This window comes from Amphibalanus amphitrite, unplaced genomic scaffold (genome assembly GCF_019059575.1).
Source record: "Amphibalanus amphitrite isolate SeventyFive unplaced genomic scaffold, NRLGWU_Aamphi_draft 000302F_arrow, whole genome shotgun sequence".
NCBI classification, from domain to species: Eukaryota; Metazoa; Arthropoda; class Thecostraca; order Balanomorpha; family Balanidae; genus Amphibalanus; species Amphibalanus amphitrite.
This window is the reverse complement of record NW_024881797.1, coordinates 5,055-77,143: the sequence shown is the minus strand read 5'-3', so window position 1 is coordinate 77,143 and position 72,089 is coordinate 5,055. Positions and strand designations below refer to the sequence as shown.

Here is a 72,089-nt window from a genome sequence, read left to right as displayed (position 1 = left end):
GTCAACATTTGACCTACTTATGACCGGTCAAAGGTCAAATTTTCCGAAAAAATCAAACTTTTTCAACTTTCCGCGGCGATTGCGGCAAAACGGTGGGAGATATCGACTTGAAACCTTCACTTTCGTGTTCCTTGATCAATTCTCTATCGTTTGGTATGTATTTCGTTTCCCTAGCTCTAAAAATGGCGCGTTGGGAGCGCCGGAAGTCGGCAAGGTCACAGTCGGCGGCAGAAATTCGAAAAATCAAAATTTAAATTTTTGAAATCTGATTGTATTTTTGGATTTTGGAGGTCCATTTTCTCCCTATAGAAGCTAATATTGCTGCATATTCCCATTGAGGTGACAAGAATTAGCAAAATAGTGGTTCGGGCGCTTTTCAAAAATAGTACCGGACGCTGTTCCTCTTGTGACGTCATAGCTCCGTGACCTGACCTGACCCGGTCAATTTTCTTGCACCGCACGATAGCCAATGCTTGCCCCAACATGCATGGGAAGTTTCATCATGATCCATCAAGCAATGTGGGTATCACCGGCAGAAAACCTAGGGATTCGGCGCACACGTTTGGTAACTGTCGGCCGGAGGCTGTACCTCTTATGACGTCATAACTCCGTGACCTGACATGACCCGATCAATTTTTTTCGGCAAAAGATGCGCAAAGGTTGCCCCAGAAGGTATTGAAAATTTCAGCCCGCTACGACAAGCCGTTTAGCGTGCACTTCGAAAAAACCTCAGGGGGGGTTGATACAACCCCCCCCCCTAGGCGTTCTAGGGTTAAGTAAACAGCCAGAAGAACTCCACCCACCCATATTGTTGTCACTTGTCTCCTTGTTTTGTTTTGTTTTAACACCTACCTTCTTGCAAAAATTGCCTGTAGGTAGCTTGTGCCTGCCATGACATGACTAGAGTCCATACCGGTATCCCTTTTTGCTTTATCTTGGCGGCTATATAGTTGTGTGAAGATGGTGGATACTAGGCTCATGTGTTGGTAATGGTTACATCACTTTTCATTTTGAATTGATGGAGCAGGGCATCCTTACAATTGTAAAACTAACCATACTTTGTTGGAAGCCGTTCTGTTAGGTTGTGCATCAGTTGGGTAAAGGACGAGGCTCAAATCAAAATATTGATTGACCAATGAAAGGTTGGAGTGGGCAGGGCCATGACCATGTAACGAAAAAATGGACGTGATTTTGTGCATCCTAGCTTTCAAGTGAAAAATAAGACATTAGCAAGTTGTGATTCACACAAGGCCTGTACTCACTCAGCGCACAATTAACTGGCTGTCCTAATGAAGTAAGTTGTGACTCAAGGCCAACCGACGTTTGACTGCAATTGCTGATCGAAAGAAGCGTGCCAGAAAAAGTGAGTAATTAAGAGATGGTAAATAGTTATTTGTATTAATTTGTTTACAATATTGTCAATTATAGCAAAATTAATTATTATTCAATAGTTACTATTTTGTATTTATTGTTTTAAAAATAAATTTCTAAAGTTTTTCATAGTGCCGATCCATTTATGGAATGGCCAGCTGATTGTCTGGCAAAGTGGACGCCCAGAACCTGCAAAAAATATCGTCATTTTCGGGTGAATGTGCGTACTTTCGTCAAGTATTACTCGTTATCATTCCTTTGGTAAATGGAAGCTTTTTCTCTTCAGTGGGTGTACTCAATACCGCAAGTATTGTCCCGTTACACTGAATGCACCCCGTCATAGGGTATAAATGCAGCCCCCGTCATAGCGGGGGCTGCATTTATGCCCATATATGGTCATAGGTACAAGATCCATTTATTGATCGATCAATGTTTTTATTTCTGCTTCATAGTTTCCCCAATTGGCATGCTTCTTGTAAAACACTGATTGGCAGTGCTGCTAGCAGGTGGCAAAGAAAAATGATGAAGCTAGCCACACACACAAAAAATACAGCCAAAATAATGACTGTTTTTTATGCAAAGCATGCTAAAAGGCAATCAGGAAATTGATTTTTTATGGAGGCAATCTGGTGTCAAAATCAAACTATTGATTCCACACACATTAGTTTGTGTTTTGTTTTTGATAGTTTGGCTATTAACAAAATTGCATAGGCGTAGGAACAAGAGGGGCCAGGTGGGCAAGTGCCCACCTACTTTTTGAGGTGGGGGGGGGGGCCGGGGGCTACAGGGCCTCCTGTAAGGGATTTTCACTGGGGGGGGGGGGCAGAGGCTCAAGGAGCCAAACCTAGGGTTCCCTCAAATCCTGTTTTCTCATCGGATTTAGGCCACTTATTTTTAGTCATAGCCCTGACACGATGATCTTTTCTTAACTAAGAAAAATAAAAATAGTAGCCTATCTTATCCATGCTTTGATATTTGTAACCCTTTCACATTGCCCGACCAGGTGGTTACAAAAATGAAATACAAAGGAAATACAAACCTCCCAATTTTAACCCTCGCCCGCACATGGGGGGGGGGGGTGGTTGCCACCCCCCCCCCAGGTAGTCTTTCTGCTCTGCACTCAACCTTTTTAGAGCTAGAAGGCTGATTTTTCGTATAGCTGCTCCTCTATCCGTTTTTGATGTCCACTGAAAATTTCAAGGATCTGTGATTTTTGGTTTCGGAGATATGACCTTGTTTTTCAGGTCATGTCATGACCCAAATGGACAATTCTCAACATCTTGCGTTGGCTATGGGCCTTGTGAGCTTTTGACACCTTGATTTCGGCTTTTTTGCCAGTCTTACCTCCCACCTATCATGGAACATGTTGTTCGACGATGTACAGGTGTCAAGGTCAGGGTCAAGGTCAACCTAGGTCATCTAAGATAATTGCGTTTTAGGCAAGCTGAATTTACTTTTTGTGAAGTTTTTTTGACTGCATTTTTGGTAAAAGCTTCTCAGATCATGATTTCATGTAATATGGACACAAAAAAAAATCGGTGCACACATCAGAATACACACAGGCACACAAACACATATAATTGACCTTGGCCTAACTTGACCTGAAATGACTTCAGCAGCAAAAATCTGGTCGGGTAGTGTGACAAGGAGGTTCTAGCTGGCTTGGCACCAGAAAACAGCATCGTCATCGGTATATGATAAGCAGCGCACTTGATATCCAACGGTGACCCAAAACAGCAACATTTTTTAGTTTGACCTGACCTGGAAGGTCAATGACTGACCTGAGAAGTTAAAACTGGGTATCATTGGATTCGTCTCTTCCCAAAAAATCTTTTTGGTCTTTACCGCTAAGCTCTATCTCCAACAGGAACGAAATGGCGCGGGGGGGTGGCAACCCCCCCCCATGTGCGTTCTAGGATGGGAAAATGGCATGTGCGGGCGAGGGTGCTATCTTGCTCAAAATTTTGCGCTGAACCTGAATCCCCTTTCAGCATTTGGGACCTGGGGGTAGGTCTGGTCAGGTAAGCTCAGGTCAACCAGTGTCCAGTAGCTAGCCTAGGTGTCATGCCAGGTAGCCAAAGTAGGTGTCAATCACCACTGAAAGGGAGCTTCGTAACATGGGAAGCTTCGTAACATATTTTTTTGGCACCAAACCCTCTCCTGAAAATGGATCCTAAATTCGGCATCTGCAAAAAGGACACTAATATATGTTGAAACTTGAAAAGGTGAAGCAAGGTCATCTAAGCTCAGTAACCTTGACCACCTGACCGTAATGCGACCCTTACACCTACCATAAGGCATGGTATTACAATCATCCCACAAGTTGGCGCGTTTTTTTAAAGACACAAATAGGCTGAAAACGCGTCGATAATGTGCGGTAACACGCAGAATCGCGATTCTGCCATGCCATGGTCTCTAGAAACACGCCATAGGTCAAGGGTCATGGGGTTCGGGGTCATATAATTGTCATGATGTGTGTAATTTTGATTAGCTCGTGAATGCGAAAAGTTTCGCCGCGATCGGCCACCTTTTACGAGTTTTTTCTTAACTGAGTGTCATGGGTGGGTCTATCCGACCTCCCAATAAGCGCGACGTTCAATTTCTCTCAAACACTCAGGGTATATTTTAACAAACTGACTGCGTCCCATTTGGGGACGCAGCCCCCTGCCTTTGGGACGTAGCCCTCGCGAAATTTGAACCACTGCGTCCCACACTGGAATGACAGGGTGTCAGCGGAAAAGTGCTAGCAAAAATAAGTAACATGCCTCGGTCTTTTACTGTGTAACAGATGTTGCTTTTCGATTGCTTTGTGCCCTGATTTACTATGTACCTAAGCACAAACATGCCCTCTCCATTCCTTGTGCCTTGCCCTATCCTGAAGACGTACACCTTGTTATATCCTCCCCTACTATACCCCTAGGGTATGTGCCCTGCCCAGTGTCCTGTCCTTACGTCTTGTACCTTGCCCTGCCCTTCCTTCAGGCCCTGTGCCCCGCCCTGTCCTGCCCTCAAATCCGATACCTTACGAGTATGTACTCTGCCTTGAAGTTGTATGCGCTGTCTTCCCATCTTTACGCCCGTGCCCTACCCTAGTTTGAGGCCCTGTGCCCTTCTCTGCCCTCAAGCCTTGTACACTTGTCCTGCCATCAGACCCCGTGCCCTGCCTTGCCCTCAGGTGCTGTGCCCTGTCCTGCCATCAGGTCTTGTGCCTTCCCATGCCCTCATGCCCCGGCCCAGCGTCCTTCCTCAAGCCTGATGCCTTGCCCTGCCTCAGGCCCTGTCCTGTCATGTTTTGCTACCAGGCCCCATGTGCATGCCCTGCCCTCAGACCCTGTCCTATTCTGCCATTAAGCCTTGTGCATTGTCTTGCCCTCAGACCCCGCCCTCGCACTAAGCTGCTGTGCTCTGCCCTGTCATCAGGCCTTGTGCTGTCCCATGCCATCAGCCCTGTGTCCTACTCTGCCCTCAAGCCTTGCACACTGCATTTCCCTAAGGTCTCGTGTCCCACTGCTCTTAGACGCTGTGCCCTGCCCTGCTATCAGGCCTTGTGGTGTCCCCCGTCCTCAGGTCCCGTGCCGTTTCCCGTCCTCATGCCCTTACCTGTCCTCACAACCTGTGCTTTGTTCTGCCCCCATGCCCTGAGCCTTGTCTTGCCCTCAGGCCCTATACCCTGTCTTGTCATACATTCAGGCCTTGTGCCCTACCTGTGTCCTTATATCTTGCTCTGCCCTTAGGTACTGTTTCTCGCCCTGCTCTAAGATCCTGTGTGTGTGTGTGTGTGTGTGTTGCCCTGCCATCAGGTGTGGTGTTCATCAGGTGTTCTAAGGCCCTGAATCTTGCACTGCTCTCCAGCCTTGTGTAATGACAGCCTCAGACCCGCGCCTTGCCTTGCCCTCGGACCCTGCAACCTACCCAGTCCTCACGTGCCTAATGTGTCTTATCTTAGCCTCATGGCCAGTGTCTGCCCTGTCCTTAAGGCTCAGACTCTGTGTCCTGCCCTTCCCCGAGGTCCTGTTTAGAGATGTCAAGGTCGAGCCCGCAGGCCCGGCGGCCAACCAGGGGGCCCTGGGGGCAATCATATGTTTTGCCGCCCCCCGCCCCCATACACTTTTTACTCGGGACCCTCTCGTCTCGAGTTGAGAGGACGTTGTAACCTTCCAGAATAAACAAACTCAGTAAAAATAAGTTCCACGTATCTCCACGCACGGACTCCAAGGGACCCTTGTCGATCCAAGGAGGCCCTCTATCCATACTCGTCAGCGGAGGCTCCTGAGACTGATGGCCTGAGAGGCGCTAGTGGATCTGAGGAGGCCGGAGGCCCCAATATCCAAACTGGTCTGGAAAGGCCCCTGACACTGGCGGTCTGAGAGGCCCGTCTATCCACACTAGTCAGAGGATGTCCCTGAGACTGGTGGTCTGGGAGGCCTCTCAATTTACATTAGTCAGAATAGGCCCCTGACACTGGCGGTCTGGGAGGCCATTTACCCTCACTAGTCAGAGAAGGTCCCTCTATCCTCAATAGTCAGAAGAGGCCTCTGAGACTGATGGTCAGAGAGGTCCTAGTGAATCTGGGGAGGCCCCTCTCCACATTGTTCTAGGGAGGCCCCCGAGACTGATGGTCTGAGGGGCCCTTTTATTTATACTGACCACAGGAGCCCCCTGAGATTATTGGTCTCAGAGGCTCTCCTGTTTATACTCACCAGAGGAGGCCCCTGGGATTGATAGTCTAACAGGCCCTTCTATTTATACTAGCCAGAGGAGGCACCTGAGACTGGTGGTTGGAGAGGTCCTAATGTTCGTAATAGGTAGAGGAGGCCCCTGAAATTCAGGATATCAGAGCCATTCCTATGCATACTAGCCAAGAGAAGACCCTGAAATTAATTATCTGAGAGGCTGATCTATTCATACTAGCCAGAGAAAGCCCCTGGGATTAACCCTCGCCCGCACATGCCATCTTCCCATCCTAGAACGCACATGGGGGGTTGCCACCCCCCCGCGCCATTTCGTTCTTGTTGCAGATAGAGCTTTGCGGTAAAGACTAAAAAGATTCTTTGGGAAAAGACGAATCCAATGATGCCCAGTTTTACCTTCTCAGGTCAGTCATTGACCTTCCAGGTCAGGTCAAACTAAAAAAATGTTACTGTTTTGGGTCACCGTTGGATATCGAGTGCGCTGCTGATCATATACCGATGGCGATGCCGTATTGTGGTGCCAAGCCAGCTAGAACCTCTATGTCACACTATCCGACCAGGTTTTTGCTGGTGAGGTCATCTCAGGTCAAGTTAGGTCAATGTCAATGATATGTGTTTGTATGTCTGTGTGTGTCTGTGTGTATACTGATGTGTGCACCGATTGTTTATGTGTCCATATTACATGAGATCATGAAATGAGAAACTTTTACTAAAAATGCAGTCAAAGAAACTTCACAAAAAGTAAATTCCGCTTGCCTAAAACGCAAATTGCCATCAACGCTAAAACGCAGATGACCTAGGTTGACCTTGACCCTAACCTTGGCATCTGTATATCGTCGAACAACATGTTCACTGATAGTGGAGGTAAGACTGGAAAAAAGGCCGAAATCAAGGTGTCAAAAGCTCACAAGACCCATGGCCAACGCAAGATATTGGGTATTTGTCATTTGGGTCATGACATGACCTGATGAACAAGGTCATATCTCCGAAACCCAAAATCACAGAGACTTGACATTTTCAGTGGACATCGAGAAAGGATAGAGGAGCAGCTATACGAAAAATCAGGCATCTAGCTTCAAAAATGTTGAGTGCAGAGCAGGAAAAAAACTACCTGGGGTGACAACTATCCCCCCCATGTGCGGGCGAGGGTTAATGATCTGAGAGGCCCTTCTATCTGTACCTACTTGCCAAAGGAGGCCCCTGAGACTGATGGTGGCCAGAAGAGGCCTTCGAGACTGATGGTCTGAGAGGACCTTCTATTCAAACTATGCAGAGGAGGTCCCTGAGAATAAAAGTCCTAAGAGCCCTGCGGCGGCAACTGGCCGTTAAAAAAAAAAAAAATCTGGCCATATTTCGGCTCGGTAGGGCCCCACAGAGCTCGTGAGAGCACCTCGAGGGCTGCTAAGTAGACACGCTTATCTCCATAAGGGTGCCACACCAGCTTCTGAAGGCTCCTTGTAGGCACCTAAGGGCCCCTTCAGGCCTCTAACGGCTCCACCCGCCTGTAATGGCTCCACACCAGTGTTTATGAGCGCCACACACCGGCGCCTTTGAAGGTCATACCTACCAGTGTCTCTTAAAGGAAATAGTCCACTTTTCACATGTTTTTTTATAACTGGAATAGCAGTTTTGTACTTTGTAGCTTGAGCTGAGACTAGCACAAAGATGATTGGCTCTTTGTGACTTTTACGGCTCAACAATCACCCTAGACGAAGATATTCCATTTCTCATTCCAAAAAGAGTGCCTTTCAGAGGAATGCGCGCCTTGCAGAGGAATGCAGTCACCTCATCGTCAGCCAATCAGCATGGGTATGTTTGAACTACACAATATGATTAGTCAACGCGTTGTAAGGTTCCGCGATAAACATAATTTTATATAGAATATAGTTCTTCCTAGATTAAAATATGGAAAATAATCCTTCATACAAAAAGGTTTTATTTTATTTTCTGATAATTATGATCATGAAAATCATTAACCCGCGCCCTGCTGGGGGTCCTGGATTTCCACGCCCTGCTGGGGGGGGGTGTTTGAACACCCCCCCTTGTAACTCGGCTCCTGGGCCACGTAGCGATACGCGGAAGGCGGCGTTCGAAAGAGCGTCAAAAATAATGACGAAATCACTTCGGTCAATTTTTTGGTCAGGTCAAAGGTCAGGTCACCAGAGGTCATTGAAGGCAAAATTTCGCCGATTTCCAGGTCGAATGTCGAAATTTTCCAAGAAGCCAACGCATAACTCGGGAACCAATAGAGCTACAGCGCCGCGGAAAAGCGCATTCGATAGCCCTATTAACGCCCTTTCTGAGTAATTCTCTCAGATTTGACCTAACGTCAACAGTTTTGCCTGCAGGGGGCAAAAACTGCAAAAATAGCCGATTTTTTCGAAAACAGTTTTTCTGCAATAACTTTTGACCCAAGCCTTGTACGAGCTTACTTTTACCGGCATCGTGTTCCTCTCGTCAAGACGCATCGAATGAACTATGTCTTGACCTTGAAAGGTCAACTTGAAAATTTGACCTCAGGTCAAGGTCATGACCTGACCGGAAAGGGTCATGTTGCATATCAGTCGATCCGTATCGTCGAGCTGAACACATCTAAGGCGTTTTCATCGCTCTAGCATGCCTCTATCAAAAGTTATTTGCGAAAAACTGTTAGATACCATTCGTGACCTAAGATGACCTCAGGGCATAAACAAGGGTCACGGACACCATTTTCAAGTTCAGTGTGTCTAAACCACTTGTAATTCGGTGTTTGGGAGTGTTTATAATGTCTTTCATCCAAAAGAGGCGCATTTCAATTTTCTCCCATTGACTTATAATGGGGAGGTCGCAAAATTGACCTGACCTTAGGTCATCGATATCAAAATTCTGAGATATACATTTTGTACATGCTATTGCTCTTAGCAATCGCTGAAAGTTTCAAAGCGATCGGTCACTCGGTGTAGCTATGACAGACATTGAAAGTTTTTATGAGGTGAGGTCACTTCAAGTGACCTGGTGACCTGACCTTGAATGACCTTGGTCTGAAATTTTCACAACATGTGTAGAATTGATGTATGGTAAGGTGTACCAAAAACGGCGGCGCTCCGCGCCGCCGTTTTTGAGATATTCGCGAAAAACCACAGGGGGGGGGGGGTGTTCAAACACCCCCCCCCCCAGCAGGGCGCGGGTTAATCTGTAGTAAAATACAAATTTCAGGAAAATGAACCATTTCCTTCAAGGCCCTATACCTATCTGTGGCTCTGAGGGCCCCACACCGGCGCCTCTGGGGCCCACACACGTGTGCATCTCAACTCTCAAGGCTCTATAGGTGCATCTGAAGGACCCACACCGACACCTCTGAGGGCCCCACACCAGTATCTCTGAGCTCTAAATGCCCCACACCGGTGACTGAGGAGTGAGGACACACCGGCGCCAGAGAACACTAACGGCTCCACAAGGCCACTGAAGGCACCACACAAGCTCTCACTGAGCTCTAATATCCCATACCGGCCTCTGAGGGATACCGGCCTCTGAGGGTCTGAGAGGCCCGTCTATCCACAGTCCACACTAGTCAGAGGAGGTATCTGAGACTTCGGACTATTATTCTCAAGGGCCTCCCATGCCTAGTTTGAATAGAAGGGCCTCTCAGACCATCAGTCTCAAAGGCCATTTCTGGCCACCGTCAGTCTCAGGGGCCTCCTTTGGCAACTATAGATAGAAGGGCCTCTTAGATCATCAATCCCAGGGGTTTTCTCTGGCTGGTATGAATAGAAGAGCCTCGCAGATAATTAATTTCAGGGTCGTCTCTTGGTTAGTATGAATATGAGGGGCTCTCATACCCTTAAGTTCATGGGCCTCCTCTGCCTTTTATGAATAGTAGGTCCTCACAAACCACCAGTCTCAATTGCCTAGTCCTCTGGCCAGTGTGAATAGAAGGGTCTCTCAGACCATCAGTCTCATTGGCCTTCTTCCGGCCAGTATAAACATAAGGGCCTGTTAGACCATCAATCCCAGGGGCGCCTTAGGTTAGTATAAATAGAAGAGTCTCTCAGACCATTTATCTCAGGGGGCTCCTGTGCAGCTGTGGCTAGTATAAATAAAAGGGTCTCTCAGACCATCAGTCTCGGGGCCTCCCTAGGACAGTGTGGATAGAGGGGCCTCCTCAGATTCACTAGGACCTCTCTGACCATCAGTCTCAGAGGCCTCTTCTGACTATTGAGGATAGAGGGGCCTCTTCTGACTAGTGAGGGTAGGGGGATCCCAGACCACCAATGTCAGGGGCCAATTCTGACTAGTGTGGATGGAGGGGCCTCCCAGACCACCAGTCTCAGGGACCTCCTCTAACTAGTATGGATAGACACCAGACGGGCCTCTCAGACCGCCAGTGTCAGGGGCCTCCCCAGACCAGTGTGGATATTGGGGCCTCCTCAGATCCACTAGCGCATCTCAGGGCATCAGTTCCAGGGGCCTCCGCTGACGAGTATGGATAGAGGGCCTCCTTGGATCAACAAGGGTCCCTTGTACTCTGTGCGTGGGGATTCGTGGAACTTATTTTTACCGAGTTTGTTTATTCTGGAAGGTGACCACGTCCTAGACGAGAGGGCCTCGAGTAAAAAGTGTGTGTGTGTGTGTGGGGGGGGGGGCAAAACACATGGTTGGCCCCCAGGACTTCCTCTGAGATGCTAGGGGGGGGGGGGCATAGCCCCCCGCAGTGATGCCGCTGGCCCCCCAGTGAAGCTGAAAAGATCCTCTCGGCATCACTTATCATTCTGCTAGGGACTTCATGGTGGTGCGCCGCCCCGCATGAAAACTGCGCGGCTTGAATCAGGCATCAGTACACGTTCAGAAACTGAGCCCACCTGTGCAGCCTGGTTGAGTGGCTCTAACCAATCGCTAGCCAGGATGTGGCGCCGGTAATACTTATCACTGATAGTGGTTTTCTGTGGCGTCATGAACAGCTTGAATATTACACAGCAGCTGAACATGCTTCAGGTCTAGATTTTGGCCGGATGTTTGACGCCGGGCGACGCCGTTCGAGCTGCTGGCAGCCCACACATGGTCAATTTGACGGCTCAACGGATATCGCAGCTCGAACGGCTTCCCATCCGACCAGGCCACCTCATTCATCTCTTCCTTCGACCAGTGGAAACGCCCTGGCCTGAGTCCAAAGGTGGTGGACTGGTTGTTGTCCCGTCAATTTCATTGTCTTTTTCAGTTTGAAGGGCAGCAAAACCAAGCTAAAGGGCGGGTAATGGTGAATCATGATGTGGGACCTCTTATTATCTGCCTTGGTAAGAATTCGAGTCTGTTTGCGTTTCCCAGTCGCTATCTTGACAACTCTTCTCACCACTTGGCAAAGGGCGCCTTTTGCGATCGACGCCGGACTGAGTCTGCCACCAAGTCCCAGTCTGTTACGCCTCAGGCAGATGTGCTATCTGGCTGCTGCTGATGTCCAGCTGCTGACAGACCAGCTCCTGGCTCATGCCACCATGCCACTAACACTTAGCCTTACTACGAAACGAGAGACTGTACTCCCTTCTCTCCACTTCCTTGAACGAAAACTCTCAAATGAAACCGTTGGCGACTCGACTCTTACTAAGAGCAAGAGTCATTTCGCAAGGTCAGGTCACTGCTGAGTTGAGAGCAGATACCAGAGATATGTCTCATGGAGCTGAGCTGGCGGCCGCCGCGCCGGTGCACGCGTACTTGCGCTCGTGACATCCGTGCTGGGGGCACTCGTATGTGAACCGTGGTGGCGTTGCCTCTGTGACCCGGGGGCTACCTGGCCGGCTCGAATACGCGGCGATGGCGGGCAGGGCGCCCGAGTTCGATGCGGACGTTGAGTGCTTCGGTGCTTATACGCGGCGGTTAAATCAGTACTTTGTGGCGCAAGATATCGGGAGTGATCAAGAAGCAAAGAAGCGGGCCGTGCTGCTTTGTGCGATCGGCGCAAAAACGTTCGGTCTGCTGGAAGATCTTATTGCTCCAGCCACTGTAAGGCAGAAAACATACGATCAGCTGGTCAGCGTTTTGCAAAGTCACTTCGAGCCGGATAAATCTGAAATAGTGGCCAGATTCCGGTTTCATTCGTGCTCCAGGAATGACGGTGAGACAGTTGCTAATTTTCTAGCGCGGCTTCGTAAGCTGGCTAAAGACTGTTCGTTCGCACCTAATGTCCTTAATGAAATGCTGCGTGACCGTTTGGTCTGTGGCATACGGAACGAGTTGCTGCAACCTTGCTTCTCAGTGAGCCGGGGCTGACGCTCCAGTCGGCGGAGCAGCTGGCTCAGGCACACGAGTCGGCGGCAGCGAGTGCGGCTGAGCTCAGCGGCGGTGCTGAGCAGCGAGCAGATGGAGCCTCCGTTCATCGGCTGACTGGTGCCCGGGGTCCGCTGCGGCTGCGTAGCAGTTCTAGGGGTGCCGGTGCTGCCCGCGCTCCTGCCGGCTACAGGGACGGCGGTGGCGGCGCAGCGGACTCCAGAGCTGGTGGTCGGCTGAGCTCTCAGCGTGACAGGACGACGCCCGGGCCAGGTGACAGCACGGCGGCGAGCTGTTTTAGGTGCCTGAGGTATCATCAGCCGGCCAAGTGCCCGTTCATCGATAAGGTGTGCTACAGCTGTGGCCTCAGGGGTCACGTCCGAGTACCTCCGCCATGTCTCGGCTGATGGCGACGCGTTACAAGGGTCGGACGCGCAGGAGGGTAGCAGAGAGGACGGCACTATTAGAGTTGCAAAGTTTCCCCCAAAGGCTGCTACCGGCACCGCCCCGCCCCACAATTTTTTTGGGGGGATACCGGCATGCAACCACGCCCAAAGCAAAAACACCACCAAATTACCGGCATACTAAAAAACCTGCATTGTTGATTCCAGTTTACGCCTACAAGAGATGCCACATTTTCCTTTTAGTGTCCAAAGTTTGAATCATATGCTAATATTTTTTTTGTGCAAAACCAAAAATACCGGCATGCTACCGGCAAGACATGCCAGATACCACAAAAAAACCTGCGGTAATGAAAAATTACCGGCATGTCGGTAATGCGGTAGGTAAACTTTGCAACTCTAGGCACCATGCAACCGAGGAGTTCTAGTCCCGGGACCGGTGAGGAGGTGTACATACAGCATTTTCACCGTCCGGACCGGCCTCGGTGTCAGGCGACCGCCGCTGATGGTGCCGGTAGCGCTCGACGGTCAGAAGGTCGAGATGGAGCTGGACACCGGGGCGACTCTGTCGGTCTGCTCTGACGCCGGGTTTCGGCAGCTCTGGCCCTGTGGCTGGCCGAAGCTGGAACCGTGTTCGGTGAAGCTGAAGACCTACAGCGGTGAGCAGCTGCCAGTCATGGGGCAGGCTGCAGTGAACGTTCAGTACGGCGGACAGGCTCAGCGACTACCTCTCATCGTAGTCGAAGGTGGCGGGCCCTGGCTGTTCGGCAATAACTGGCTGGGACACATCAGGCTCGACTGGCCCTCCATCTGTTGAGTGACTGCGGAGACCCGTTTGCAGCCCATCCTGGACGAGTTCGCTGACGTTTCAAGGAGGAGCTGGGCTTCTATCGAGGCGGGGAAGTCGGCATCGACGTAGACCCGGACGTCCAGCCTCGTTTCTTCAAGCCTCGCACCGTACTGCTGGCCTTCAGGGAAGCTGTGGACACCGAGCTGGAGGACCAGATCCGTGGCGGACTCTGGGAACAGGTACGGCACAGCAAATGGGTGGCTCCCTTGGTGGTTGTCCCAAGGCTGGGGGTCAGTCAATACGGGTGTGTGGGGACTACCGCTTGACCGTCAACAGGGCTGCTAAGGCAGAGCAGTATCCCTTGCCGCGTGTGGAGGAACTGTACTCAAAACTGTCGGGATGTACCATATTTTCAAAGATCGACTTGAAAAACGCGTATAATCAGCTTCCGCTAGATGAAAAGGCCCGCGAGTATTTCACGGTAAACACCCCGAGGGGTCTTCTTCGACCCCTTCGGTTGACCTTCGCCTATTCGAGTGCAGTGTCGCTGTTCCAGCGGACGCTGGAAACTGTCCTGGCTGGTATCTCTGGCGTTGGGGTCTTCTTGGACGACATTGTAGTCGCGGGTGTCGATGCCGCTGCGCATGACGAGGCCCTCCGGCAGGTTCTTAGACGGCTGGAGGAAGCGGGTTTTAGGCTCAACAAGGCCAAGTGTAGCTTCAGCGTCAGCAGCGTGACCTATCTGGGGCTTAAGATAAGCAGCCGTGGTGTGGAGACCACCGACGAGAAAACGGCCACGATTGTCCGTGCCCCGGAACCGCGGGATGGTAAGGAACTGCGTAAGTGGCTAGTAATCAACTACTATGGGAAATTCCTTGAGAACCTGGCGAGTGTCTTGGCTCCGCTCTATCGTCTTCTAAAGGCAGATCAGCCCTGGCAGTGGGCTGAGGCAGAGAAGTCTGCTTTTCGGAAAGCCAAAGAGATGCTAGTTAGCCCTCCTGTACTAGCCCATTTTGATCCCGCCCTTCCGGTGGTTCTCGCCTGTGACGCGGGACCGGTCGGCATTGGCTGTGTGTTGAGTCAGCGGACATCACAGGGCGAGCGACCTGTGGCCTACTATTCGCGCACGTTGAATGACACCGAAACTAGATACTCACAGACTGATAAAGAGGCATTAGCTGTAGTGACCGGCGTTAAGAAATTTCACTATTACCTAGCGGGGCGAACTTTCACTATACAGTCAGATCATAAGCCTCTCATAGGCCTCATAGGAGAGCAGAAACCTTTGCCCGTGATGGCGTCACCTAGGATGGTCCGCTGGGCTCTGATGCTTGGGGCCTACGATTACCACCTTGAGTACCGGCAAGGATCTAAGCAAGGCCACTGTGACGCGCTTAGCAGGCTGCCTTCGTGCGAGAAGGCTTGTTCGAGCGTTCCAATTCCGGCTGAGACTGTCCATTTACTTGAGTTCATCGACTCATCCCCAGTGAATGTGTCCCAGATACAGCGGTGGACCGCTCTGGATCCCGTGTTGTCAGCGGTACATCGATATGTCAGAGATGGCTGGTCGGATGTCAATAGTGTTTCCCTCAGCCCTGATTTTCAGCCGTACAGGTCCCGTATAGGTGAACTGAGTGTGCAGGATGGCTGTGTTTTGTGGGGGTCACGAGTCCCGCCGCAGGGACGGGGTGCCATGTTAAAGTTATTACATGAAGGTCATGCTGGCGAGTGTAGAACCAAAATGTTGGCTGAAATGTATGTTTGGTGGCCAAAAATCGATGACGACATTCGTGATATCGTGAAGTGTTGTGTGAAGTGTCAGGAACTGAAGGGCAGGGCCCCTGACGCTCCACTGCATCCTTGGCAGTGGCCGACTCGACCCGGCAGCGAGTCCATGTAGACTATTGCTCGGCTAACGGATAGATGTTTCTGGTGATAGTCGACGCCCACTCCAAATGGATGGACGTCTACCCAACTCGTTCCTCCGACTCACTGATCACGATTGAAAAATTACGAGCGTCGTTTGCGTGCTGGGGAGTGCCAACAGTGCTAGTGACGGGGGACCATCAAAGCGTCCAAAACCGCAGCATCCAAAGTACGCAACATCCAAAACCGCAGCGTCCAAAGTACGCAACGTCCAAAATACGTCCAAAATCGGGTATATAGGGAGCATTCACAACGTCCAAAACCGAAACATCCAAAACCGCAACATCCAAAACGTATCATCCAAAAACGCAACATCCAAGGACGCATCATCCAAAGTACGCAGCATCCAAAGTACGCAACATCCAAAACAGTTTGGTTAGGTTAGGTTAGGTTTCCTTATCCCCGGTAGGCATAAATCAGTAGGTTGGGTTAGGTTAGGTTAGGTTAGGTTAGGTTAGGTTAGGTTTGGTTAGGTTAGGTTAGGTTAGGTTAGGTTAGGTTAGGTTAGGTTTCCTTATCCCCGGTAGGCAAAAATCAGTAGGTTAGGTTAGGTTAGGTTGGGTTAGGGATAGGCAAAAATCAGTAGGTTAGGTTAGGTTAGGTTAGGTTCGGTTAGGTTGGTTTTGGATGTTGCGTGCCTTGGATGTCGTGGTCTTGGACGTTGTGGTTTTGGAGGTTACGTACTTTGGATGTTGCGTCTTTGGATGTTGCGTTTTTTGGATGATACGTTTTTGGACGTTGCTGTTTTGGATGTTTCGGTTTTGGACTTTGTGAATGCCCCCTATAAAGCCGATTTTGGACGTATTTTGGACGTTGCGTACTTTGGACGCTGCGGTTTTGGATGTTGCGTACTTTGGGTGCTGCGGTTTTGGACGCTTTGATACGGACCCGCTAGTGACAGACTACGCCCAGTGTTTTGTATCACAGCAATTCAAAACGTTTTGCAGTGTAAATGGGATCAGGCACTTAACGACACCCAGCCACCCAAATCAAACGGCTTAGCCGAAAGAAGCGTGCAAAGCTTCAAAAACGGGCTGTACAAACAGATCTCGGGGTCCATTGAGACCAAGGTCTCTCGATTTCTGTTTAGGTACCGCACAACACCGCATACTACGACCTCATGTACGCCCGCCGAATTATTTCTGGGTCGTGTGCCACGCACTCATTTAGATGGTGTGCTACCAGATAGGCAGGAGCGTATACGGAGACAGCAGGAGGCTCAAAAGACGTACGGCTCTCCAGTAAAAGTCTTGTTGGTTTTGCTTTTTCGGACATATCTGGTCCTATATAATGTTTAAATGCATAAGTATCAACCCGGATTATGTGTATGCACATTTACCACGAGACTGTGAAATTTCATCGTTGTATGCCAAATACTTTCCGAGATATCCACCAAAAACCTCATTTTCTGCCGTTTGGGGTATTCTGGCCGCAATCATCCTGGGATCGCCTATGACATCCATGGTGCCACCTAGCGAGAGGGACGCGGAAACACAGAATCATGAATGAATCGAGCGCGTAGTAAACGGTGTATGGAAGGGAGACTCGGCAGAGGCTATCCGGGTGGCCGGCGCGCGGCGCGCCCTTAGGCATCGGCCGACCCTTCGGACCGCGTGGGGTCAGAGGTCGCGCTCGGGAAGTCTCGGCTCTGGGTTTTAGCGCTGTGCAGTCAGGAAGGGAGGGGAGGATAGCGCTAGTCCGACTGACTAGTATCTCGGCTGATTCGTGTGGGGTGGAACGGATCACAGAACGGGATGGTGGCTAGTGGTGGATGATATGATGTTGGTTAGGTTAGTGCGTACTGCGTAGAACGTAGCTGAACATGCTTTTTTCATGGCAAACAACATGCAGCGCGGGATTATGCCAGAACTCATACAAAAAGGAACTAATATTTCGGCCGAGGGAGTGGATGAGTGCCGTGACAAAGCATGACGATGCTGCCGAAATCGGGATGCTTGTTTGCTCCCATTTTTTATTAAGTTTTAACCCTAACATGCAGCGCTTGATCCGAACTTAGAGGTCCCCGACTGACCTTGGACCTTAAAATCGCACCCGTCCGGTGCGCCACCTTTTCTTCAGGGGCGCTCTTCTTGGTTGTATCTGTTCTTACCAATAACTAAAGCAAATCGAATGTGTAATAAAAAAGGCATACCTCAAACACAGTTTAATTCACATCCGCTCGTGTGCATACCTACTTGTTTTTGCCTATACCTTCTCGCATCATAATATATCACTTCAGTGCTTAACCTTCAACGGAATTTTGGGTTTTCTGCATATACCCCGGCCGAGGGGGGGGGGGGGCGATTACGACCCCTCTCCGTCTTTTTGCCCCTAATTGAGCTAGCGCCTTGCGGATAAAACTGAGCGCGTGCGTCGTATGAGATGCAGTAACTGGTACCCGAGTTGAATGTCTCAGGTCCACCGATAAACTCTGAGGTCAGTATAAGTGCTTCAAGTCGCGGGATCGGTTTTTGGTAAACAGTTTCACCTTAAGTGGTTACAGAGCCAAGAGTTTTGCATGCTCAAACGCGTCGAATAGTTTACGCTTTGTTTTTGTTGAGGTCAATTTAAGGTGTTTACCTCAGGTCATGTCAGGGCAGAGCCACTCAGGCCACGAGGCTGACTCAAGGAGGTCATATCGCTTCTTCGATGCGGTAGGTCCTTACAAGTCCACTGGTGGCTTCCCGACTCGCTAGCTCAATTTGATCGGGACTTTTTGGTGAAATCTCCTGTGACCTTAGTGACGTCATAAATGAAGTCGCCTAACTTTAAGAATGGAAAAGTGAATGCTGGGGCTTGCAAAAATTGTATAAAATCGCGAATTCATGCGCTTGAGACAGCTTTAGATGGCTCCCGGCGCCAAAATAACAGTTTTCATATTTCCCAATTGATTAATAATCGTGAGGTTGCGTGACCGACCTGACTTCAGGTGACTCTTAAGAAAAATACGAGATAGCTACATACAAGTTGTAAGGCCTCTGGGAGATAGTACTAGATCATATAAGCTTCATTCCCCGTTGAAAAGTCCCCTGGCACGAAGGGTGCTGCGACGTCTCGACATTTTGGGGCCTTACAGAGGTTCACTTTTGACGCCATTGGTCAACGGCCTGACCTTAACCTTCGCACTTGTAGGAGGGTGTCGAACAGACCTCCTACCCTCAGTTTTTCGCAAATAACTCGCGCAAAAAGCGGCTGATTGCGGCGAAACTTTCAGTATCCTCGAGTTATTCAATATTACGCCTACCCTATAATTTGCATGACCCTAACTCAAAAGACCTTTGACTTGTGACCTGTTTTCCGAGACCATGTTTGGCCGGAATCGCGTTTTGGCGTATTTCGAGTGGAACGCGTTTTATTGTCTTTTTGTGGCTTTAAGCGATCAAACATGTGAAAGGATGTTGATCGCATGGATTCTAGTGGGTATCAAGGTCACGTGAAGATCAGTCAGGTCACTGACCTTTGATGACCTTTGTTCACTCTTTCGAGTTCTACATGTTTCTAGGGTAGATTTTGGAGTTGATTTCGCATTTAGAAACCGTTTGAACATTTAAGAAGTAGTTTTGGTTCACTCGTAACATGTGACCTGACCTGACCTGACCCGACCTGGCCTAAATGCACGAAAACATCATCTGTGATTAAAACTAACTTGAATTTCGTAATCAGCACCCCGCAAAACCCTATAACAGCTTCACTTTACGAAGCTCTAACAGGTCCCGATTCCCCGACTTTTGAGTTATATTGACCTGTCAACCAATGACGTAGGACCTTAACCCTCGCCGGCACAGGCCATTTTGCGTCCTTCGACGGCACAAGGGGGGTTGGTACGACCCCCCTCGCGTTTGGCCCCTGATCGAGCTAGAGCTTCGCGGAAAAAAAAACGAGCGTGTTGCCCGTCACGAGAGGAAGCCGATGATACCCAATTTTAAGGTCCTAGGTCATCGGGTGACCTTCCAGGTCAGGTCAATGACCCAAAAACCGGGACAGTCGGGACCTGTTAGAAAGTCGTAAAGTGTGGCTGCTATGAGGTTTTCCGGGGTGCTGATCACGAATATCGTATTAGTTTTGATCAGAGATGATGTCTTTAAGCATTTAGACCAGGTCGGGTCAGGTCAACCGGTAGGGGTTGTGACGGGTATTCGTAATACGTGTCAACCACCTCTGACAGCTTCGTAACATGTTACGAAGGCACCAAAACTACTTCTTAACCCTATTCCTGGCGGGGGGGGCCTCAGGAGCCCCCCCCCCTGAGGTTTTTTGGTTATTTCTCCCAAACGCGTTGAGCTAGGAAGCTCAAATTTTCTGACTTTTCCTAAAAGGCTTCTACGCAACATGTCTGAAAATTTTGAGTTGATCTGACCTCAGGTCAGGTCACCAGAGGCGGTTTGGTGACCCTACCTCAGAAAAATTTGCAATCACGCCAGAGCTAGAGTTTTTGACCGATCAATTTCTTCTCTTCAGGGTTTAGTTAGGGTACCAGTATGTGCAATTTGTATATCTCAGAATTTTGATATCGGTGACCTAAGGTCAGGTCAATTTCGCGACCTCCCCATTATAAGTCAATGGGGGAAAAATCAACTCCCTGTTTTTACCACTAAAACGGGTCGGAATGGCCCCATATACCATACATGACTTCATATACGATCAACCTTCACTACCTTGAGGTCTGTTTTGCTGTTGGGCAGCTGTGAGGTCATGTGACGTCATCAAAGGTCACCAAAGGTTTTTGGCCAATAACTCCGTACAGGAACAAGATACAGACGCGTGGATGGTCTCATTGTGTTCAGCTCGTCAAGACGCATCGAATGATATACATGATGACCTCGAGGTCACGTGACCTGAGGTCAACCTTTGACCTTGACCTTTCGAGGTCAACATATATATCATTCGATGCGGATTGACGAGAGGATCACGATGATGCCCTTAGTTTGTTCCTATCTTGACTAATTCGAAAGTTATTCGAGAAAAACTCTCTCCATATCTGGCGCCGCCATTTTGACTTTTTCGACCCCTGTGACGTCATCTTTGACCTGACCTGAAAATGACCTAAGTAAAAATTGTAGATCTTGGCCGTGCGTATCCGATGCCGTTTACCGCTTGTCGCTATCTTGCTTCGTTCTCGAGATCTCAGGGGGGGGCCGAATCGGCCCCCCCCGCCAGTTTCTTGTCCCGGCGGAGCCCGCCAGGAATAGGGTTAAATGTTCAAATGGTTGCTAAATTCGAATTCAGCTCCAAAAACTAGCCTAGAAGCATGTAAAACTCGAAAAAGTGAACCGAGGTCACCCGAGGTCACCAAAGGTCAATAACCTGACCTGACCTTCAGCTGACCTTGAAACCCACCCTAATGTATGAAAGCAACATCAAATCACATGTTTGAACGTTTGAAACCACGAAAAGCTTGCAAACGCGCGGCTAATGCGATCCGACATACGCCGAATCGCGATTCCGGCCAAACATGGTCTCGGAAAAGAGGTCACAGGTCAAAGGTCATTTGGGTCAGGGTAAAAAAAAATTCAGGGTAGGTGTAAAATTGATCAATGCGAGGGTACTGAAAGTTTCGTTGCGATCGGCCGCTTTTTACGCGAGTTATTCGCGAAAAACCTTAGGGGGGGGGGTTGCATCAACCCCCCCTGTGCCGGCGAGGGTTAAAATTGGGTATCATCGGCCTCCTCTTGTCACGGGCAATACGCTCTTTTTCCGCGAAGCTCTAGCTCGATTAGGGGCTGAACGGCAAAGGGGTCCAACGGACCCTCCTCCCCCTCTTTACGATAGAAGCTGGCAAAACACCAATACGGGCGAGGGTGAAAATACAGCTGCTGTCATAAAAATTCAGCTTGAATCAAAGGTCAGGCTTGCCAAATTTCAGCTCTCGCAGCTATCAACAAAAATAAACATGTGGAAGCGGCAACCGCCTCCCCCCCCTCTCCTCTCGGCCACTGCCAGCTAGGTTTTAAGCGTATCATACACGTTACAAAGCATCATATCAAGAGGACACGCCCCAGCAGTCATATGCACTGAACACAAACTTATTACCCACGCTAGTGTATCGGCACCATAGCACATGGTCGAGACTGTCGTCAGCCACGGACTCGCACTCGACCAACCCTCTGAGCCCGTTGACTGCGGGTGACCTTGACATGTCAAGCCTGATCGGCGGCCGGCCGCTGTCGTGCGGAAGTTACACACGGAGGGGAGGGAGACACAAAGCTCTACGTTAAAGCTGACCTCTAACCTTTCCCTGCGCCCTGGTCACTGACCCCGCTCCATGTCGCTGGGCGGTGGCATGGCGGTGGAAACCGGTTCTAGCCTCTACACATGCCACCATTCTAACCCTCCCCTCCCCACGCTACTACGCTGCGTGGAGTACGATCGTGCGTAACTGGGCGGAGCAAGGGGTCACGCGATACAGGGGCGGAACTGGTTGCCCTCCCGCTCGCCGAGCGACCAACGACTAATACCCTGGAGAACCGTACCGTGATCGAAATGCCCGTGAACGATGTCTGAACCCGGGTGACCCTGTGTATGTGCCTGCTGTCGATAGATTGCAGGGATTGGAGCGTTGTCGGTGGGCGCCCGGTCGTGTAGTGTTCGTAGAGGGTTAAGGTCACTGTGGAGCTAAATGACGGAAGGGTGATTGTACTGATTGTGCGGCACGCCGACCAGGTTCGTGAGCGATATTCAGCTGTTCCGCATGTCGCTAACGATGCTCTCCGTTCCAGAGTGACACCGATACCTGCTCCTGATCCGGTCACGGAGAGCGCCGCTGCATCTGCACGGCATGCTCCCGTTCCCGGACAACTGGCCTCCACTCCCGACCGGCTGCCGGCTCCTGATCGAGCGCCTGCTCCTGGCCGGCCGCCTGTTCCGGCGCCGCCCGGGCTGACCGGAGCGGTGCCCGCGCCGGGTGTGACCACCGTCCCGCCGTCCGCACCCTCTCCCAGCGCGCCGCGGTACCGGCTGAGAGACCGGTCCACCCTGCAGCCCCCAGACCGATACGTGGCGAGCTATGAGTAGGCGTTTTGTTTCAGTTGTTATTTGTTCTGTGAGGTGCATATTTATTTGTTTGTCCATGCTGTGCAAGTATTCGGGGTGGAGGAGTGTCATGGAGCTGAGCTGGCGGCCGCCGCGCCGGTGCACGCGTACTTGCGCTCGTGACATGCGCTCATGACACTCGTATGTGAACCGTGGTGGCGTTGCCTCTGTGACCCGGGGGCTACCTGGCCGGCTCGAATACAGTTTGGACCGAGACACCGTCTGTGATAATATGCATTCATCCAATTTTCCAGCTTCCACATTAAACAAGAAACTGTGCGAGCAGATATGGCGAAAAAAAATAGATGTCCGGATAATTTCGTTACACCCTGTATGTTCTTGTGCAAACGAATGCTATGATGCTAGGGGAGCGGCTGCAGGCTGGCGTAGCGCGTGCGGCCTTACGGTGGTTGGGTGAACGTGCCGCCTTCTGCTGTGGGGTGGGTGGGTTGGGGGAGGTCCTCCTTGACCCCGTGCCGGCCCCGCCACCTGTGCTGCGCCATCTTTGGCCTGGCGACGGTGTGGAAGCGCGTACCTTCCGTCAGTTTTCCAGGCATCTGAAGTCTGAACTCGGCGCTGGCCCTGTCGTCGATGTCTGCGCGTGAGCCGTGGCGGGTGCCACAGCCTGCTGGCACCGGCGGGTACGTGCCGTGTACATGTGGTGCGGACTGCGGCACCGACTTGAACCACTCGAAGCCAACGGAGACCAGCCACCCTCAATCGCTCAGATTTATGTGAACGACCCACGAGCCGAAATACTGATGCCGAGGACCACGCACGCATTGTGGCATCACATAGAGAACACCTATTACATCCGGGAACGACTCCGAACGGCCATTTTCGGGAAATTTACCGTCCGCGGTGAATATTCCTGCAGGAATATGCTCTGAACGTATCAACCGAATTTGATGTTAGTGCCGGACCCGTGGACTCAGAACTGCGTCACTAATGCCTGTTCATAAATGTAGCGCGGCGTGAGCCATCCATGGACTGCGTGTTTCTTTTTTCCAACCAAAGGTAGGCACTATACCTGAAGATGCTTCTTTGTAACCAAACCAAACAAAAATTAACAACCTAACCTAGCCTAACTTGATCTAACCTACAGCCTACAAACCTACAACGCGCTAAAAAATTCAGCCGCCGGCGTGATTCGAACCTTCGGTCCTCTGAACACGGGGCGAGTGCACTAACCAACCACTACACCTCGCAGACAGCTGGCCGGATAAAGGTGTTGTAAGTCACTTGACAATGACGCACTGGGATATACTCCGTGTAGCGCCTTCCTTTGATTGGAAAAAAAAATTACGCCCGTGGACTAGCATCTTCAACTCCGTAGCAGTGTCTCCCAATCTGCGGAAAGCTCAGCTGGTCGCATGATAACCGTGGCGAAGTTTTCTGGCTCTGCTTCAACGGCTCCTTCATATTCCCTTCATATCAGCATAAGCCAGATTTAGGCTAACTTGCAATTAAACGATCAAAAATGTTAGCTTAAGTTTCGTTAGGGTAAATTAAACGGTGTTTTATTTGGTTAGGCTAAGCCCGAAAAACGCGTATATATGACCTCGGTTCACTTTTTCGAGTTTTACATGTTTCTAGGCTAGTTTTTCGAGCTGAATTCGAACTTAGCAACCATTTGAACATTTACGAAATAGTTTTGGTGACTTCGTAACATGTTACGAAGCTGTCAGAGGCGGTTGACACATACAGCCCACCGCTAAAGTAATGTGTGGTTTTACCAATCTCAACGGATGGCTTTGACCGACGATTTTTAAATGCGGACTGATTGAAAAGAAGACGTCAATAGATAAAGTTGTAGCTGCAAGCGTGAAGATACATGTAAGCTACATTTAAAGTCTCGTTGCAGTCTGGCTAATCGTTCCTAGGCTTCAGAAGCAGAACATACCCATGACTGAAACCACACATTACTTCTGCTGTGGACTGTACAGGTCTCGCGGGTTTTAGCGGTAGGTTTTGCACCTAGAAAATTTAGTGTACTTCAGGCTATATCTTCGTCGTCTTGAGCTTCTAAGTGTTGAAGATGCGATCGACTTGTTGGGTAACAAGCCGGCCATGATCGTGTAAAATGGCTTCATCGTAGATCGATTAGTTTCTGAGATATAACCGGAAATGTAAAAGTGCAAAACCTACCGCTTAATCTCGCGAGACCTGTACATACTACGAATACCCGTCACGACCCCTACTGGTTGACCTGACCTGACCTGACCCGACCTTGTCTAAATGCTTTAGGACATCATCTGTGATCAAAACTAACACGATATTCGCGATCAGCGTCCCGAAAAACCCCTTCGCAGCCACACTTTACGACTTTCTAACAGGTCCCGATTTTCCCGACTTTGGGTCTTTGACCTGACCTGGAAGGTCAACCAATGACCTAGGACCTTAAAATTGGGTATCATCGGCTTCCTCTCGTCACGGACAACACGCTCGCTTTTTTTCGCGAAGCTCTAGCTCGATCAGGGGCCAAACGGCAAGTGGGGTCCAACCGACCCCCCCCCCCCCCTACACATTAGAAGCTGGCAAACGCCGCACACATGCGAGGGTTAACCCTATGATGATGTGATATCGGGGTGGGCGCCATTACCCCGTAGGCGGCATTGCCCCTGAAAATGCTGACTTTTTAAATTGTCCACCAAATTTAAACGATTAAAAAAATTGCCAATTTTATGCTTAAGTATTTGAGGAAATTATCTGAAAAGAGCATTTAGACAGCAAAGTTAGTGCTCCAGGTCTTTGGTTTCTCCCGATATGCACGAGAGCTTAGGGGATCGCCATTCCCCCACCTTCCCCTATGGCCTGCTGCTAGCAAAACATCGCTGCCAAGTACCTGTACGTGGAGAATGTTGCATAGGCAAGGAGTTATCCCAAGGCTATAACTCCAGGGGCGTTCTATGGCCGGCCCGCGCCCTGTCAGGATGGCGCGCACTGGGCCGCGGACAGCGACCGCCAAGAAGACGTCATGCGAAACTGAGACCGTCTATAAATTTATTTGATGGCAAAGCAAAGATGTATAATCAACTTAGACATAAAAAAACACTTCTTAGACTTTTGTTCGGTTTGCAAATGGTGGGGCCAAAAGATAGTACGGCCGCACCTTTCTTGACCAAAAGGGGCCCATGCCTCCTCCCCCCTTCGGACAGCCCATGTCTTCTGGCACCGGTAAATGGTCGGACCGGCACGGACCGGCGTCCATACACTCCATCCTCCCCAGCTATAAACGTCCATACACCTGCCAATCACGAGCCGCGTAACAGGGCGACATCGGCCGGCGGACTTTCCACTGTAAATACTAAACAGTAATGGCACGCATGTGGTGCCGGCCGCGGGGCGGACCAGCTTGGCGCCCAGAGCCACTCATCGGCCGCACACGGCCGCCGGTGGCCCGCCTGTACATGCACGGACGGTGCCGGCCAGTCCGCCGTGCTGGCGTACTCGGCTCAGACACAGCATATGGCCGATACGGCATACAACGGACACGGTGTGCCAGCGCTGAGGCGGCGAATAAGCAAAGCTCAAGTTGACAGCAGCACGGGTCCGCTAGCGACGTACGAGCCGAAGACAGACAAACGGTCTGCATGCTTCGATCAGGAACACAAGGTGCTCCGAGAGCCCGCACGGACCCTGCGCGACAGGGTGACACTGCCAGTGGGAGTGCCGGCCAGCGTCTGATCTCCGCTGCCCGAGTAGACGCACCGCACCGCGCCGGCAGCCGCCGTGCGGCCACGCCAGTCCTCCTTCAATGCTCGACATACCTCCTACACTGTAAACAGTGTTTACTAATTTCCTAGTTATTCGCCCACTTTTCACTGCATTAAATTCGAGTAGACTTCAAGTACTCCAATTATGTTTACTCGCATTGAATAAACATAATGTTTAGTTTACATTGAGTAAACTCGATTTTTCACTAACAAAATGTGAGTAGACTTCACTTTTCACTAACAAAATGCGAGTATGTAGACTTCAAGTCTACTCGCATCTTGCTGGTGAAAAGTGGCCGGGTAACTAAGAAATCAGTGAACATTTTTACAGCGTACGGATAGACAAACCCACAGTATTACACAATCTACAGAGAGCCCTTAATAGCGCACTTGTCGGTTGCCGGGTGTATGGTACGAGCTGCGGCTAATGATGGAGGTGGAGGTGGCGCCCGAGCTGTGGCGCCGGCTCAAAGTCGCCGCCAATAGCGCTCCGCCCACAGGCGGCCATTGCAGCCGCGGCCTGTCTTCAGCAGCCGAAAGCGCTCATTCGCTGCACTCACAGCGCAATGAAGAGGCCATGTTTGTAGAGGCGCCAGGCGACCAGCAGCCACACGAGGGCGGCCCAGAGGCTGTTGAGCAGCGCGGCGGCGTGCGTGCCGGCTGGCGGCAGCACGGAGCGCAGCGACACCGGGAACAGGCCGCCCACCAGCTCGTGACCCAGGTACAGGACGATGGCGTTCAGCCCTGGCCGCAGACGGAGACGTCACACTGAGGGGCGTCACACTGAGGGGCGTCACACTGAGGGGCGTCACACTGAGCGGCGTCACACTGAGGGGCGTCACACTCACACTGAAAGGCGTCACACTGAGGGGCGTCACACTGAGGGGCGTCACACTGAGGGGCGTCACACTGAGCGGCGTCACACTGAGGGGCGTCACACTGAGCGGCGTCACACTGAGGGGCGTCACACTCACACTGAAAGGCGTCACACTGAGCCGGTTCCCTCGTCTTTCAAAGTGACGTCCCGATTTTCCTAAACCACCGCATGCTGTATCAGATAACCCCACCTGTATCAAATAGCGTCATCTGGCGGCAGGTGCGGAGATATGTCAAACAACCTCTGATAGTACGTCCTCTGTATACACCTTTTTTCGATCCGAATCGGCATCCGTTCATTCAAATACGGCAGCGGGCACCTTATCTCGACAGGCACTCCAACAACTCGACACTGGAGCACGCATTTCGACACTTTTCGCTGATTTAGAATAGCATCTGTTGATATTCGACCAGGGTCATTGAACAACGGCAGGGACATTTAATATCGACAAAGGGCATTCTGTTTTGTCATATTGCATTTTACGTCGGCAGCTTGCAGCCTAGCTAGACAATGGTCAATTTATTTCATCAGTGAATTAAGCAACTCTTATCTTTTCGGAAAGGCATTTTAAGAATATGCGTTAAAATGTTTCACGGTACTGTAAAGAGACACTCAATATGGGCGCTTGGTTGCTAAGTAACCACACCTTTTTTAATCCGAATCGGCAACCGTTCATTGGAATACGGCATCGGGCACCGGTTTCGTCAGTCGCTCTGGAAATAAAACACCGGTTCGTCCATGACATCACCCGCCTCCGGCACACAAGCTGACCTCATGCTAGGTCATCATCCTTGTGCCATTCTGTGACAATGTGGAAGCACTGGCGAATCCAAAGGGCGACGGGGGTCATTCGGGGCCACGCTCCTGGCAAATACAAAGGCTGACTAGGGTCACTCGGGGCCTCGCTCCTCTCAACGCATCTAAAGTTGATAATGTTTTAGCGGTATTTCTTGGATGAAAAACAAAAATATTATTTTTTCATTTGTGTCGATCTGTCGACACATTGTGAGTGGCGCTGACCGCCAGCGCGGGTGGTTCAGGTCTGTCGAGATGGGAATGGGCGTGTCACCCTAGAGAGGCAACAATGTTTGCAGGACGGCGGTGTGGTCAGTCATGGTCAACTGTATCTCTGGACAAAAAAAAAACTGCCCTCTGGAAAGATGGAAACCCTGCGGGCTGACCCATCGATCGCTTTGGCTGCTTTTCCTTGGCGGGACAGTTTTATACCGGCGCCTTGTCAGCCGCCGCAGCTCACCGGTCACTGGTAGACTCACCCAAATGCTTCCTCCGCATTATCCTCTCATTTCACGACTCTGACATGGCTTGCTAGCCTACTCACCCTCCATCCACAGGAAAAAAAAACGTTTGGACCCTAAAACCACGGTCTTGGCGTATTTTGTGTTCCATTAATCCAAGGAAAGTCTAAGAAAAGGAAAAATGCTAAAAATTCCAATGGTAAGCATTGGAAACGCATCAATGTACAAAATATGGTTTGCAATTTGTTCGATTTAACTTGTTATACCGCCAACAAAACTGCATGACCATTGCCATTGTAAAATGAAATTTGCCTTTTTCCAATGCCCGATGTCACAGTCCTATGCCGTGTGCCGAAATCCATTGGCCAGTGTCGAAATCACGCTCATTGTCGACATTAAATGCCCCATGTCACGCTGCTGCACTATGCCGAGTTTGAGGCGTGGTTTGTCGAAAGCGCACTCCAGCTGACGTTCCTAATGCAGATCTGCCGAAACTAGCTGACCAGATGCCGATTCGGATCGAAAAAAGGTGTAGTCTCCCTTGAAAGTATCGCGACTCGGAGGAGAGGGCACCACTAGTCCCAGCCGCGGTTGAGCGGAAAAGTTTGAAGGCCACTGGTAGCAATGACCGGAGCCTGACACGCGGTGGCAGCCATCGCGGCGGGACGAGGGGAGTGGTTGCGGAGGGATGGGGAGGCGGTCACCGTGCGGTAACTTGTGATGGCAGTAAAGCATGGGTCAACGGAGGCCACCCTTTTCACAGAGGATTTGTTGAAATTTGTTTCATTAAAATGTTACGGTACAAACTCCAAATATAAGCGGACTTTGGGCTCAGATTGTTATTATGAGTAAAATATAAGACATTTTCGTAATTAAACGGTTGTTTCTCTATGCGGCGATCATTTATGAAGCACGCCATACTTAGTTATCAACAAGCGATATCATAATAGCTCCATTTCTGCCAGTATCGGGTCAATTGTAACATTTTTTGCCTGTTATCATCTGGTTCCAACACGTTTGCAGTTGGGGCATTCCACGATAGATCGTACCAGGCCCGTCACCCTCATCTCTCAGATTTTAATGAAAATCGGTCCTAGGGGTAATCATAGGCCCCAAAGACGCCTGGCAAAATATCAGACTACTCAGATCAAAACTTTTTGAGTTATATTGCATTACATTTTTTTAACTTCGGTATGTAACGGTGAGTTTGATGGCCTATAACTCAAGAACGGGTTAAGCAACCAACAAAAAGTTAACAACACTAAGCTTGCGATGAATCAAAAATTAATATTACTATTTAAAAATTCCAAAGAAAAAAATTCATTATTGAACAAAAACCATAACCTTTTTTCATTTGCCTCTACCTAATGACTTTTGGGACCAAAATTTTTCACATTTTTATTTTTTCAAAATAAACTTCATGTCATTGCAAATCGACATGCAAAAAATTAAAAAGGTGTTCTTTCTATAAGTTCCTCATTTTCCCGCAAACAAAATGGGTTTCGGAGGGGTTGATACGACCCCAGCACGCCGTTTCGCTTCTAATAGAGCTAGAGCCTCGCGGAAAAAACAAGCGTGTGTGCCGTTACAAGTCGCAGCGATTGGTACCCGATTTTAAGGTCTCAGGTTAACCGGTAGCGTCTGAGGTCAGGTCACGTGACTGAAGTTACGGGTTCGGTTTTTAGTAAATAACTTCGCAAAAAATGGCCGCAGAGCCGCGATTTTGGCATCATTGTGTTCGCCTAGCTCAGGTGCATCGAATGGTATACTTTTTGCTAGGGTGAGGTCAACTTAAGTAGTTGACCTCGGGTTAAGGTCAGGTCAGAGCCCCTCAGGTCACGAAGCTGGGCAAAGGGTATCATATGGCATATCATTCGATTCGGAAGGTCTTTCCGAGTCCATTGGTGGCTTTCCCGACCCTCTTGCTCCATTTGATCCGGAGTTATTGACGAAAAACTCGTACGACCCTAGTGACGTCATAAATGACGTCACGCAAGGTTAACAATGCAAAAGTAAAGCATTGAACTTTGCAAGGAGTGCATGAAATCACGATACCATGTACGTGGGATAGTTTTAGATCAGTGGTCGGCAGGTCATTCGGGGTTGTGCCCCCTTTTTGGGCGCCAGGCAGGGCCATTACCCCCACCTACCAGACCCCATTGCTGACACAACCAAGTTTACTGAAATTCCGTACCTTTCTGGAACTCTTTGGGTATTTCTGCATTTCCGATGCATCAAATTTAAAACATGACACTTCCTCCACAAAGTATTTAATATATCCCATTTAACCCTTGTACATATAGGGGCGGCGGGTGTTTTTTCATTAAAAGCTCACGTAAAAGCCGTTGGATCACGACCAAATTGTACCCTCGAGCCAAGCATTTTTTTTCTTTACCTGCCTGGGAAAACCTGAGGCCAGTTTTACCAACAGAAAAATAGCCGCCTGCCGAAGTTTTTGCCTAAAAAGCGCTGCATATACGATGAGCATGCGCTTCACATACGATGAGTAAGCGCGATGAGCATTTAAGTGGATAGGGCTTTACCGCTTACCGTATTTACGCTTTACCGTATGTGAAGCGGTCTTTAGGCGAAAAATTCCGGCAGGCGGCTATTTTTATGTCGGTAAAGTGGCCTCTGGACCCATAATGATCATGATTGGCTTATGAGCTTTTTCTGGAGATCATCTTGAGCCATAAAATCTCACTTCAAGAAGTTATAGCGGGTCCCGATTTTCTCGACACTTATCTTTGACCTCCTGAATGAGACGAAATGACGAAGGACCTTAAAAATGGGCAGCAGCGGCTTCCTATAGTCACGGGTAATACGCTCGTTTTTTTCTGCACAGCTCCATCTCAGAGTCCGAGAGGCCGCGGGGGTCCGATCGACTCCTCCCCCTTACGTTAGCGGCTGTGGAGACGCCAACAGACGGGCGACGGTTAAAAATTGCAGCTGCTTTTGTACGACTGTACGGAGCCGCGTTGAGATGGTGAGGCGAGCAGCTACGTGAAAATTGGTATCTAATCAATGTGTGCTGTGCCTTTGACCGGGGCTAATCTTTGAACCCTGGAATGCAACAGTCACGAATGTTTCATCAATGGAGCCACTAACTCCAAAAAGATAAGTTTTCTCAGAATCCCTCATTACCCCCACCGAAAGGGCTCCATTACCCCCAAAGGGGGCATGCCCCACCATTTGCCGACCCCTGTTTTAGATTATTCTCGGCGCCAAAATAACAGTTTTTTATATTTCCCCATTGATTTATAACAGTGATGTCACGTGACCGACCTGACCTTATGTAACCTTGAAAAATTCCCAGATATACAAGTTGTGAGACCTCTGGAGGACACCATGTATGCGTCCTGTAGCTTTCATCTCGGACAGCTATGGTCATTGGCGTCCAAAACAATGTCAGAACCAAACAGCATTTTTCACCCTCGCGCTTATAGGAAAGAGGGTTGGATGAACCCTCTTTTCACTTTTTTTCAGATGACTCAGACTTAAATTGAAATTTCAGTAACCCGTGATGTCACTAGGCAGCTTTACCACGCCATTTGTAAGCTCCCCTACCGAAATCACTATTCGAAACCGTTATCGTGGCGTAAAATAAATACATTTATAGAAAGAACACATTCCTAATTTTTTGCATACTTCTTAACAATGAGCCAAATGTTTTTTTTTTAAGAAATGAAAATTCAAAAAAAATTGGTCCCAAAGTCCAAAAAATACAAATGAAAGAAAACTCGATATGTCATATATCAAAAATAGCGTATTTTTCGAAATTTCAAAAATACATATTAATCTCTGCTTCATTGCATGTTCAATGTTATATAACATTTGGCATTTGAATAATCCGTCTTAGAGTTACAGCCCGCCAAACTTAGCGCTGCAAAGCAAGATCGAAAAAATGTTATACACCATAACTCAAAAAATACTTATCTGATAAGCCTGAAATTGTTACAGGTGGACTCAGAGCCTCTGATTACCCCTGAGACCAATTCTCGTCAAATTCCGAGAGATGAGGGTGTCAAATTGGAAAAAAGTGGTACGATCTATCGTGGAATGCCCCAGTTGTAAAGCTCTTTCTTTTATTTTGATAAACTATGATGTTTTGTCGTTTAAATGCAGTACAAACATTTCCGTAATTACATCTTTTTCGGGTTAAAATGGGGCCCCACCCAACCCTCGAAAATTCAATACGAGTGATACGACAAATGAGTGCAGACTAGTGGTGTCATTTTCCAAAAAATGTCTGACCGATACCGACCGAAACCAAAATTTGGGAAAAATTTCCGACCGAATACCGACCGATAACATCCCAAGCCAAAATTTGACCGAAATTTGACCGAAATACCCCAAAATTAAAATAATTGGTAAATTCGGATGGAAAATAATGGGAAATGGCATTTCAGTCCAAATTCAGTCGATTCCTAGCCACTGCAAAATACATTTTGTGGTAGAAGTTACATTGCTATGGGTAGACTAGGAACACATGGACCTCAGCATTTCACAGATTTGGTTAATCAAAATTGTCAAGAATCTGCTGTGGTCTATGTAAGGAAGAATACTCATTCATGGTGCAAAAGCACGATCAATTAGTAAGTCCAATGGTTGGTAATAGGTATGTTCATGACAACATTCCCTAGGGGAAAAGACAGAATCAAAACACCACAAAACACATCAACACTGCTTGGAAACTGGCCTTGAGTCTTGAGAATTGAGATGTGGTCTGAGACACTCTACGAAGAATTTGACACTGAAAATCCAGCTGAAAAGGCAGGTATTAAGTAGCTCTGAGCCTGAATTTCGTCCCAAAAATGAAATGAAAATTCATTAAACTGGCACTTTGTCTTATCTTTACAAGAAAACACAATATGCAGACAAAATTAACAAAGTGGCGCAAAACAATAGTAGAACCCAGTAGAACCCAAGTAGAACCAAGGATTGACAGTTTTAAGATCCTCTCTTCCCTAACTAAAGGATGTAAGACGATGACGTAATATTTATTTATATGCCCTTTTGGTTGAATTATTGAAGTGAAACTAATTTTCTTGTAGTGAATTACACTAACAATGTTGTTTTCATTAGACTTCAAATCAAAATCGTGTTGGACCATTTACATCAATAAAATCATTCACGAGGCAGCAACAATCCAAAACCTTTTTTGCAGCAACTTAATCAGCTGGTTTAAAGTCTCTGTTATGGCGCATCTGTTTCAAAATCCCTTGTGTTTGGAGATGATGTGGAAGATTCCAGAAAGCGGACATGGTCCTCTGTAGTTTTTATCAAGATTCCTATGTTTTTATGTTGTGGTCATCTAGATTTCAAACATTTGGTTGGTACCTGCAATATTTAAGGAGAATGTGGAATAGTAGCACACCTGTGAAATGTAAATTGAAATGTGATCACTGCTAAGTGCTTAGTGCTAACTGTCCAGTCTTCAGAAACACATTTCAGTAGTTCAAGTTCTTTTTGTCCTTGCATTTTTGATCACTGTATAATGATTTTTGCAGGCAATACTTCTTTGATTACAGGTGATATCTTAACAGTTAGACTGGAATTGAGTTTCGAAATTGTGTGTATTTGTGGGGCCAACTGAGTCAAAATTAGCCTGCTTGTAGTTGTGGTTGCACAATGGGTGGCTGCTGCCTGCTGGGTGGGATCAGGATGGGTACTGAAGTTGCCAAAATGTGGCATCTCTTGTAGCTTTTGGGGGAAATTTTGCAACTCTTTATCATTAACATCCCAATAAATTTCATTTTAACTAGGCAAAAATGGAATACTTTCTCTTTTTGAAAATGGTTTCACTGGCAGGGTGACCGAAAGTGTCCGATTTTTGGGGGGCATGACCGACCGATTACCGAATCGGTCAGCATATCTTTTCGGTAAACGAAATTTTCGGTAACCGATTGACATCACTAGTGCAGACGTCCGACTTGGCGTGAAAATTTCACCCTCGTAGCCCTCACCGTTCTCGAGCTATAGCGTGTTTTTGCCAATTCTAATGTTAACCCGCGCCGGGCCGGTGCTCTGAGATTCCGCGCCGGGCCGGGGGAGGGGGGTGTCTGAACATCCCCCCTTCTAACTCGGCTCCTGGGCCACGTAGCGACACGCGGTAAGCGGCAATCGAAAGAACGTCAAAAATAAGGACGAAAACACTTCGGTCATTTTTTGGGTCAGGTCAAAGGTCAGGTCACCAGAGGTCACGAAAGGTCAAATGTCCACTATTTCAACATTTTGGAAACTGCCAACGGCTATCTCGGGAACCGATAGAGCTACAGCGCCGCAGAAAAGCGCATTCGATAGCCCTTTTACAGACCTTTCTGAACAATGTCCTCAGATTTGACCTCAGGTCAACGGTTTAGCCTCCAGAGGGCAAAAACTTCAAAAATAGCCGTTTTTACGAAACACGTTTTTTCGGCAATAACTTTTGGCTCAAAAGAGCCACGACATTACTTTTGCCACCATCGTGTTCCTCTCGTCGAGACGCGTCGAATGAACTATAATTTGACCTTGAAAGGTCAACTTGAAAATTTGACCTCAGGTCAAGGTCATGACCTCACCGGAAAAGGTCATGTTGCATATCAGTCGATCCGCAACGTCGAGCCGAACACATCTAAGGCGTTTTCAGCGCTCTAGCACGTCTCTATCAGAAGTTATTAGCGAAAAACTGTTAGATTCTGTTCGTGACCTGAGATGACCTCGGGGACATAACGAGGGGTCACAGTTACCATTTTCCGGTTCAGGGTGTCCATTTTACCTACATTTCGATGTTTGATAGTGTCTAGAATAGAGTTCGTGCAAAACAGACGCTTTTCAATTTTCTCCCATTGACTTATAATGGAGAGGTCGCAAAATTGACCTGACCTTAGGTCACCGATATCAAAATTCCGAGATATACCTTTTATAGATAATCTTGCTCTAATCAATCGCTGAAAGTTTCAAGGCAATCGATCAATTGGTGTAGCTATGACTAGCATTCTTATTTTTTATGAGGTGAGGTCACTTGGCGTGACCTGGTGACCTGACCTAAAGTGACCTGGGTCTGAAATTTTCACAACATGTGCGGAAAAGATGCACGAACAGGTGTGCTAAAAACGGCGCGCCGCCGTTTTTGAGATATCTGCGGAAAACCGCAGGGGGGGGGGGTGTTCAAACACCCCCCGGCCCGGCGCGGGTTAACCCTACGGGCACGCGAGCACGCGCCAAGGGCACATCCCCGGCCGCACCATGTCCAAATGTTAGTACGACCTACGTGTAAAGGCGACCCACATTTCTGTAAAATTTAACCCTCGCCCCGTTGGGGGAGCTTATTTGGCCCCCCTGTGGTTTTTCCTAAATGGCAAGAAAACGGCGGCGCGCAGCGCCGCCAAATTTTCAGTACCTTCCCGGGCATCAATTTGACACCTTCACACCACATTTCAAGTCTTAGGTCACCTGAGGTCAGGAGTTATTGAGGTCAAACTGAGGTCATGTTCGAGCAAAAATGAGCAAAAAACATGCAATCTTGAAACGCTCACCAAATCTACAGTTACCAAGCAATTTCAAAGTTCTTTATATGGTCTAGTAGACAAAAAGCGGCGCTACAAAACTGCTACCTCGGATTTTCAAAATTTTGGGTTTTTGACCCCAAAAATAAAAAAAAAACTTTTTTTTAAGAAAAACTAAAAAAAAATCCAAAAAATCCGAATTTCGAAAAAACCGGAATATATGTGATAGTCCTTGCGCTCTTCTATATACACCAAATTTCAGATCGATATCTCGTTTTTTGGCCAAGTTATAGCGAAAAAAACTGTTCAAAAATGATGACGTCAAATTTTTGAACTCAATTTTTAGCGATTCTAGATCACGTAGGGTAAAACAAAGACCACCATTGAACTCCCCGTGACAAGCTGCATCGACTCGATACCTATTTTATGCAAAATATCAACTTTGAAATTTGACCTAATTTGACCTGACCTTGACCAAAACGTGACCTAAGCTGGCCCCAAAGGCTGCCTGACCACATAATCGCATTTGTCATGTAAAATGGACCATAAAACATGTATTACATCGCACTTTCATATTGTGACCCCCAGTGACCTGACCTCTGTGACCTGACCTGGTATCAGTGACCTCAAATAGCAAAATATGTGTTTGAAGAACATTTCCCCATCGATGATTTTCAACGAAATGCATTTTACTCGATTTTACAACGCATTTCTTGAAACGCCTGTAAACGGTGAAAATTCGACCTTTGACCTGACCTGTGACGTCATCAGTTTGACCTAGGTCAATAAAATTGGGTCACAAGGTAGTTCCCTGATGGGGCTATCCAACACCGTTTGCCGCTTGTCGCTAGGTTGCGTGGTTCTCGAGATCTTAGGGGGGCCAAATTGGTCCCCCCGAAACAGGGCGCGTTGCTCGGCAGAGCCCAACGGGGCGCGGGTTAAAACAAAGGCGGCTAGCTGTAGGGCTCGCACGCTGACAAAAAGCTTATATATCATATGCGCCCCATAAATACTTTTTATTTACACTGTTCAATGATCCATCCATCCAAGCATGTACCGCCGCTTGTCATAAATTTACTTAGTTCACGTCCCAATTAGATCCGTTCAACTGAAGTGTGGATATTCCAGAGTCAGGCTCAATAGGTATATCAAAGAAGAAACAGCTTAGTTGGTCACTTATGCTTAAGTATAGGCACACGCACCAATTCACATCCATTCCCATTCCGCCATAGACGTGTCATCGAGAGCCGGCGCTGCTGGCAGCCAGCTGCGACTGGAGCACGTTGCTTGTTTGTTTGTTTTTTGCTTTTTGTTGGGTTAGGCCCTTTCGGTCTGACAAGATCATATCAGAGCCGGAAGGATGATAGGAATTTGGGGAGACATTGATCTGGGCGGGCACCCTAGAGAGTCGGCGGGGCTGAGCCCGTCTGAATGGACAGGCCGACCAGCACAGGGTATATTGAGTGAAGGGTAGGACAAATTTTGGTAGGAATTTCTAGGATAACTACTAGAAAACCTACTATATGTGGTCGGGACTAGAAAAAGTTTAGTTCAAACTAGGATATGGTAGCGTTTATGGTAGGCAGTCATGACGCGCACGCGACATTCATTTCTTAAATTTCTTGAATAACAGGTTTCAGGAGGCCGATTAGTGGGCAGCTACATTAGATTAGCTATTATTCATCGATTATACAATCATTCAAGAACCTACATCATTAACCCGCGCCCGGCTGGGGGTCCTGGATTTCCACGCCCTGCTGGGGGGGTGTTTGAACACCCCCCCCCCTTGTAACTCGGCTCCTGGGCCACGTAGCGATACGCGGAAGGCGGCGTTCGAAAGAGCGTAAAAAATAATGACGAAATCAATTCGGTCAATTTTTTGGTCAGGTCACCAGAGGTCATTAAAGGCAAAAATTTCGCCGATTTCCAGGTCGAATGTCGAAAATTTCCAAGAAGCTAACGCATAACTCGGGAACCAATAGAGCTACAGCGCCGCGGAAAAGTGCATTCGATAGCCCTATTAACGCCCTTTCTGAGTAATCCTCTCAGATTTGACCTAACGTCAACGGTTTTGCCTGCAGGGGGCAAAAACTGCAAAAATAGCCGATTTTTTTTCGGAAATAGTTTTTCTGCAATAACTTTTGACCCAAGCCTTGTACGAGCTTACTTTTACCGGCATCGTGTTCCTCTCGTCAAGACGCATCGAATGAACTATAACTTGACCTTCAAAGGTCGACTTGAAAATTTGACCTCAGGTCAAGGTCATGACCTGACCGGAAAGGGTCATGTTGCATATCAGTCGATCCGTATCGTCGAGCTGAACACATATAAGGCGTTTTCATCGCTCTAGCATGCCTCTATCAAAAGTTATTTGCAAAGAACTGTTAGATGCCATTCGTGACCTAAGATGACCTCAGGGCACAAATAAGGGTCACGGACACCATTTTCATGTTCAGTGTGTCTAAACCACTTGTAATGCGGTGTTAGGGAGTGTTTATAATGTCTTTCGTCCAAAAGAGGGGCATTTCAATTTTCTCCCATTGACTTATAACCCAGCCAGCAATTCGCTTGGGCTAAACTATGGCAAACGTCGGGCAGCTTGGGCTTAGCTTGGATTTGCCCACTTCGATCAAAACCAATGCATTTTTTACTTGGGCTGAGCTTGGGCATGCCGCAGCTATGCCCGAGTGTGGCCAGCTGCAGCTCAGCCCGACATCCGCCCGCGCAATCAAAGCAGGCTCAACTTGGGCGGAGCGCGGGCTGATCAAGCTGGTTGTCTCCTTTGGCTAACTGGAGTAAAGTCGGAGCTGAGCCATACTTGATCGGCTGTTCACGCATGCGCATTTCTGCGCCAGTCAGGTTTTGCTCGGGCTTACATCGGGCTACCGCCAATCGTCGCACAACTAGGGCTAAGCTACGGCTATCCGGAGCTCGCAGAGCGGGCATACTTCCGGCGGAGCATGGGCTTTAGTCGGCGTTTTTGTGTCATACGCCGACTTTAGCCCACCTAGCCGACTTTAGCCCGACTAAAATCTCGGGCAAGCCGCACTTTAGCCTGCTTGGGCCCGGAGTAAAATTGCTGGCTGGGAATGGGGAGGTCGCAAAATTGACCTGACCTTAGGTCATCGATATCAAAATTCTGAGATATACATTTTGTACATGCTATTGCTCTTAGCAATCGCTGAAAGTTTCAAAGCGATCGGTCACTCGGTGTAGCTATGACGTATGACAGACATTGAAACTTTTTATGAGGTGAGGCCACTTCAAGTGACCTGGTGACCTGACCTTGAATGACCTTGGTCTGAACTTTTCACAACATGTGTAGAATTGATGTATGATAAGGTGTACCAAAAACGGTTTTTGAGATATTCGCGAAAAACCACAAGGGGGGTGTTCAAACACCCCCCCCCCCAGCAGGGCGCGGGTTAAATTCAAGTCAAAATCGCGTGCCACTCCCAGGATTCGAACTCACGATCCTCGGATCCGTAGTCCGATTCGCTACCGAGGCCGGCGCGCCGACAACCGGAGAGGCGCGTCACGGGTGCTGGCGTGCAGAGAAATCTTTACCCTGTACGCTGTAGAAGATCGGCTGGGTTTCGTGAAAAATGGTAAAAGAATTGTCAAAAGAAAATTCGTCGATCCATCATCTGAGACTAAGAGCTATTAATTTCTTCAAATATTGGCCGAGATATCGCTCGCCGAAAGCAGGCCATTTAACATGTAAACCCTATGGGCTGGTAGGAAATGTACGCCGTGGAGCAGCAGTGCTACCAACTAGCTTCGGCGGGGGTCGGACCAGCCCCCCCCCCCCCAAGCAGTCTCTGCACCCGGCTACGGGGTGTGCTCCTTCGGGAGCAGCGGTGTCGCTCCAAGGAAGCAGCCCCGATGAGATAAAGGTGCCTGTCCAGCCCGGAGTGGGGTTTCGGCGTGGAGGAGGATTTCAGTATCCTGAGGATGGAAACGACGGAACGGAGGAGCACGTTGCTCCGAACTGCTCCGAGCCTCCCCTTTGCATAGCCGCGAGTAGTATTATTTTTTTTTTTTGTAAAAAGGATCTGAAAGCTTTTTGACAGCGTGCGACGGTTATATAGGCATTAGGCCGTACCACTAGCCGTCTTTTTTAACATCACGGACGAGGTAAGATGAGGTATGCCACCCTCATCTTACACACTTGATTTTATTTGTCCCAATCGCTCTGAAAGTTCTCAAACTCCCTAGTGACTTTGTTAACTCCCTAGTGAGTTTGCAAAATCACTGACGGGTCAAGGAGTTTGCAAACTCCCTAGGGAGTTTGCAAACTTACGGATTTCTCAAACTCCCTGTAACATATATACAGGTTCACTCACTCATCCAAAGTGACCCGTGGGCTGCAGCCTGTGGTAGACCGGGGTGGTCGTGCTTAGAATCTCAGACCACACCTATGTAGGATTCACGCTGAGACTAATTGCCTAAATTGGAATCAAGGAAAGACCTAAACATTTAAGCTATTATATCAGCTAACGAAGCCAGAGAGAGCAAGAGATAAACCTGATTGACAAGCTTAGGCTCGGCCAAAAAGGGCCATGCACCAGTTGTCAAACGGGTGGTTGCTTGTCATGGGCAACAAACGTCACCGATCTAGCTAAAAACTAGCTTAACGATATATCAGGATTATCTAAAGAACATCAGTCTACTTTCCACCACTATCTTCGACAAAATTTTGGAATTTGGGGTCCTTCGCCTGGAAAATATGCGACAACTACGGGAAAAGCAGCGAAAATCACTACAATTCATCCCAAAAGCATAACATATACAACAAAAAAGTATATTGAAGCACACTTTGTGGTCAAGCGAAGGTATTCTGTCATTTGAACCGCCCGAAAAAGGCGTGTGTGAACGTCAGATGGCTACAACGCCCCAACAGCAGAGACGGCCAGGCACCCGTCAAAAATCAAATTGTGAGACATTTTGAGCCACCGTGCACTCGTTCGGCTTGACATGATGGCCCAAGGACAACCGTTAGCACAGAGTACTATACTGCGGTAATATTCTACCAGTACAAAAACTGGATGCCAGGGCCCAGGAACTAAATGGCCATGAACGGGTTTGTTTTGGAAACCAAATCTGTTGGAAGCCAAAGGTCGCGCCATGTTCAGACATGGAGCTTCTCCACTTCAGATGTAAAAAAACGCGGCTAAAGTGGTGTAGGCAGAAATTTTTGTTTTGGGGGATAATGCCTTATGGCCTGGGAACACTTTGATGTTAAGTTTATCTTATACGATCGTATTATCCTCCGGCAAGAGGTCAAAGAAAACAGACCTACACCCAGTTTCGGCAGACCCGTAAAACAACTGAGACCAGCAATGGCTGGCATTTTCCATCATTGTCGGCTGATCTTGTACCAAGCGTACCTATTGCATGTGCTATTTCACAGCCACCCTAGTTGACTATATAGGACGATAAAAAGAAAAAAGCGCAATCATGTTTGCCTTATTAATTTATACGCTAATTAACAATGTTCGGGTAATTATGGGACACCCTGTATACTTAGATGTTTTAGAATGACAGCAGGTGCTGTCTGGTTCATTTACAGTTGAGTTTCATGCTCAGCGACATCAGAAACGGTCCATACCGGTAAACGACAAAATTTTATGACGTCACTGTGACGTCATCTTTAGTGCTACAACCACCGAACTTTTTTCTCAAACATTGCCTAGGTATTCATGTGAAGCTATGCCAAGTTTCACGTTCGTAGCTGATCAGGTTTCGGAGATATTCCACAAAACGTAAAGAGGGGCAACTTTATGCTCCCCCCCCCCCCCAGCGGCTCGTGGGTTAATGCCCGTCCTTTTACCCTAACCAATAATCATACTTCTCCGTGTTCAGCGTTTGATTGAGAGGACCACCCACCGAGACGCTTCCTTCTCAAAGGGATTGACTTGGTCCCTTTTAGGCGACAGTCGGTGTTGGATTGCAAGCTTCCATCCGCTCGTCTCCTAGGCGGATCTGAAATGATCTCAGCAGACCGAAGGGACCCAACCAAACGATATAAGAAAACTAAAATTACTCCTTATGAAAGTGGATGATGGTGAAGAATTGCTGAGTGTCTGGTTAGCTTGAAGTGGAAGTTTTTCGCCGTTATATATGATTGGTTTAACTGCCTGCCCCCCCCCCCCCGTGACGCGATTTTAGCTCCACTGGAGGGGGGATGGGCCGCGTGGGCCACGCCCCCCCCCCCCAATTAACATGTTAGAGGAGGCCCTGATTTGAACTCAGCGAATTAGCCGTAAAATGTATAATCCTCGCCCTGGCGGGGGGGGGGGGGTGTCGATGCGACCCCCCCTAAGGGTTTTCAAAGATAGCGTAAAACAGGCGGCGTGCAGCGCCGCCAAATTTGGCACAGCCTATGGGGCAGCCTCTTTACATATGACCTGAAAATTTCAGGTCCGGGTGACTTTGGCTCAGGTCACCTGTCAGAAAAACCGGTACAAGGTCATGGACCATGGTCAAATTTTAATTTTATTTATGCACCTGTCCAACTCACAGTTTTAGACTGATTTCCTTCAAACTTTCAGGATGTGCTAAGTTCACCGAGTTGTATAACATATAGTTCGTTTTATATGTCACTGACCTGAGGTCAGTTAGATAGAGGTCATTACGTCGTAATGTTAACCTTCCAGGTGGTGGGCGGGGGGCATTTTTTTGCCCCCCCCCCCTTTAGTCTTTTCGATATATCTCGAGAACCGCTGCGCCGATCGTCACCAAACTTTCAGTAGGGTAGTGTGGGGTAATTTGAACATATTTTTACGTTTTCTCCGTTGTACCAAATTCCAGCTCAACCCTGGATGAAGAAAAACTGTTTCAGTAGCGCATGTGTCACTTGCTTTCACCATGCAAGCCTCATTTTTGGACGAGCCGAGCATACCTTGAATAGCATAGCATCACTTCTCCACCAAGTCACGATGTGTTCAAATTGCCCAACCGTGGGGTAATTTGAACATACTGCCTTTACCTGCCATAAAAACGATAGTCCCGCCAGCACCGATGTTGTTTGACCCATAAACGAATAGGCAGAGCAATTCTAAGCATACCTTCATTTGAAAAATCAACACAACAACAAAAATAATAGTTGCAGAGTATCAAAATCTGCACGCTGCACACCGGTCGGTTGACAGAATTCGCCTCTCTTCAATTAACAGAACGTCTATCATCTCCGTTCGATAAAAACTCTCCCAAACCTTACTTCATCTGTTATGGTGGTGCCAATCGGAACCTGGACATTCGGAGTTCCTATTCTTTATAATGTCCAATTCGGAATTGATTGCACAAAGGTATAGTAGTCTGGACAACATTGGACGATGGCCTGCCACGCTTAAGCATGCTTTATCAAGTAATCGTGCGTAGCATTGATTGGCGAATGGAAAGCTTGTTAAGCTCTCAATATAATAAACACTTTTCGGCTGGTAAAATTACATGATAAGCAATATAAATGACGGTTTTGAGTGTTGATAGCTGCATAATTTTCGGACATATTTGGACAAATAGTTGACTTTAACATTTTTGGACGGAAAATCAACGAAAATGCCGGACATTAGACGGATATTAGACGTAAGTTTTCTAAAACTGGCATCACTTATCTGCTACAGCTTTGGGTCGAAAATATTGGCAAAAAAAACTGGAAGCGTTGTTTTTTCGGAGCTATCCCTGTCTTCATTGACATTTTCATACTATGTTCAAATTACCCCACGCTAAAAGTTATTTTGCCATTTTTAAAAACAGAGTTCAAAGGCAAATTTCTTGGATTGAAGGCACTGATTAGGTCATTGTACAACAAAAGCCGTTGCGTATTAGGCGCTAGCAATGCAAAATTTTGCGCTGCAATGAAGTTGCAATGACGTGTTGTAAGGCATTTTCCCTTGCAAAATTGATTTTTTACACTGTGCGTCAAAATGTTCATTCCCTGAAACTTAAAACCCCGTTCATATGATAGCCCTTTTAGTTATGATAATTTCTCTCATTGGTCTTATTGTCATGCCACTTATGGATTTTCCGTAATTTTTTGTTATTCACACTATGTTCAAATTGCCTCATATGTTCAAATTACCCCACCCTACCCTACCCTCCCGTGAATAGCTATTGCACAATGCACATTGTGACCAAAACTTTTCCAAAGGCTTTGCTAGGTTGGACGCTAATGACGTCAGGGTGACGTCATTTTTGCTATTTTCGACCAAAAAAAGGTTTCGCGAGAAGAGCTGTCAGGCCTGCTTTAGAGATACAGAAAAATGTTTCAACAAAAAAGATGTAGAATTTAGAGGGCTACAAAACTGCTTTCTCGGATTTCTGAAACTTTTGGATTTTGCCCCCAAAAATAAAAAAAATAGATTTTTTTAATATAAAAGCCGAAAAATCCAAAAAGTTTTTTGAATTTCGAAAAACCGGAAGATATGTGATAGTCCCTACCGCCTTCTATCTACATACCAAATTTTAGATCGATACCTCTTTTTTTTGGCCAAGTTATAGCGAAAAAACTTCAAAACTGATGACGTCAAATTTTCGAACACAATTTTTAGCAGTTCTAGACCTCGTAGCGCACAACAAAGACCACCATTAGACTCCCCGTGACGAGCTGCATCGAATCAATACCCATTTTATGCAAAAATATCAACTTTGAAATTTGACCTTTTTGACCTGACCTCCACCAGAAAGTGACCTAAACCGTACCTGATGGTCTTATAACCAACACCATTGAGTTGGAAATGAAAAACTGGCCATAAAGCATGCATCGCACCACCTTAGTAAAGTTGGGTTCATGTGGTGACCTTTGGTGACCTGACCTGTGACCTGACCTGGTATGACCAGTGACCTCTAATAGCAACATATGTACTAGACAACTGACGCCCTATCGCTGATTTTCGACAAAATGCGTTTTACTCGGTGTTATAGCGCTTTCCCTAGAAGCCCCGTGAACGGTGAAACATTTTATCTTTGACCTGACCTGTGACGTCATCGGTGACCCCAAGGTCAATGAAATTTGGGTTCCTTCAACAAATTTGACAGGGCTATCGAACGCCGCTTGAATTTTCCGGATCCGTCCAGTAGTTTCGGAGATACGGGGGGGGGGAAATGCCCCCCCCCCCACCGCGCGGAAGGTGGCCGGGAGGCCCACCGCCTGCCGGGTTAAGCCTATGGGAAAATATTCAATTCGGAAAATACTGGAGATTTCCGCTTCGTTCTATCACTTTTGTGCTTTGAAACACATCAGTACATAACATTATGTCACTTGATGCTTCTTTGTTTGGTGTACTTATCCATGGGTCAGGTCAAATGAGGTCAACAGGTGTCAAATGACGTTTGTGCCAATAACTTGTCACATAATAAATATACAGCTTTCAAAATGGTATCATTCTGTTCCGCTTGAAGAGCCGAGTCGAATGATATGCAACATTAAGCATTTCGACCATTCTTAAGACTTAAGTTATACTTAACCCTATTCCGGGCGGGCTCTGAACGGTTCGATTCTGGGCGGGGGGGGCCTTTTCGGCCCCCCTTTTGATCTCAAAAACTACATATCGGACCGACAAACGGCAAACGGCGTTTGATAGGTCGTTTAAAGATCTACAACTTTTACACAAAACATTTTCGGGTCAGGTCAATATTGAGGTCACCAGAGGCCATCAACGATAAAATGTTTTGGAATAAGTTGCTTATATAACTTTTAAACTAAGACACATAGAGACATAAAATTAGTACATTTTTTGTTGCTCTCGTCGAGGCGATGCGAAATAAGCATGCGATGACCTTCACAGGTCAATTTGAAATTTGACCCGAGGTCAAGGTCAGGTCATTCATCAATGAGGTTGTGGGGTATGGTCATGCTGCATACCAAACGACGCGTCTTGACCAGGCGAGCAGTTTGGTACCACTTACAAGTCTTAAGCACCATCATGTCGTGATTTATTGACAGAAAAATGATTTATGACGTCACATGACCTCATATGAGCTTTCCCGGTGCCCCTGTCAATGATCGGCACCAGGATCATCACCGATGAGATAATCTTCCATAATACCGAAAGAATTGGGTGGTTTTGACTCGTTTAAACGAAGCAGGAGGCGTTTCAATATTTTCCCATAGGCTTGCAATGTAAAGGTCACGAGTCTGGCCTGACCTCAGGTCACAGATATAAAAATTCTGAGATATACAAATTGTACATACTGGTACCCTTACTAAAACCTGAAGAGAAGAAACTGCTAAGTCAAAAACTCTAGCTCTGGCGTGATTGCAAACTTTTCTGACGTGGTGGTCAACAAACCGCCTCTGGTGACCTGACCTGACCTGACACGGCAACTTTTTTTGTCAAAATGTGCGCAATAAATGTTTAGAAAAAGTCACCGAGTATGAGCTTTCAGTCTTGCGGCGTTTGGCAATGGCACAAGAAAAACCTGAATGGGGAGGGCCCTAAAGGACCCCCCCCGCCCGGAACAGGGTTAAGATGTGCTAACTTTTAAGTACACGTAAGCAAGCAAGCAGTGAATAAAGTGAAAAAGTGAATGAAAAAGTGAATAACACGAAACGTTGGGTGGTTTTGGTGTTTTTATCTTACATCATATACGAATTAAGCAAGCAAACAAGTATATCATTCGACGCGCCTTTACGTGCTGAGTTCACTGGTGCTTTTCGTTTTGCTCTATCTTCATTAGATAAAAAGTTATAAGCGAAGAACTTTTGACCTGTTTTTGGCGAAATTTTTACATTCATACCCCCCAAAACCCCCCTAAATAATGACCTAGAGCAACAAAATTTGCACAGCGGTGAGAACTCCAGGAGGTCCACCTACCTACCAAATTTAGTGTTTCTAAGTGCCATAGGAGCCAATCGCAAGGGGAGATCGCATCGACCCCCCCCCCCCCCCCTGCCAGGCCGTGTTATGAAAAATGCCCTGCCAGGGCGAGGGATAATGTATATAATGCCGCATTTAGCAGCTGAACAAATGCTACTTTGAGAGCGTCCTGAATTAGCTGTCTGAGGCTCGTCCCCGGCGCGGCGCGCTCACCGGCGTAGTGGAAGGGCCGGCCTCGCCAGACAGCGAACACGTCCACCAGCAGGTGCAGGGCGGCCAGCAGCGCCGACGCCAGGCCCGACAGCGCCAGCACAAACGACAGCGACCACAGGTTCTTGTTGACCGGGATGGGGCCGCCCTCCTGCGAGAAGCGGCAGAGAGCGCCGGCGGCGCCGCACTGCGCGCAGAGGAGGCGTCACCGGCAGCCGAGCGCCGACTATGTACAGTATGTCTAAAAAGTATGTCCCCTGGTTTGGCTCTCCCACAGGAGGCGAATCGGTAACTTGGCTGAATCCCAGTTGCGGCACCCGGCCGCCAGGGTCGCTGCCGCGCGAGCGGCCTTGACCGCTCGCATATCATTGGCAGTTCGGTCCCTCCCCATCTATACCGAGGTGGGGAGGGGAGAAGAGGGGAAGAGAGGGGAGGGAGCGGCTTTCGCTCGGCACTTGGCGATACCTGGCTGACCCCGCGCTCCCTCGCTGACCTTTGTCCTGCCCTCAGGCGAAGACCGACTTCCTGGCCTGTAGCGGCCCAGTGGAAAACCGAGCTCGCAGGGCGCGACTCCATTGGCCCAATCTTATAAATGGAATGCTGTCGTATTCACGGCATTAGATAATATTAATAGTGATACCAACAGTGGATGTGGTAAAAAAAGTCCAAAATAAACGAAAGCACACGATTCGTGCATAATGCGCCCTCCCATTCAAATAAGCCCGCCCACTTCGATAGATGGTGTAGTTTCTTAGGGCGTAAAAGATGCAAAACACTACCGATTTTTTTTTAGCTCGGCCACTGGGACCGACAATATACAATTGACTGAAATGCATGAAAACCATTTTGCATTTAGGTAATAGCCGTTTTCGGTACCCAAACTTTAGCCAGTGACACCCTGTCCATTCTAAAGCGTTTATAAGATTGGTCCCAGCACCCGATTTTATATGAGTAAGTCGTTTAAAAAGCATCTTATTTCTAACGAATTTTATTTATTTTATTATGGCCACTTTTACAGGACGTCTATAGAGCTTTGACTTTCACATTTCTTCCTCGCTCAGGAGAAACGTTTTAACCCTCACCGGACCTTCAGGTTTTCTGAATACCGAGGGGACGTTGGGGGTTGGAAGTGAGGAACCAACCCCCTTCGCCGATTCGCCCCTAATTGAGCTAGAGCCTCACGAAAGAAACGATCGTGTGCGTCGTTACGAAATGCAGCGTTTGGTCTCCGATTTAAGGACCAGGGTCAGCCGATGACTTCGGAGGTCAGGTCAAGTGGCCCAAGGCACAGGTTGGGTTTTTGGTAAATAACTTCGCTAAAAATGATCGCAGATCCGCGATTTTAGCAGCATCGTGTTTGTCTAGCTCAGGCGTGTCGAATGGTATACTTTTTCTTCGGGTGAGATCAACTTAACCCTCGCCCGTATAGAGGGGGGGGGGTCGAACGGACCCTCTCCCTCGGTTTTTCGCGAATAACTCGCGTAAAAAGCGGCCGATCGCGACGAAACTTTCAGTACCCTCGCGTTAATCAATTTTACACCCACCCCGAAATTGTCATGACCCTGACCTTAATGACCTTTGACCTGCGACCTTCTTTTCGAGACCATGTTTGGCCGGAATCGCGATTCGGCGTATGTCGGCTCGCATTAGCGGCGCGTTTGCAGTCTTTTCGTGGTTTTAAGCGTTCAAACATGGGATATGATCTTGCTTCCATGCATTAGGGTGGGTGTCAAGGTCACCGGAAAGTCAGGTCAGGTCATTGACCTTTGATGACCTCGGTTCACTTTTTCGAGTTTTACATGTTTCTAGGCCAGTTTTAGGAGCTGAATTCGAATTTAGCAGCCATATGAACATTTACGAAGTAGTTTTGGTGCCCTCGTAACATGTTGCGAAGCTGTCAGAGGCGGTTGCCACCTACTACGAATACCCTTACTGGTTGACCTGACCTGACCTGACCCGACCTGGCCTAAATGCATGAAGACATCATCTGTGATCAAAACTAACATGATATTCGTGATCAGCACCCCAAAAACCCCATAGCAGCCACGCTTTACGACTTTCTAACAGGTCCCGATTTCCCCGACTTTTGGGTCATTGACCTGACCTGGAAAGTCAACCGATGACCTAGGACCTTAAAATTGGGTATCATCGACTTCCTCTCGTCACGGCCAACACGCTCGTTTTTTCCGCGAAGCTCTAGCTCGATCAGGGGCGAAACGGCAAGGGGGGTCCAACGGACCCTTATACGTTTGAGGCTGGAAAAAAACACCTATACGGGCGAGAGTTAAGGTGTTAACCTTGGGTCAAGGTCAGGTCACAGCCCGTCAGGTCACGTAGCTGGTCAAAGGAGGTCATATTGCATATCAATCGATTCAGCAGGTCTTTTCATGTCCATTAGTGACTTTATCGACTCGGTAGCTTTAGTTGATCGGGAGTTATTGACGAAAAACTGATAGCCTTAGTTACGTGATAAATGACGTCACGCAAGATCAACAAAGCAAAATTAAAGCATCAGACCTTGCAAGGAGCGCATGAAATCACGATTCCGTGTGCTTGAGAATTTGAGATAGTTGTATATCATTTCCGGACCAAACTAGCAATTTCCATATTCCCCTGACTTTTAATGTCCGTGAAGTTAGCGTCGTGAAGTTAGAAGTTAGACGAACCCTTGAGGCACTTTTGACGCGCCACTTCCTTTAACCCGCGCCCAGATGGGGTCTGCCGAGCAACGCGGTCTGATGGGGGGGGCCATTTTGGCCCCCCCCTCAGATCTCGAGAACCACGCAACATAGCGACAAGCGGTAAACGGTGTTGGATAGCCCCAACGGGGAACTACCTTGTGACCCAATTTCATTGACCTCGGTCAAACCGATGACGTCACAGGTCAGGTCAAAGGTCGAATTTTCACCGTTAACAGGCATTTCAAGAAATGCGTTGTAAAATCGAGTAAAATGCATTTCATTGAAAATCATCGATGGGGAAATGTTCTTCAAACACATAGTTTGCTATTTGAGGTCACTGATACCAGGTCAGGTCACAGAGGTCAGGTCACTGGGGGGTCACAATATGAAAGTGTCGTGTGATACATGTTTTATGGTCCATTTTACATGACAAATGCGATTATGTGGGTCAGACAGACTTTAGGGCCAGCTTAGGTCACGTTTTGGTCAAGGTCAGGTCAAGGTCAGGTCAAGGTCAGGTCAAATTAGGTCAAATTTCAAAGTTGATATTTTTGCATAAAATGGGTATCGATTCGATGCAGCTCGTCACGGGGAGTTCAATGGTGGTCTCCGTTTTGCGCTACGAGGTCTAGAATTGCTAAAAATTGAGTTCAAAAATTTGACGTCATCAATTTTTAACAGTTTTTTCACTATAACTTGGCCAAAAAAAGAGGCATCGATCTAAAATTTGGTATGTATATCGAAGAGCGCACGGACTATCACATATATTCCGGTTTTTTCGAAATTCGAAAATTTTTTGGAAATTTTTTGAGTTTTTCTAAAAAAATCAATTTTTTTGATTTTTGGGGGTCAAAATCCCAAAATTTCGAAAATCCGAGATAGCAGTTTTGTAGCGCCGTCTTTTCTCTACACAACCACATAAAGAACTTTAAAATTGCTTGTTAACTGTAGAATTTGTGAGCGTTTAAAGATGTCATGTTTTTTGCTCATTTTTACTCGAACATGACCTCAGTTTGACCTCAATAACTCCTGACCTGAGGTGACCTGTGACTTGAAATTTTGTGTGAAGGTGTCAAATTGATGCCCGGTAAGGTACCCAAAATTTGGCGGCGCTGCGCGCCGCCGTTTTCTCGCTATTTAAGAAAAACCACAGGGGGGGGCCAAAATGGCCCCCCCCATCAGGGCGCGGGTTAAGGGCCGATTAAGGGGTAAGGGGTAAGTTGCACACATTTGGAACCCGAGGCTGCGGCTAGATATTGACCCGAGAAATCGATTGCGACCCTTAGGTATTTTGGCGATCAGACGAACCCTTGAGGCACTTTTGACGCGCCCCGTCCTTTAAGGGCCGATTAAGGGGTAAGGGGTAAGAGCTATGGCCAAATAAAGGTCATATTCTTGCTCCCCGTCCCCCAATTGACCTAATATGAGTTTTTTTAAGCGATTCTGAATCCGACGCTGTATTTGTTGCTGTTGCTGACGCTAACTTCACGGACATTGACTTTTTAATGGTGAGAGACTGACCTGATCTCAGGCGACCCTCAAGAAAATCCTAGATATACATTTATACAAGTTGTGAGACCTCTCGATCATACTATAAGATCCTGTAAGTTTCATCTCCCTATGAAAGCTCTGCACTGAGGGTGTTGCGAAGTTGGAACATTTTAGCACAGTCCTAAAATGTTCATTTTAGGACAGTTTAGGACAGTTTCACACAGTTCATTTTAGGACTGCTCATTTATCGTCATAGATCAGTGACCTGACTTGACTTAAAAATGCGGTTGGCGTAAAAAAAAATCCGACTTATCAAATCCCGACTAAAAAAAATCGACTTATAATCCGGTTAATCAAATCCCGACCATGTTTTTACCTGGCCATTAATGTTCTAGCCTTACAGGTGATTGTTTGAACGCGGAAGATGCTGAATCTTGGTTAACCCCATACTTATCGTATGATAAAGAACGTCAGTGTTAGAAAGTTAATTAACAATTTTATTTAGGATAGTTTAATTCAAGTGGGTATAATCCGACTTAACAATTTACTAAGAGGGTTTTGCAGCGCTATTAGTTCGGCATTTAATTATAAATCATTGCTAATTTCGATCCGGATATCGTTATTCAATGCTGGCCTTTGCGTCCTCAGAAAAGTTGTTTATAGTCATGAAGGCTTGCATTGCCATTGACCCATACTTTTAATTTTTCAGCACCATTATTCGCCGTAGTTGACCAGGTGTTTTTTCTTCAGCTCTCCCCTGAATCCTTTGGCTTAGACCTGGCGTATCACCCGTGCATCGCAAGACGCATCTACCACACACAAGTTCATGATCCCCACGAGCCCACATCAGCGTCCGTTCGCTTGGTGTGTGACCCCTTGACCTTTGGCCGCGACAACTGCCAGCTTGCTGGAGCACCCCTCCCTACACGCGCTGCCCCGCCCGCTCCCCTCCCTCCCCCCCCCGCCGGGTCGTGTCACGAAGGTTCGGGCTTACGCTACTACCGGCCGCTGCGCAGCTGCCACCTAGCGCTTGGGAATGTGTGGTCTGGTGCGGATTCAGCCAACTACCGGCTCGCGACACCAGCGCCACGTAGTGGCGACGGTACATTCTTTTTAGACACACTGTACACCCACCGGCACCCGGCCGACTACACCCACCGGCACCCGGCCGACACCCACCGGCACCCGGCCGACACCCACCGGCACCCGGTCGACATCCAGCGGCACCCGGCCGACACAAACGCCCAAACAAATAACACACAAAACAAACGCACAAATAAAGAAATATCACCCGACACATAATATAGATGTATCATATTATATCATATCATGTATTATAAGATTAATATAAGATCATATAAAACCTGTGCCCTCGCCGGCACAGGCCATTTTGCGTCCTTCGACGGCACAAGGGGGGGGGGTTGGTACACTCGGGGGCAGATTGATGTTCCACAACTCTGTATCCACCGGGTTCCTATGGCTCAGCATTGGCAGCAGCCGCCTGGTACCGGTAGACTGTGCCGCTTCACTTGCTTGTCAAGCGTCACAGCCTACCCACACCGTATGCCACCGGTCTGGGTCGGTGGCTGGAAGGCGATGTGGGCCGCCTGTGACGTCAGCGCAGCGGTGAGGGCCGAGCCCGGAGGCATGGCTCGGGTCGGCGCGGCGCGGCGGCTGGCGAGGGCTGGGGAGTGAGGTGGGGTGGGAGCACGGACCATCGCGCGGCTGAGCGAGTGTAGTTAACTTTCGCGTCTCAAGGCGCCAATTATTCTACCTAACAATTGTGCTAAAGCAGTTGTTAAAATGTCCTATCCCCTAAGACAGCGCCTATCATCATACCATACTTGCCATGCACATTACGACACACCTAAACGTGGCACTGGGACAGCCGATAGAATTTATATCGCACGTGCATCGAGTTGCGGAGCTACATTGTTTTTAACAGATAAGTATTAAGGCCTTGATTGAGCGCATTGGTGTCTATTATTTCGCACAGCAATCGTCCAGAGACGTGGCAACTGGGGTTTTTGGAAAGCGTGGCGTCCCAACTTTAAGCAACTCTTACTGTTCCTCTAATGTGTGGTCGCAGCCACCAATAGCAAACTGTTCCATCTAGGAACAAATAAGTCGCGCACCTGGGACGGTTCGAACCGGGTTTCTCCAACCGGTCACCCTACGACGCTAGCGTGCATCCACTGAGCTGCCGAAACCAGCGACCACTGCCGCGGTCAAACGCGATCAAATGTCACAATACTGTCATTTGACCGCCAATGACAGTATTGTCATTTCGTTTTGTGCAGACGAGGACCATTCTAGGTAGCTCAGTGGATGAACGCTCGTGTCGTGAATTGGCCGGTGGGAGAAGCCCGGTTCGAACCCCCCTGAGTGGCCGACTTTTTGGCTCCTAGTTGGAACGGTTTGCTATTGGGGGCTGCGACCACATATTAGAGCAACAGTAATAATCGCTTTAAATTGGGGCGTTGGCTTCGGCACTACTCATAACCCCCAGTTCCCACGTCTCTGGACGATTACCGTGCGAAACAATAGACGCCAATCTGCTCAATCAAGGCCTTAATACTAATATGTTATACAAAATATAGCTCCGCACCTCGATGCACGAGTGACATAAGTTCTATCGGCTGTCCCATTGCCACGCTTAAGTGTGTCGTAATGTGTATTGCAAGTATGATGATAGGCGCTGTCTTGGGGATAGGACATTTTAACAACTGCTTTAGCACAATTGTTAGGTAGAATAATTGGCGCCTTGAGACGCGAAAGTTAAATACACTCGCTCAGCCGCGCGATGTCCGTGCTCCCACCCCACCTCACTCCCCAGCCCTCGCAAGCCGCCGCGCCGCGCCGACCCGAGCCATGCCTCCGGGCTCGGCCCTCACCGCTGCGCTGACGTCACAGGCGGCCCACATCACCTTCCAGCCACCGACCCAGACCGGTGTCATACGGGTGGGTAGGCTGTGCCGCTTGACAAGTAAGTGAAGCGGCACAGTCTACCGGTACCAGGCGGCTGCTGCCAATGCTGAGCCATAGGAACCCGGTGGATAAAGAGTTGTGGAACATCAATCTGCCCCCGAGTGTACGACCCCTCCCTCGCGTTTGGCCCCTGATCGAGCTAGAGCTTCGCGGAAAAAACGAGCGTGTTGCCCGTCACGAGACGAAGCCGATGATACCCAATTTTAAGGTCCTAGGTCATCGGGTGACCTTCCAGGTCAGGTCAATGACCCGAAAACCTGGAAAATCGGGACCTGTTAGAAAGTCTAAATTGTGGCTGCTATGTGGTTTTCCGGGGTGCTGATCACGAATATCGTGTTAGTTTTGATCAGACATGATGTCTTTAAGCATTTAGACCAGGTCGCGTCAGGTCAGGTCAGGTCAACCGGTAGGTGTTGTGACGGGTATTCGTAATACGTGTCAACCGCCTCTGACAGCTTCGTAACATGTTACGAAGGCACCAAAACTACTTCGTAAATGTTCAAATGATTGCCAAATTCGAATTCAGCTCCAAAAACTAGCCTAGAAACATGTGAAACTCGAAAAAGTGAACCGAGGTCATCCGAGGTCACCAAAGGTCAATGACCTGACCTGACCTTCAGGTGACCTTGACACCCACCCTAATGTATGGGAGCGACATCATATCACATGTTTGAACGTTTGAAACCACAAAAAGCTTGCAAACGCGCGGCTAATATTAGCCGACATACGCCGAATCGCGATTCCGGCCAAACATGGTCTCGGAAAAGAGGTCACAGGTCAAAGGTCATTGGGGTCAGGGTCATGAAATTTTCAGGGTAGGTGTAAAATTGATCAATGCGAGGGTACTGAAAGTTTCGTCGCGATCGGCCGCTATTTACGCGAGTTATTCGCGAAAAACCTTAGGGGGTGGCATCACCCCCCCCTGTGCCGGCGAGGGTTATAGCATACAATATTATATTATATTACAGCATTATAAAATACCATACATATATTACACAAATGTAACCATAATAACTCATACCGATCATATACAAGGTGGGCCAGAAAGATTTACAAAAGGATTTTTTTGAAATATTTCGGTCCCGAACAAAGATATCGAATTGTTTTTTTGGTGTAGGGACCCGCAGTTGCTACTGTACACACTACACATATATTACCAATTTAGAAATGTGCTATTATTTGCTAAGTGCTGGCCATCATTGGAGAAAGGAAATGTAGCGCAAAGTATGGAGGAATAACACATGTTTGCTCCTAGGACGTATGTTTTGTATAGGTAATTCCTCTTACCGCAACAGATATTCTTCCAAAACTACAATTGTGCTATTTTTCTGTGCCGACTGCCTCCCCACAGCCCGTCCTTGTATCGCCTATCCCTGGGGCATTCCACGTCAAGTGGGACAAAAAATGATCATTTTGAACCTCACCCCCTCCGATTTTTGCGAAACTTTGTGAAACTACTCATCTATATGTGAAAAGAAAGGAGACATATTTTTGTCAAGATATGACGTCACGTTTCCGACATACACGTCATCAAACATTGACTTAGGCAAGGCACATTATCATTTTTAAAGCGTCATAACCATTGAAGTTTTAGACATATCACCACAAGACAAAGTGTGAAATGGAGGGACTACGTCACACTTTAATTTGAGGATAACAATATTGACGTAATTAACTAATAAGTGAACTTAATTAAAATTCAAAAAATAAATTTTGATTTTCTGAAAAATGGGTACCCTTCGATTTTGCTGATTTTTACATATTTTATTCTCCTATACATAAGCTACATCATATAAAAAATCCAGAATGGGCCGACGTCTGCGTAACTGTCTTTTGGACTTCGTAATGTCTGGCACTCACGTGTTTCGTTTTAGCAACCAAGGAGAGGCGCTACCCGGAGATACTTCTTTCTACCCCAAACCAAAGCAAACCTAACCTGACCTGACGTGACCTGACCTAATCTAACACGCGTAAATATGTACAGCCCTCACGGCAGTTGCCGACTGGCCAAATGTTACTCCTAGATACGAACATTAGCCCTCACGACAGTTGCAGGCTGGCCAGATGCTACTTAAAAAACAAATGCGTGTTAAACACTTCAGGGCTCAGGCTGACCCGCTGCGAGCCAGCGACCTTTAGATTTCGAGGTGGGTACACTCGGTACACTTACTACTAAGCCACGAAGATAGCTGGTCATCGTTAGCCAGTTTTTTAATGATGAAATTGGGCATTCTCCGGGCAGCGCCTCTCTTTGGTTGCAAAAAGGAAATAGGCCTGACTCTCCCAGCGCTAGGGGAGAAAAGCCCGGTTAAGCAAAAAAGGTACCTATTTAAGAAAAAAAACGGAATTTGAATTGTAGGTGGGGTGGTAGGGAACTTATCGTGTGCCAATTTCATGGCCCTAGAATCTAGATCAATATACTCAAGATCAAATGAGGTTAAACGTGATCAAATTTGCTATAGTGATTATTTTGCGTTTATACGCCCATAGCTCTAAAGAGACACTGGCCGATTTTCCTATGTTTTCCTTTTTACGACATTTGTAGTGTTATGAGAATCTCTAGTTAATCTTACCATAAATTTGGCAGTTAGTGGCTTGCTTAGAGTAAGATGTCGCCGGCAGAGGCGGGGATCGGCCGACGTGGGAAACGTCATAGTCAATAAAGTGTTTGCACCCTAATCATTTAATTTTACCAGTTGATTTTCGTATTTATTTGATCAGTAGATTGCCTGTACATTTTTAAGCCTTCACACAAAATTTGGCACGAATCGATCATAATCAGCGGAAAGAAGCGCGGTGCAAAGATGTAACCGTCCCGCGCCGGCACAGTCTACCATTCAGGCGGCAACGGCCGGCGCCGGCCGCCGAGCCGCTCCGGCAGGAATGTTTGACTTTACACCGCTATTACTAGAAAAGTTGCGGACCGATTTACCTATTTCTTGCACGGGAGGATTTGCAATTCGATTCTGGACGGATGCTGAAAGTTTTTCGTCAATATGATAATTATTGAGTGAGTTATTTGCGATAAACAGGTGGAGCTAGCGAAATCGGCCCCTTCCATCGCCCATGCTACGTTGCACTACTTGTTGCTATATCATCCAAAGTTATCGTTGGCCCACTCTAGTTTTCTCAGCACGTGTGCCTTACGTGTAGTGGAAGACAATATCTTAATTTGAGCAAAATCGAAGGGTACACATTTTTCACAAATTACATTTTAAGAAATTAATTCAAAATAAAATAAATTCAAAATCACCAAGAAATATAAAAATTGTCAAATTTTACTAGCAAAACTCCTTATGTACACGTTTTAGTTTGTTTGGAATTAATAGCTTCAAAAATGTTGAAGCTATAGATCTTTCAAGATTGCAATACACGTCCAATTCTGCTCAAAAAGCAGAAGTTTAGCGACTTGTATCTCTGTAGCCCGAGGGCATATGACAAAATCCTTTCAACCTCAGAGGTTTCACCCAATAGCCAATAAGTATACCAAGTTTGAACAAAATCGCAGAGGTGGCCGATTTTGGCTGTCCCGGTTGACATGGAATGCCCCACCTATAGCTTCCGTTCCCGCTACGTGAATGAAAGTCACGTGACTACTACACGTTTGCGCTCAGTACTAACACACCTAGCCCGAGGGCCGGTCCGTAGCGGGGAGGGGTAGAACGCCACAGCTCCAGCGCAGTGGAGGTGGTGGTGGCCCGTATCATAAAGAGGCAACGGTAAGCAGAACTACAATTGCCGCAGTATGAGATTGTGATAAAGTGTATTGATATTAAATGTATTGATTGACAAGAAAGTGCAATAGACATAGACATAGACATCGACGTGTATTGAAGCCATCCACGATACACTCGTGGCTATTACGGCCGCTCGTACAGGGCTAAAACTCTGCATGGGAGACATAACATAAAATAACGTGATAAATACGCTCAAAGCCCGTACACACAAACAAACATACACATGCACTCATACAGACTCATGGCCGCTGTCTAAGTCACCTCGCCTCCCCGTAGGTGGGATTGGAGGTGCCGACCAAATAGGTGGGCCGGCAGACGCGTCAGTTCTGACGGGAGCTGGTTGTAGGCGAGGGGCGCCCGGCAGCAGAACCGGCGCTGCCCCATCGCTGACCGCGATCGTGGGACTGACAGATTGCGGTCCTGTCTGGTGGATCGCTGCCGCGTCTGCGATACCTGCACCAGCTGGGCAGCCAGGGTTTCTGGCTCGCCTGATCGCCGCACCTTGTGCAGCAGGCACAGAGAGTGATACTGAGCAAGCTGCTCAGCGCTGAGCCAGCCCAAGTTATCCAGCAGGTCCGATACATGGTCGTACTTTTTGCGGCCGAAAATCACCTTTGCAGCATAGTTAATTATTTTTTGGAGCCGAGAGAGGTTTGTCTGCGTGCAGTTGCCGTATACTGAGATGCAGTATCGGACCTGCGAGAGAACGAGGGCTTGGACGATGACGGTGACAGCCGATGGTGGGAGGTGGTTCCTTAGATGTGATAGACCATGAAGGGTTCCGAAACAGTTGTTTGTGAGAGAAGAAATGTGACTAGTCCAGCTGAGCGTGCTATCGAATGTTAAACCGAGATTTCTAACTTCCGAGACAGGGAGTAAATCATGATCGCGGAATTTGACAGAGAGGCCAGGAACGTTGCGCAGATTTTGAGAGCTTCCCAACAACATCAGCTGAGTTTTTCCTGCGTTAACTTTGAGGCCGTTGGCCTGGAACCAAAGGTCGATGGAAGTCAGCACTGCTTCCATCTTCCTGACCACGCTTTGCATGTCAGATTTTTTGCCAGAGACCAGAATTTGTGTGTCATCGGCGTACTGTGCTACCACTGCGTCTCCGGTGAACAAGGATAAGTCGTTCGCGAAGACGCAGTAGAGCAGAGGGCCGAGAGCAGAACCTTGGAAGACGCCGATGTTGTTGGGAAGAGGAGATGACTTTTTGATGTTACCCAGATTGTCTGTGAAGCAGACGCTCTGGGTATGATTTTGAAGGTAGGCCGAAAACCATGTCGTTTCTACTCCGTGAAGTTGTAGTTTAGTGAGAAGTTTTTGATGGTCTATCACATCAAAGCATTTGCTCAAGTCCAGCAGGCAGAGAAGGGAGAGGTCGCCGTGGTCGTTGGATGATAGGATTTGGTCGGTGATGGATATCAGCGCGGTTTCAGTCGAGTGACGATGACGAAATCCGTGCTGAGTTGGGGATAGGAGATGGTTTTGTGAGAGGTAATTGAAGAGCTGCTGGTGGACGGCACGCTCTACAATTTTGGCAAAGACGGGAACGATGGAAATGGGTCGGAAGTTGGAAGGATCGGAGGGGTCGCCGGACTTGTGGATGGGATGGACGAGGGAATGTTTCCAGGGATCAGGAACGTCGGCGTTGGAGATGCTGGAATTGAGCAAATGGAGGAACATGCTTATCCAATGCTTGTCCAATATAATAAAACGGTGTCCAAAGACTTGGAAGAACTGTAAAAAATATTCAGGAACTTATAAAGTTCTGATACAGGCCATGACCTTTCACCTTGCCTCTGGGGAGGACCGCTCAGGAATCCACATACCGAACGAATCAAGGGAAATTTAACTTGCAGGACCTAGTATCCATTAGGTGTCTCCAGCTTGTATATATCGGATTTTTCCTTAACGTCATATGAGGTCAGGTCATTTTTGTGACCTCACCATTATAAGTCAATGGGGGAAAATGAATGCTATTCTGGCGCCGGGAACGATCTAAAACTATCTCAAGTTCACAGAATCGTGATTTCATGCACTCCTTGCAAGGTTTATACGTCACTTTTGCAATGTTGACCTCGCGTGACGTCATTTATGACGTCATTAGGGTCATATTAGTCTTACGTCAATAACTCCTGATCAAATTGAGCTAACGAGTCGTAAAAGCCACCAAAGGACCTAGCTAGACCTGCCGAATCGAATGGTATGCGACATGACCTCCTTCGGCCAATTTCGTGACCTGAGGGCGCTGACCTGACCTTGACCCGAGGTCAACACCCTAAGGTGACCTAACCCAAACAAAAGGTATAACATTCGACGCGCCTGAGCGAGGCGAACACGATGCTGCCGGAATGGCGGCTCTGCGGCCGTTTTTTGCGAAGTTATTCACCAAAAACGGAACCGTACGGCAGTGTAACCGCCCCACTAGACAAAACCGTGACTTGCGCCCGCCAGCTACAAGAACAGCGGCCGGGCGGCGACGGTTTGCATACCGAGCAGCCTCGCTTTTAAACTCTATGCCCAGTGACGTGACACGGCTCGAGCCAGCGGCTTTTAAACCTATTCCTGGCGGGGGGGGGGCCTCAGGAGTCCCCCCCTGAGGTTTTTTGGTTATTTCTCCCAAACGCTTTGAGCTAGGAAGCTTAAATTTTCTGACTTTTCCTTAAAGGCTTTTACGCAACATTTCTGAAAATTTTGAGTTGATCTGACCTCAGGTCAGGTCAGCAGGTCAACCTAAATTTAGGTCATGAAAAAAGTTTGTCCCCTCACCACAGCAAGAGTTTTCGAGCAAATATGTTCAAACTTCCATGTTCAAATAAGCTTACCGATATGTGCAACATATGTTTCGGTTTTTGTTATTTACCACATGCCGAGATATCCCTTTAACATTAGCACGTGCATTTGGGAAATGGCTTCGGCCCGCCTCGGCTAATGTTGAAGGTATTTGGGAAACGATTCGGCCCTAGGGCTTTTTGATTTTCCCAGACAAAATTTTACTGAATATTCTGAGCGGAAGAACCAATTCCAAAGAAGATATTTACGGATTGTGTGTTCACTAACAGCAACAGCAGAAGTGAGCAAAATTAAGTGACTGCGTTTTCGCTTACTTTTGCTGTCAACGTAATTCAGCTAAACAAGGGTATAGGTATCGTTCAAATGCCAATGTATTTATTACTGCAGAACATGGTCAGCGAATTGATTATTACACTTATTACAACATAATGCACGCAAAAAACGAACACTTAAAATGCGCGAAGCATCTTAACAAGCCACAATGAAACATTTGATATTGTTCCAGCTGGAATCCAAGACGCGTTTGATTAAGCGGTTCACCCAATTTTCAGTTTTCCTCACGGTTTCCTCACTCCTGCTGGAAATGGACTCCATATCTTTATTCTAACTTCTGACGCTTCACAATCTTCATCCTCAGCCTTTTCAAACCCTAAATAAGGGGGAAGTAGGAAATTTCATCTTTCATACTCTAACTCAACGCAGCCCAATAATGAAAAACACAAAAAATAATCACGGTGACTATAAATATGATCACAGTATTAATATAAGATTAACACAATATTAAGAATATAATAATATATATCAAATGAATATGGTAGGTATTAACTGTTGCGCCGGTACGGCATGTGGTAAATCTCTTCCCAACCTTGGGCTCAGCCCCCACCAAATCTTATCTGGCAAAGGAGTTCAAGCCCTGGTGACGTAAGCCATAGCAACCAAGAGTCCCTAGCAACCGAAAGTGGAGGGGACACCTCTCGCAAACGATCGATGGACGACGTTTCGTCAGCAAGTCCGTCAGCAACCAATCGAAAAATTTCCAGCTCCATTGAAGACTTTTAAATCTTTTTTCTTCGGATTCTTTTTCGCCTTTGGACTCGGTTTATCGGTTTTTGCTTCTGGCATTTTTTTTTGTTTGATTTTTTTTTTAGATCAGCTAAATTGGACACAACGACATCAAGCCAATCACAATAACCCGAGTCGCTCAAGGTCAGGTCACTCGGTCACGGCAATTGACCTTGCCTAAGAATAAGACTCCTTTGGACCAAAGTCAACTAAACATTCAAACATCGAATGAAAGATAACATGACACCCCCAAGGCAAATTGCAACCGTGACCCATGCAAACATGCTAGTGCTATGAAAAGTGAAAACCCGTTAGATTTACTCAGCTCGACAGCACGGATCGACTGATATGCAACATGACCTTATCTTTTCAGTTAGGCCATCATCTTGACCTTAAGCCAAATTTCCAAAATGATCTTTCGAGATCAAATTATCAAATGGCCCTTGTCCTGTGAACTATTACTATTTCTCAAGGCCGTGTTTCGCCGAAATCGCGATTCGGCATATGAGTCAGCTTGCATTAGGCCGATTTGTGAAAAATTGTCAAAATCGGGAACAAAAATGCATGAATAGGTATTTTAAATTTCGTGACCTCCAGTTACCTCAGCAATGACCTGATATAAAATGCCCATAACAATTTTGAAAGATTTTATAGCCAGCTTCTATTGCTTTTTACTATTCTTTACTTCTATTGCTTACTAGCTTGCTTACTTTTGGAGATAACCTGGTGTGGCCAAAAAGCCCCCCCCCCCTACCATGGAGAAGTTGGCTGAGAGACCCACCCGGGCGCGGGTTTATGTTTGCCCTTAGTGTGAATGCTTAGGTCAAATCAGAGAGCTTTTCCAAAAAGAGCGTGAAAGGAGCTATTGGATGCACCTTTTTGCGTCGCTGTATAGATCTAAACATGCCCGAGTCGTGCGCCAGTTTGTCGAAATCGTTCAAATAGGCGAACTTCGACGATTTCTGGTGACCTGACCTTTGACTTGACAAACAAAAAGGACGGATGCATTTTGTTCACGTTTTTTTTACGCTATGACGAATGCCGCTCACCTGTCGTTCCGTGGCCTAGAAGCATACACAGCGGCGTGGAAACGCCCACCCCACCCAGCACTTACGATAAAATTCAGACCACTAGCACGGCGCGGATTACAGGGGTGGTTTTGGGGTTTTCTGGGTTGCCATTTCGATATTCGTATTTGTTTTGCGCAAAGATGATGCATTCGGCTCCAGTAAGCCTTCCAGTCAATCCTGGAAACGCTCGTGGTGTGTCCTTCTCTACATCGGTGGGCATGGCTCCCCGATGCGTAGCAAATTGCAGCTAGAAGGAAGAGGACTTCGCTGTGGTACTAGAATTAGGTACTCGCAAGCTTAGCGTCATTATCTTCAATAATCTTGAGCGTCACCTTCCACGACTTCCGACAGTTTCCCGAAGCTGGGTAGGTATATTGCTGGGTTTAAAATAAGATTGACTGACTTCTTTTTTCTTCTGTTTTCTTTCCACTTCACAAAAGAAAACTGCTTCTTTGCCTTGCTGCCTGTGTTTGTGGGAGACTTTAAGTGTCATGTATTTGATTTAATGCGTATTATCAAAATAAAATGGTTACCTTCTACGGCTATTTCATATTCATCACAATGACTTTATTGTTGTTGCACTGTTCGAGCAATCACAGTAATATGAGAAAAGTGCCTAAGTGGCAAGGCTGATCTGAGCCGTGCTGTTAACAATAAAATTAAGTGCACGCTGTTAACAATAAAATTTAAGTGCACGCTCGCGCTTGTAAACACTCCGGATCCCCTCGAACTTTCCTGAATGTTGCTAAAATATTGGTTAACAAATAAATAAATTCTGCAACAGAGACACATAAAAACACATAAAATGAAGCATTGCTTATTTTTACAGGATATGAATGTCGCAGCTGCACCACTTGGGGAAATCTGGCAATTATAGTTTATCCCAGTAGACCTGAGCTAGTATTATCCTAAATTGTTTTGTTCTCATTTACATGATCTGTTTGCGCTAAATATCAAAACTGGTGAATTAAATGCTATTTTGAATTTCCGGCTGTTACTTTCATAAAATCAGATGTTTGAAACATGACGAAAAAGCTTTCGTTTTCATATAGTTTTAACTAGGGCTGTCTAGTTGAATACTGAATAAATATACCAAGCCCCCGTGACGTCATGATCTGTCCAACCTTATGTTGTAGTAATCTTGCTTGGGCTGTGAAAATGCAATTTTATTCACCTCGGTTTTTGGCTACGGACCTCGTGCCTACCGGCACTCGGTCCTCCGCACAAAAACCTCGGTGAATAAAACGCATTTTCCCAGCCCCGGTCGGGAATATATAATCCTTGACAGGTCATGACCTGAGGTCACCAATGCTTACCATTACGGTCAATGGGGAAACTATTCAAACTAACATGTTTATATGCATGAAACATGCATATCGTCTTTATACCTATAATGAAGAGTATGTACGTTATTGGAGGTGTCATGTCATACCAGGTCACACGAGGTCACTGAGGTCAAATACTATTTTTGCATATACCTTGTACAGAAAAGTATGTTCAAAGTGTTGTTCTTAGTTGTAAGTGCTATACTGCTTAGTGATGCATCGAATATCAAGAAAGTCACCTAGTATCCCATTCTTGACCTAGCCTGACCTTGACCTGAGGTCATGCCAATTTCTCTAGCAAAGTATGTCATGTTGCATATCAATCGAATCGCCTACTATGGACGTCAAACCCCTTGAGACCCCACTTTTTTGCGATAATTTTTTAATGCGTGAACTCTCGTTGACGATATTCTGGCAATGTGTGTTCAGAACCTGCCGAAACTTTTATTACTAAGGTATTTTGACGCCAAACGATTATGAAAGGTACTTCTCATTCACTCGTAATGCTAAGGTCAATTCAGGCCCGGGCAGAGGCTTGCGTTCGGCCATACTCGATCCCCGCCACCAGCGCCATCTGCTCTTAATGTCATCTACCAGCGCCCGCTACCGCTACCAGCTACCGCCCAGCATCAAGCCTGAATGGAGCGAGAGACGAGAGTGACCGGTCGCCGGGCAAGGAGCGCCGGAGGGGTAGGGCGGAGCTTAGCGCTGACGTCATTACGTGGCTCCGCCCCATGAGCGCGTAGCCTCTACCCAAACAGCAGATTCGTTGCGTGAAATTTAACATTACGAGTGAACGAAAAGTACCTTTCATAATCGTTTGGCGTCAAAATCCCTTAGTAATAAGAGTTTCGGCAGGTTCTGAAACATACATTGCCAGAATATCGTCAACGCGAGTTGACGCATTTAAAAATCATCGCAAAAAGTGGGGTCTCAAGGGGTTTGACGTCCATAGTAAGTGAGTACAATACTTTGGTATGACTATTTTGTCGTTCACCAATTACATATTCGAAATGCGATATATATGTTACAGGCAATGTGTGGAATCAGGCATTCTATAGAATGCCTAGGCATTCTATAGAATGCCTGACCGACCAGGCATTCTATAGAATCCCTAGGTATTCTATAGAATCCCTGACTGCTTAGGCATTCTATAGAATGCCTGGCTTAACCCGCGCGGGGAGGGGTGTTTGAACACCCCCCCTTGTGGTTTTTCGCGAATATCTCAAAAACGGCGGCGCGGAGCGCCGCCGTTTTTGGTACACCTTATCATACATCAATTCTACACATGTTGTGAAAATTTCAGACCAAGGTCATTCAAGGTCAGGTCACCAGGTCACTTGAAGTGACCTCACCTCATAAAAACTTTCAATGTCTGTCATAGCTACACCGAGTGACCGATCGCTTTGAAACTTTCAGCGATTGCTAAGAGCAATAGCATGTACAAAATGTATATCTCAGAATTTTGATATCGATGACCTAAGGTCAGGTCAATTTTGCGACCTCCCCATTATAAGTCAATGGGAGAAAATTGAAATGCGCCTCTTTTGGACAAAAGACATTATAAACACTCCCAAACACCGAATTACAAGTGGTTTAGACACACTGAACATGAAAATGGTGTCCGTGACCCTTGTTTATGCCCTGAGGTCATCTTAGGTCACGAATGGTATCTAACAGTTTTTCGCAAATAACTTTTGATAGAGGCATGCTAGAGCGATGAAAACGCCTTAGATGTGTTCAGCTCGACGATACGGATCGACTGATATGCAACATGACCCTTTCCGGTCAGGTCATGACCTTGACCTGAGGTCAAATTTTCAAGTTGACCTTTCAAGGTCAAGTTATAGTTCATTCGATGCGTCTTGACGAGAGGAACACGATGCCGGTTAAAGTAAGCTCGTACAAGGCTTGGGTCAAAAGTTATTGCAGAAAAACTGTTTTCAAAAAAATCGGCTATTTTTGCAGTTTTTGCCCCCTGCAGGCAAAACCGTTGACGTTAGGTCAAATCTGAGAGAATTACTCAGAAAGGGCGTTAACCCTCGCCCTGGCAGGGCATTTTTCATAACACGGCCTGGCAGGGGGGGGGGGTCGATGCGACCCCCCCCCCTCGCGATTGGCTCCTATGGCACCTAGAAACACCAAATTTGGTAGGTAGGTGGGGCCCCCGGAGTTCTCGCCCCTGTGCAAATTTGGTTGCTCTAGGTCAATATTTAGGGGGGTTTTGGGGGGTATAAATGTAAAAATTTTGCTAAAAACAGGTCAAAAGTTTTTCGCTTATAACTTTTGATCTAATTACGATAGAGCAAAACGAAAAGCACCAGTGAACTCAGCACGTCCAGGCGCGTCGAATGATATACTTTTTAGCTTGCTTAAGTGTACTTAAAGTTTTTCTTAAATTTTAAGTAAACTTAAATTAATAAATTAAGTTCAAGTTAACCAAATTGCATCATATCGCATATCATTTGATTCGGCTGATCATCAGGAACACAATGATACCATTTTTTAAGCTCTAGCGTCATTATGTGCCAAGTTATTGGCAAAAACGTCATTTGACCTCAGTTGACCTCATTTGACCTGACCCATGGATAAGTACACCAAACAAAGAAGCACCAAGTGACCTGCTGTTAAGTACCGTGGTTTCAAAGCACAAAAGTGATAAAACGAAGCGGATATCTCCAGTATTTTCCGAATTTAGTATTTTCCCATAGGCTTAACATTACGACGTAATGACCTCTAACTGACCTCAGGTCAGTGACCTAAAAAAACCGGACTATATGTTACACAACTCGGTGAACTTAGCACATCCTGAAAGTTTGAAGGAAATCAGTCGAAAACTGTGAGTTGGACAGGTGCAAAAAGAAAATTGAAATTTGGCCATGACCTTGTACCGGTTTTTCTGACCTGGTGACCTGACCCAAGGTCACCCGGACCTGAAATTTTCAGGTCATATGTAAAAAGGTTGCCCCATAGGCTGTGCCAAATTTGGCGGCGCTGCGCGCCGCCGTTTTTACGCTATCCTCGAAAAACCTTAGGGGGGGTCGCATCGACCCCCCTGCCAGGGCGAGGGTTAATAGGGCTATCGAATGCGCTTTTCCGCGGCGCTGTAGCTCTATTGGTTCCCGAGTTATGCGTTGGCTTCTTGGAAATTTTCGACATTCGACCTAGAAATCGGCGAAATTTTGCCTTCAATGACCTCTGGTGACCTGACCTTTGACCTGACCAAAAAATTGACCGAAGTGATTTCGTCATTATTTTTGACGCTCTTTCGAACGCCGCCTTCCGCGTATCGCTACGTAGCCCAGGAGCCGAGTTACAAGGGGGGGGGGGTGTTCAAACACCCCCCCCCAGCAGGGCGTGGAAATCCAGGACCCCCAGCCGGGCGCGGGTTAACCCTATTAGTGGCAGGGGGGGTTGTTTTTATCCACCCTTCAGGTTTTTCGGGAATATCTCCGAAACCGCTGAAGCTACGATGCTGAAATTTTCTGACTTTTCCTAAAACTAAATTGGGCACATTCCCTGAAAATTTCAAGTTCATAACTTTACCAGGGGCGGCTCCAGAGCACTGGGAATTGGGGGGTCCTATTCGTGAAGCGAGTCATTTGGGCGAAGATCACGATGCTGCACCAGTTTTACGAACAGCGAATGAAAGGTATCATGTGATGACATATACAAAGTTATTGTGCATCCTCTTTTGACACGTTTTTGCTATAATAGGCGGATCCAGGCGTCCAAAAAGGGGGGTTATTTTTTACCTCCCAATATAGGTGCCCTGACACCGCCTATGCATGACCAATACAATTTTAGTCGTTCTCTCATAAGAAAATTGTAACATAACAAGACCATTGCCACCCTTTTTAGAAACAGTACCAACAAAAACCTTATTTACTATACTTTTTGTGTACACCCAATCTCAATGATCTGTATCCGCCTATGATTTTTGAAAATGCATATTTTTAGGATCCATGTGAATTCCTGGTTCATTCTCTATCGATCGGCAAAAGTTGCGTTAAGATTGGTTCAGAAACCTGGCCGTGATAAACAGTATAAAATGTATCTGCAATTTGCCCATTTTTACCCCCCTCTACCCCCCTATTGACATTTTTTATTTTTTTTTTTTTTGAAATGTAGATCTCGTTGAGCCAAATCGAATGCCGTTTGAATTTTGAAAATCGGCCGGTTAGATCTCGAGATATCAAGGGGGGTCGTAAACAGCCCCCCCCCCTGCCACTAATATGGGGTAGCCAGGAGCCTGCCACTAATAGGGTTAAGCTCCCAGGCATTCTATAGAATGCCTAAGTATTTTGATTGTCCGAAACACACTTCGAAAATTAGGGGTCAATGGCAGTAATGCTAATTGTTTACCTAATTTTCATTGTTGGCCTAGGCCGGTCGTCACCTCACACCATTTCAGGGCAATGAGCTGAGAGGAAGCGAGGGAGGTATTGGGCTATGCCGACCACCAAATGGTGCGCCGCAAGCAGCAGCTGATCCAATTCCGTTGGCACGGGAGAGCCACGGCGCAAGGCACGCGGAAGAGTCACAGGCCAACCAGTCGCTTAAACGGTTACCCTCGGAGGATTATGCTGCTACAGATACGAAGCTGCATTAGAAGAGTGTTGGCTGGGAGGGTGGACCGTAGGCTTGAATCGAAAGTGATTGCGAATGACGATGGCTTTGTTCTGATGTTAGAAATGAAGGTGAAAAATACACCAAAGGTCACATTTTATGTCATCATAAGCACTTCGTGTAACGACTCTCAATATACATACATGGACAGCTCAACCTACACCGTAATGTCAGGGAATAACCTGAATAAATGGTTCATTATTCCACGTCTGGGCGGTGGCCCGGCCGTAACAAGAGCCGGATTAGGTGTTGTTCGATCTCCCCTTCCAGCTTGACTTCTGGGCCATGCGGTATTCGAAAGGTCGTCAAAGACTCAAAATTATGAAATTTTACTTCAGTTCTTCTTTGGCAATGTTCGAAAGGGTGCCATTTCTAAAACAAATAGCTAAGCCATTTTTTAGGTCAGCCCAATTTATGTCCATTTTTGGCTCGTAGCCGTTTTCCTCCAGTTTGACCTTAAATCACTTCCTTAGAAGGCAAACACCTAAAAAAATGGACGATTTGTCAATTTTATCTGTGTAATTTTTTTTACCAAAGGCGTTTCCGATATTGACTTTACCACCATCGTCTTTCTAGCGTTAAGATAAATACTCTGTACTCTCAGAATGAAATCCTGATACAATTTGACCTAATAAGGTCAGATTGAATACCTGACCGGAAAATTTGACTGAATGAACATTTGACTGAATGAACATAAATAGCTGAACGCAAGGTAGCCTGGCAGAAAATAATAATGTTACATGTCGGTCTGTGCTCATAATCTTATACAACATACACTTATATGTTGGAAAGATTCGTGTATTTCCTAGGCATTCTATAGAATGCCTGAAAATCAGGCATTCTTTAGAATGCCTAGGGATTCTATAGAATCCCTGGTGGGTCAGGCATTCTATAGAATACCTAGGGATTCTATAGAATGCCTGGTCGGTCAGGCATTCTATAGAATGCCTAGGCATTCTATAGAATGCCTGATTCCACACATTGCCTGTAACATATACAATATACATACATACATACATAAACCGTAAAGTCGGGCTATTTGAGACAGTGGGGCTATTTGAGACAGTAAGGTAGTGGTTTAGTAAAATTGCTGTAAAATGAAAACCGTTTGATATTTTGTCGTCATTTTTGCTTAGGCTGATGTGGAATTGAACAGCGAATGCCCTGAATAACCTTTTTGAAAATTTCGAAAAGTTTTGATAGAAATTTGGCATAAAATACAAAATACAGAAAAACGCACAATGTTGCTCGAAAAGGACCTCTACTTGCAGCTTAACATAGTTGAAGCTTTAACAGCTTCGCTACTGGATCGATCGTTACTACCGTTTTACTTATAAGCTAAGCACATTTTTCATGAAAATATTATCTATTGTTTGGTGCTGCCGATTACGCACCCAATTGTCTCAGAATCGCGATGATGCCCCTGGTCAAACCTCAACGTATATGCCAAATAGCTGCTGATAATTCTGATGAATATGTGCATAAAATGTGCTTCATCAGTCACTGACTTAGTCGACAATCAACACATGTCTGCCTTGGTTGACCAAAAAACATCATTAAAGGTTACTTAACACATGAACGTACTGTTAGGTGAACCTATGCAAGTAGTTGATGTGGTAGCATAGCCGGCCAATTGATACAGCGTGCAGCGATCGAGGAAAATCGGCATAAAATCAAAACCGTTTAACATTTTTATGTTATTTCTTCGCATGGAGATGTGCGATGGAACAAGCAATCATGCAGACCATTCACTTAAATGTTTCGGAAAACCTTTTGGCTTGTTTCATTCATTACGGTTTGCTTCATAAGGCAGCGAGCCTGTCTCAAATAGCCCCACCGACTTTCGGTATATCTGTTTTTACGCCACCAGAGCTATATACAAAAACTTAGTTTCAAAATTTTACTGTCGTTGACTTTAAAATAGTCCTTAATGATCATCCTGTCATTTAGAAAGTTTAAGGTCACATCATATTATCATATGTTAGCAGGATCGAGCGGCCCACGGTCCACTTTGGGCGGGAAGCGCGGGAAACCACATAGATGCGGTAATCGTTTCAGAAAGTACCGGCCGTCAGTCGGGCATTTCATGTAATGCCTAGGCAACAAATGTACTCAATTGGTTTTGACCACATTTCAGGGAGTGCCTGGCCTCCGCCTGGCACTTCATGAAAAGCCTAAAATTTTCAGGCATTCGCTGTAACGCCCGTATTTCTACGAAGATTTCAGTTTTTGCCGGCATTCCATGTAATGCCTAGACATTTCATGAAATGCCGGATTTCACCCGATGCCTACGACATATATATATATATATATATATATATATATATATATATATATATATATATATATATATATATATATATATATATATATATATATATATACAGGGTCCGGCAAAAGTCTTGTCGTATGTGGTATTCTAGTTTCTGTGTCTTCCCAGGCGCGCTTTGCCCGACCCAGCGTTTTGCTTCCAACGCCATTGTGTCAGCGCATCTATTGTGCCCCGGGGTATGAGACCACGGATAACCTAAGGGTCAGCGGCTGATTGTGCGAGGTCATTTGAGTAGCGAGCGTGCAGTTGAAATGAAGGCTGAAAACACCATGGTCTAATATTACGATGTCAGTCTCAGGAATCGAGCCATCGGCATGATTCAAGCGGGAATGTCACAAAGTCTGGTCGCGAATAATGTCGGCGCCCCTCTCCGACCAGTGCAAAGGTGGTGGAAGCACTTAACACCCACCAAATCGCCAGAATGGCCGCATTTATTTGGGCGCCCGACGCAGCCAGTGTGCCCACAGCTCCTGTCAAATTCCCAGCGAAGTTGATGGTGTGGGTGATGATGTCGCATTAAGTGCTCAGTGAGCTGCTCCACGTCATCCCGCCCAAGACGAAGGTGGACACCAAGTATTATGTGGAGACCATCTCGGAGGAACTTCCAGAAACGGCTCTGTTCTGAAGCGACGGATGGTGGCTGAGAGGTCGAAAGCCATCTTCATGCAGGAAGGGGCTCCAGCGCATCGCTCTGCCACAGCCCAGCAGTGGTACTGAGACAACCTGCCGCACTTCTGGGTGAAGGAAAAGGGGCCGGGAAACAGTTCCGACCAAAATCCCATTGAAGAGCTGTGGGCGATCGTCCAGAAAGACCTCGACAAACAGACGCCAGCAACCAACCTCGCGCAGCTGGAGACGCAGCTCAAGTCTGCGTGGTCACGAATCCAGCCGTCTGTGCTCTCCACTCTCGTGGCCAGTATGCCGAACCGTGTTCGCAAGTGTTTGCTTGTCCGTGGACAATACATTGAGCGCTGAACAACTTTTTTATTTACAATGGCTTGAAGTGTGGAACGATTTTAAAACTACGTCAAGACTTTTGCCGGACCCTGTATATATATATATATATATATATATATATATATATATATATATATATATATATATATATATATATATATATATATATATATTTGAATACTTCGGGAGCAGGTTTTTCTTGATACATAT

At 47.2% G+C, this 72,089-nt stretch overlaps 2 long non-coding RNA genes across 2 annotated transcripts; one reads left to right on the top strand and one right to left on the bottom strand.

The window, feature by feature from the left end:
• The first annotated feature begins 13,116 nt into the window (after positions 1-13,116).
• Positions 13,117-22,661, top strand: LOC122387903. The gene is made up of 2 exons (XR_006257711.1): positions 13,117-13,729; positions 22,133-22,661. It is a non-coding gene; the product is annotated as an uncharacterized LOC122387903 (long non-coding RNA).
• A 2,765-nt stretch (positions 22,662-25,426) lies between these two features.
• Positions 25,427-47,040, bottom strand: LOC122387904. Its single transcript, XR_006257712.1, has 2 exons — positions 46,815-47,040; positions 25,427-26,905 (listed from the first exon to the last, which is right to left on the bottom strand). It is a non-coding gene; the product is annotated as an uncharacterized LOC122387904 (long non-coding RNA).
• Between the last annotated feature and the right edge of the window lie 25,049 nt (positions 47,041-72,089).